This window comes from Python bivittatus, unplaced genomic scaffold, assembly GCF_059951505.1.
Source record: "Python bivittatus isolate LINGU-HERP-01145 unplaced genomic scaffold, Pbiv_v1 ctg000850_np1212, whole genome shotgun sequence".
In the NCBI taxonomy this organism is placed as follows: domain Eukaryota; kingdom Metazoa; phylum Chordata; class Lepidosauria; order Squamata; family Pythonidae; genus Python; species Python bivittatus.
Genome location: NW_028277112.1, coordinates 21,743,465 through 21,815,553, shown reverse-complemented (window position 1 = coordinate 21,815,553; position 72,089 = coordinate 21,743,465). Strand labels below are relative to the sequence as shown.

At 37.8% G+C, this 72,089-nt stretch overlaps 1 protein-coding gene across 2 annotated transcripts; it reads right to left on the bottom strand.

Annotated features, from left to right (window-relative positions):
* Positions 1-30,489: 30,489 nt before the first annotated feature.
* On the bottom strand, positions 30,490-71,844 carry YTHDC2 (YTH N6-methyladenosine RNA binding protein C2). Of its 2 annotated transcripts, none has more exons than XM_007430386.4 (31): positions 71,507-71,844; positions 70,167-70,257; positions 68,280-68,476; positions 66,771-66,970; positions 66,449-66,615; positions 65,590-65,692; positions 64,171-64,327; positions 61,959-62,066; positions 61,644-61,789; positions 60,953-61,088; positions 60,408-60,534; positions 54,981-55,046; positions 53,581-53,759; positions 52,800-52,896; positions 52,616-52,703; positions 52,447-52,527; positions 52,101-52,183; positions 51,711-51,816; positions 50,142-50,261; positions 49,423-49,695; positions 48,213-48,339; positions 46,868-47,073; positions 45,646-45,841; positions 43,600-43,709; positions 42,331-42,623; positions 40,357-40,419; positions 39,650-39,827; positions 36,110-36,313; positions 32,562-32,744; positions 32,181-32,283; positions 30,490-31,738 (listed from the first exon to the last, which is right to left on the bottom strand). In XM_007430386.4, the coding sequence occupies exons 1-30, from the start codon at positions 71,700-71,702 to the stop codon at positions 32,203-32,205; spliced, it is 4,362 nt and encodes a 1,453-aa protein (XP_007430448.1). In that variant the 5' UTR covers positions 71,703-71,844; the 3' UTR covers positions 30,490-31,738; positions 32,181-32,202. The 2 variants fall into 2 exon arrangements, with proteins under 2 accessions (XP_007430448.1, XP_087986165.1); XM_088130039.1 differs by having other exon boundaries at positions 30,491-31,738; positions 71,485-71,660.
* Between the last annotated feature and the right edge of the window lie 245 nt (positions 71,845-72,089).

Here is a 72,089-nt window from a genome sequence, read left to right as displayed (position 1 = left end):
AGAAGTGAACCGCTGCTGGCCTGCAAGGATATCGTGGGTGATGGTATCAAAGGTAGCTTAGAGATTCAGCAAGAGCAGAAGATGCACTCCCACATCCTAGTCTGCTACAGACTATCCACAAGAGAGACCAGGGTGGGTTCTGACCGATACCCAAAGCATCCTTTAACCACCTGGAGTAGTTACATAAGAAACTTGCATCTAAACTTGTTTTAGATTAGAAATTTGCATCTAAACTTGTTTAGATTAGTCACTAAAAGTAAGGTTGTGACCTGCAGATTCTCCATGTATCTTTAGGTTTGATGCAAATTCAGGGAAAGAGGCAACTGCAGTTACATCCACCCATTTTTCCTCCACTCATGTATTTATCTAGCTTTTTTGTTCATTATAATCTGCAGGATTTCAGGCATGTCACACAGCAGGAAGGGCAGAAAGATGGCCTGTAGCATGAATCAGATTGGGGTGGGTCTTGTGAACCGGAACAGAACTGCTTCTAATGCTCTGAAGCTTTGTTGATATGAACCAGGCAAATAGAAATACTGAACTAAAAAATGTGTAATGGTTTGGTTCTTTGAAGGCCAATCCTTTCTGATTATTTTTATGTCCTGTAGGTGAGAACTCACCGGTTTCATACTCAAAATTTAGTGTAGGTTGCTATGGGCATTTGTTGCAACTAGCTCATTGTTGCTGGCAGGCACTGTTCATATTTCTTTTCTTCATTTTAGGCAAGGCAACAATGCTGAAAAAGGGAATGCAGCTATTTTTAACAGAAATTGCAACTCAGCAGGAATTTTTGCTCGTATCTACTCAAGCTGAGAATCTTAGCTAGAAATGCAAGCTTCTATCTCTCACCATGGCAGAGAATAATGAAAAGATGCCCATGGAAGTTCAAATATAACATTTTTCCAATAATTTTATTAAAGATTATATAGAAGAGATAAAATAAATACAAAACCCTAATACAAAATTACAATAAAAAAATTAAAAAGTGCAGAGAAAAGAGAAAAAATATATAACTTTTTTTAAAGTCCACTGTTTTAAAAAATTCTATTACTCAGAAACTCTATTCTTATAATTGTGTTAGTAGTAGCACTACAACAACTTGATTATTTCAGCTGATGTGTGTTTAGCAAATGGGTATTCCCAATTTCAGGGAGATAGGAGTGGGTAGGAACATTGGAAGGGTAAAAAAAGATGCTTAACCCTTTCTTGAACTGGCCCTTTTTTCTGTTATTATTATCCTTGGGTCACAAAAGCAATACTCAGCTCCAAAGTGGAAGGAAGTGATAAAAATGGGAAAAATGGGACCCATGTATTTTCATAATTAGGTACTTGCCTACCAATAAGTGATGAAAATACTCTCTTGCCCACATTCTCAAAATAGTTTTATAAGTGAAACATGGATTTGGAAATCTATCTTTGTCTTGTAATATGATGTTTTGCCATTAGGAAAAGAACAGAGCAAAAAAGCCATTTCAAGATTATCTAAGGTTTTATGCATGCCTAATGTAGAACGTTGCTTTTTTTTTTAAGAAAAAAAAATTCAGACTGTAGCACAAATATTTTTGTTTCAAAACTGTTTTGCTACAAGTTAATTAAGGAAAAGGTAGAGAAGTGCTTCTTGAGTTCTAGAGAACCAAGGGTCCCTAGAAAAGATGGCTTCAGGTGTCAGATTAGTATCTGGGACTCCCAAGCCCACCCTCAGCCACAGAAGTTCAGTCAATGTCTATCAGCCAGTCACTTTCTCTCAGTCAAGCCTACCTCAAAGGTTTGTTGCTGTATGAATCAAAACAGAAGAGAGACAGCCACATACACTGCCTTGATCTCCCGGAGGAAAGGCAAGCTTGGCCAGTTATTATAATAAATAATCACAACATTCCTTAGGAAACATACAATCAAAATATGTGGTAAGATAGTGGACTGGATGTTTTATTAAAACCTCCCCAAACCTAAGGAGAAAATATGATTATTTTCTATATTTGTTAGGGAAAATAAACAGTATTATGGTGGCATAACCTTGCATCTTTTTAAGAAGTACTCTATTAGGATTTTAAAAAAGGAAAAAGAAGAAACAAATGTAAATACATACAAAACAGGGGACATAAAACATCAGACTGACCAAACATTTGCTTCATCTTGTATTTTAAAATGTATGGGAAATCAGTAGCATAATTCACTTCCTCTTAAGCATGGGGAAAATGGAGAAACTCATATAAATCATCTTTTCTTATCCACCCCTGTTGTAGTGCTTGTTTAAAAAAAAAAGTATTGAAGCAGTTCTGATATTGAATTAATATTTTGTGGAAAATAGAAGCAGAAGTTTGAGGGAGTCCCCAGTTCAGCAGCGTGTGTCTTCCTAGTGAGAGGAAACACCCTGCAAAGCAGAGAGGGAGTCTGAATTATTTAAGCTGAAGAAATAATCTACTTCAATTGATCAGAGGAAAGCTCTCTACAGTGGGATTTTCCACTGGCAATCTGCTTACATCCTCCTACGTGAGCCGCATCTAAAGCAGACAGTTATATTTCCATAATTCCATTTCAAGCAGAATTCGGTGATTGAGAGTTTTCCTTGGTGTGTGTGTGCATATGTGTGTGATTTAAGCTTTCTGTTGAAGGGTGTTGAAAATCAAATGGGAAAATGATCCTGCAGTGTGTTGAAAACAATTGGATGTTTGTCATCAGTAATGACAAAAATGATATAAGCAAAAATGATCCAAGCTTGAAATGCAAAAGGAAGAAGCAGAGGCAGAAGCAGAGGCAGAAGCAGAGGCAGAAGCAGAAGCAAAAGCAGAAGCAGAAGCAGAAAGAGAAGCAGGGTGTGTGTGTTTCCCAGGCAACCCCCTATCAAATGCTTGCCTTCCCTTGGGGGATATTGATTTTCAGATGTTTCATCTATCAGAGTGCTTGAAGAAAAGCAAGAAAAGGGAAGTCAAATGTGGGAATTCCCGAATCTCCCTTCACAAGAATATGACCTCACTAAATTTCAGTCTGACAAACCTAGCTTGAAATACAAAAAGCAATTTAAAAAATGTTGACTTTGCTATAAGGAGAACATAGCACAGAACTAAAAGAGTTCATTTGATAATTCCTTACAAAGCATTTCTAATAATAAATGAAGAAAAAGTGTCTCCAAACATTGTATCTAGAAGAGTCTGGAAATGTATGTCTTGGTTCCCAATCACTGGGCTATGCTAGAGATGGCCAACCAGCAGATGGCAGGTCATCCCCCTCCCCAAAACACCCCAGAGCCAAAATTTTCAGCCTGTTTTTGAGAGGCTTAGAAGGACAAAAGGGCTGCACCCATTTCACACTTTTAAATTCCATCATGTTCCAAAAATTTGGCGCCTGAAGACTTAAACACCTAAAAACATTTTTAGCGCACTCCTCAGTCACAAAGCAGTTTCTACCTGTGTACTAAACTTTGCTTTTCTACTAGTATAGAAGGGAAAAAAATCAAACAACATTACAGCTTAACACGATGTAAAAAAAAAAAAAAAAATCAGCTGATTCTGTTTTTGATTCACCATCCCCACAACCTTCAGTTATTAATCACTGAGCACGCTCCATCTTCACTGTTATTTTGAGATTCATCATTACCCTTTTGGGGGAATTATTTTTCTAAATACCAGGAAGATTTTTTTTTGACTTGTGTACTTTAGACTTGCCCTAAGCCTGCTGAAGCATCTTCCTTGTTCATGAGTGGCACTGCTTGGGAAGATTTCCCTGCATGGAAAAACAGAAATAAAGAGATTTGGTGGTATCTACAGCAAAATATAGCTGCATTGATTTTAGAATATTTATATCACTGTAATATTTAGGCAATATTCCATGACCACTGAGATCAGATCAGATCATATGCTAACACACGGTTAAGTGAATGATGGTTCCTTGAATTAACACAATGGAATGAGTCTGCACCCCACCACAAGCGAACCGACCAAACTAGCTATATAAACCCAGTCCTAGTCTTCCTCTTAGTCTTAGTCTTGGGGTTTTCTCAAACTGCTGATGCAAGGGTGGTGTCTGTTTATCTCTTTCAGACCAGCACTCAGTGAGTGAGGTCACTATTACTCTGGATAAGAGAGAAGCATTTCTCACCCCAGTGTTGGAAAAGAATGTATCAAAATGCACCTCAGAAAAGTGTGCAGCTTTAAAAGCCCTCCAAAATTATCCAGCTCAAATGTCCATCTGAGCTGGAGAACATTCTAATTACACCTATTAACTTTCAAAGGAAGGGGTGCAGCACCGCATTGCAGGCATGAAATACTGTAGGAGGAATACTGGGGATTGTTCTGCCAGAAAGACCAAGGGGGAGGGGGTCCTCCCAGGCCATCTTGGATTTTACCATTGTAGATTAGTTTGTTTCTCTCTAAATGTTGTGAAGCTGTGACTTCTCTATGTTAGCTTACTTGTGAATGGCCTCTCCAGATGTTAATACACTACAACAGCAATCATCCACGACTGGGCATGCTGGCTGACGATAACAGGAATCAGCGGAGCTCAGAGAAAACTGCAAACACTGAAATTAGGCTTTTATCTAGCACTGTCATGTTTTAGGTGACATTTTAACACTCTTCCTTAAAAAGAGAATATTGAAAGGTTGCCTATTGTTCGTGATGTTGGGCTGAATCTATTACTGTTTTTAATAAAAATTAAGTTGTAGAAGAAAAAGAATTCTTTGTTCAGCTTTAGAACATTCACTTACATTGTGGGATATACAGTGAATAAGAAATTGCCAGTTGTTTTGTTTTTTAAAGCTATCATTTGTTAAAGCTTAAATTAGAAACATCTGAAATGTAACAGATGTGGTAGCATATAATTTTCTTCATGTGAGCAGATCCAGTCCTTAATGCCCCAGCAGGAGACTTATTAGTTATGCTTTTGCCCTTGGCTCCTGCTTCAGGAAGTCAAATCAAAGCAGCAAGATTGTCTAGATTGGAAAATGCCAGGTCGAAAGAGAGAGGAAAAACAAGAACATTGAAAAGATGTTAGCAAAAGATAATCTTTGAATGGTATTAAGCCAGAGCTTGAATAAATGGTGATGATATGGGCTACCTTTGAGCCAATAATGAACTTGCTTCCAACACACAAGTTCATTTCAAATCTATACTTCTATAATTCTCTTTGTTGAAAGCTGAAATGTCTCCAGTAGAAAGTTACCTGCAGTTGTAGATGTGCAATCTTAGACACAAAGGGCTTTCTTGAAGTCAAATTATTTTGCTTAAATAAAGAAGAAGGACATCTTCAAGCTCAAATGGACTTGAAGGTGTGACTTCCAGGATCATAATGTGCTGGTTGATTTAATTTGGATTTCTATGCTGCGCAGGAATAGGCCCTTCTAATTCTATGTTTCTATGAATACAGTCCTTTAACTAAACAGCTCTTCCCAATCTTTGCTCTTCCAATGTGTTGGACTACAACACCTATCACCCCCAACAACATAGCTATGTTAGCTGGGATTGATGAGAGGTGCAGACCAATGCAGCTGGAGAACATCAGATCTGGTAAGACTTAATTAGAACATAGAGACTGGCTTCACATAGTCTGCCAAGTCTGTAGATTGTTTTGGAATCATCTGAGCACGTAAACCCAGCCATAGTGGAATTCCCTATTGTAAGTCTAAAATGCTATTTCTAGATGGCTTTCAGAATCGCAAATCATTAGTAGTCTATAACACTCAAATTGGTCATCTTCGATTTGGACATCTTACAACTATTCTTAGACAATCTGTGAAATGGTTGGATTGTTCCTATAGATGGGAAAATATTTCATCACAACTAGTCATCAAACACAGGACTAGTTACCATGTCAAGATTAAGCTGGAAGTTTAAGAAAGGCATTTTACAGGCATTTGGAGGACAGAGATTATTGCTCTGACGTAGTTATTATTTTAATGTTTTATTTTTATCTTATTGGGATTGTCTTTTTGATATTTTAAAAGAATAGAAGCCATTTGGGAATATCCATTTTGAAAAGCAGAGTAAAAATAACTTAAATAATCAAATATTGACAAAGGAGTTCAGCAAACTGACAGATCATCTGCCACTTTCAAAGTTGGATCAGATCACACTGCCCAAGAAAAGAGATGTGGGGAGGATAGAACAGGAGCATCTGGGGGAGGGGGGCAAAGAAGTCAAAATGGCAGCCACAACCATGTAATCGAAGCTCCACCCCTTTTTAATCATTTTAATTTTCTGGGTTTCTTTTGTCAAAAAGTGTAAACTATTATTGTCAATAAGTTTAAACTATTGTTTATTTATTGTTCTCAAGACTAGGGAAAAAGAAATACATTTGGGCCCAAGGAAGCTGAATGGCAGTTTTCCTTCCTGTGCAAGAACTTTTTCCACGGTAAAGGAGGAAATTGCAGTCGTGACTCTCACATTTCCTTCTCCAGTGATTATCTACTTACATTAATTTTCTAGCCTTGGTCTTTTTTTAGAAACTCTGGGTGGAGAGTTGAATGGATACTCTGTACTTACCGTCTGAATCATCACCCTGTTTAATGTATTTGTTAGGGTGACACATCTCTTTTTCTCCAGGCAGCAGATTCAGCACTCCCTCCTCCTATCTTTCCCCATAATGACCACCTTGTGTGGTAGGTTCAGCTGAGAGAGAGGGAATGGCCCCAAATCACCTGGCAACCTTTCCCGGCTGGGCTTGAACTTGAAGTGGGGCCTCTGGGGCCTAGTTCAGCACCTGAACTAATGCACCACAGTCTCTCACACAAAAAGTAGAAGCAGCCATGTTGGCTGTGAGGAAAAAACCAAGAACCTCAATCTGAAAAAATACTTTATTAGACTATTTGGAGACTAGAAATCTACACAAGGCTAGTTGCTGGAAAAAAAAAATTAAAAGGAGAGCAAAGCGTGGCTGATGTTTAAGACTTCTCTGTGTCAGTTATAGCCTTAGGCAGCAATTCTATATTAACTCACTCAAGAATAAGCCTCACTAAAATCAGTTAAGATGTATTTCTCACTAGATATGGGCAAGGTTGCACCATTAGATAGAAAATGAAGCTAGGTGGCAAATATCAGATAAGACAAAAACCCCTAAAGTTGAGCTCAACTTTTGGTGACTATATGGATGTCCATGTAATTTTCTTGGCATCCATATGAAAGTGGACTACCATTGCCTTCTCCCAGGAATATTGTTTTTAAATTTCCCATATAGTCCTGTATTTCCTAGCAGTCGGTCACCCAAGTGCTAACCAAGTGCTAACCAACTTACTTAGCTCTCTTTGGGGTCAGTGAGATACTGCCACCTGCTATATCTTATCAAATACAAAACTGATGTTACACTTGATTATTGATTTGTTTGATGGATTGATCAATAAGTTGATTTATAAGTCACTCAATTTGCAAAAGCAATTCTAAGTAGCTTACAATTAGATAGATGCATAAAAAAATAAAGGAACTAAAAGCAAACCACAACAAACACCCAGAACTGAAAAACAGAAACACAGAATCACAGAGGTTATCCATTGCATAGACCAGCGTTGTCCAAACTTGGCCACTTTAAGATGAGTAGACTTCAACTCCCAGAATTCCCCAGCCAGCCATGCTGGCTGGGGAATTCTGGGAGTTGAAGTCCACTCATCTTAAAGTGGCCAAGTTTGGACAACACTGGCATAGACCATATGTGGTGGGAAAAGGTACCCTCCCCATACACATGTGAGCTGCATTCACTATCAAACCTATGAGATTCCACACACACACACACACCCAGCCCCACATACATATGAACAGCTGAAAGTGCCCTTGTAAGAAAACATTTATAGCACATTGAATTGACCCTGAGTGGTGACAGGAAGAAGAATCAGTCGGGAACCTGTGGCCCAGTAAATCAAATTGCTTCTATTCACCAACTATATCTCAAAGATAGAATGGCTAGCATGCTGACCTAGTAGGAAAAAATAAATAACAGTAAGGTTTACAGGGATGGGTTTGTCTAAAACATTCCAGCATCATGCTGTAATTTCCACTGTGTCTATCTTTTCCTGTGCCTTATCTTGACAATGTAGTAGGCCAAGGGTATATAAGCTGTGGTTCTGCCTTCACTCAGGGCTGCCCAACAAGCTACCAATGCTTTGCTGAGAGCCCAGTGTATACTGTATTATTGTATGCATGCTAATACAATTATGTTGTACAGGTAGTCCCCAGTTTAAGAATGAGTTCTGTTCCCAAGGTCTGCCCTTAAGTCGAATTTGTATATGAGCTGGAACAGTATTATTGTATAATACTGTATAAAGTAGTATTGTGTAATTAACTCAAATCATTGTACAGTGGGGCAAAAAAGTATTTAGTCAGCCACCAATTGTGCAAGTTCTCCCACTTAAAAAGATGAGAGAGGCCTGTAATTTTCATCATAGGTATACCTCAACTATGAGAGACAAAATGGGGGAAAAAATCCAGAAAATCACATTGTCTGATTTTTGAAAAAATTATTTGCAAATCATGGTGGAAAATAAGTATTTGGTCACCTACAAACAAGCAAGATGTCTGGCTCTCACAGACCTGTAACTACTTCTTTAAGAGGCTCCTCTGTCCTCCACTCGTTACCTGTAGTAACGGCACCTGTTTGACCTTGTTATCAGTATAAAAGACACCTGTCCACAACCTCAAACAGTCACACTCCAAACTGCACTATGGCCAGGACCAAAGAGCTGTCGAAGGACACCAGAAACAAAATTGTAGACCTGCACCAGGCTGGGAAGACTGAATCTGCAATAGGCAAGCAGCTTGGTGTGAAGAAATCAACTGTGGGAGCAATAATTAGACAATGGAAGACATACAAGACCACTGATAATCTCCCTCGATCTGGGGCTCCATGCAAGATCTCACCCCGTGGGGTCAAAATGATCACAAGAACGGTGAGCAAAAATCCCAGAACCACACGGGGGGACCTAGTGAATGACCTGCAGAGAGCTGGGACCAAAGTAACAAAGGCTACCATCAGTAACACACTATGCCGCCAGGGACTCAAATCCTGCAGTGCCAAATGTGTCCCCCTGCTTAAGCCAGTACATGTCCGGGCCCGTCTGAAGTTTGCTAGAGAGCATTTGGATGATCCAGAAGAGGATTGGGAGAATGTCATATGGTCAGATGAAACCAAAGTAGAATGTTTTGGTCTAAACTCAACTCGTGGTGTTTGGAGGAGAGAGAATGCTGAGTTGCATCCAAAGAACACCATACCTATTGTGAAGCATGGGGGTGGAAACATCATGCTTTGGGGCTGTTTTTCTGCAAAGGGACCAGGGCGACTGATCCGTGTAAAGGAAAGAATGAATGGGGCCATGTATCGTGAGATTTTGAGTGAACACCTCCTTCCATCAGCAAGGGCTTTGAAGATGAAATGTGGCTGGGTCTTTCAGCATGACAATGATTCCAAACACACCGCCTGGGCAACGAAGGAGTGGCTTCGTAAGAAGCATTTCAAGGTCCTGGAGTGGCCTAGCCAGTCTCCAGATCTCAACCCCATGGAAAACCTTTGGAGGGAGTTGAAAGTCCGTGTTGCCCAGCGACAGCCCCAAAACATCACTGCTCTAGAGGAGATCTGCATGGAGGAATGGGCCAAAATACCAGCAACAGTGTGTGAAAACCTTGTGAAGACTTACAGAAAACGTTTGACCTCTGTCATTGCCAACAAAGGATATATAACAAAGTATTGAGATGAACTTTTGATATTGACCAAATACTTATTTTCCACCATGATTTGCAAATAAATTCTTTAAAAATCAGACAATGTGATTTTCTGGATTTTTTCCCCCATTTTGTCTCTCATAGTTGAGGTATACCTATGATGAAAATTACAGGCCTCTCTCATCTCTTTAAGTGGGAGAACTTGCACAATTGGTGGCTGACTAAATACTTTTTTACCCCACTGTATATTTAACTCAAATTTTGCTACAATAGGCTGTTCTTAACTATGGGTCGTCAGTAAACCGGGCATTCTTAACCCAGGGACTACATGCATCTTCAGTGATGTGGTTGCTTTAGGTGAGCCAGGTTTTGGCCACAACAGTTTGGTGCTGTGATTCAGATTGGAAGGATGAGTGTCATTCACTTGCAGCGCACTCCTGCCACTTTGCAGGCTTGTGGTTTCTGTCATCTCCCTTTCCCTCTCCTGTGCTGAATCCATTTGATGATATTTTAATTTGGCCAGGGAAGTTTTTTTTGGGGGGGGGAGAACACTGCAAGGTGCAGGTTCCAGTGGAAAGCACCATGAGCGGCTCTGCAAGTGCGAGCTCAGAGTGGGTGCGGAATGGATTTAGGTATGAAGAAAACCCTGGGTGGGCAAGTTTGAATTTTTGCCACTGAATCTGTGACTGGAGTGAGTGATGTATGTTCTGGATTCTGCTGACTGACTCTGAGGGGCATGTGAGTATATGTAACTAATGTTTTCTGTTTGTAAGCATTTGTCTGTGTATATTTGGATGTGTGTTTGTCAAGGGAAGTAAGTGATGTGCAGGCTGCTTTACCTTCCTCTCAGCTATATAGTATTTGTGTGTGCACGTGTATGGAATCGACCCTGCAGGAAGAAAGAGACCCAGCACAATACAGTGTCACCCACTCACAACCCATGGAGCCAATCCAGAAAGATACCACAGTCAATGGTACTGAAGGCTGCCAAGAGGGCAAGTAGAGCCAGGGTGGATGCACTACCACCATCCTGCTACCACCAGAAGTCATCCACAAGTGCAACCAATGCTGTTTCAGTCCCATGCCCAGACCTGAATCCTGACTGAAAGGGCTCCAGATAATCTGCTTCATCCAGGGTTTGCTGAAGCTTCCACACAACCACCTTCTCCACAACCTTCCCTAAAAAAGGGAGGTTGGATACTGCACAAAAATTGTCCAGTATGGTGGGATCTAGCAATGGCTTCTTGAAGAGGAGCCGAACCAACACCTCTTTAAGATCTCTTGGAGTTCCTCAGAAAACCAGGGAGGTGTCTAAGATCTATGGATAGAGAGACTCTGCACACATACCATCTAATCCAAGGCCATAGCCATCCCCTCATTCCAAGTGGTGACCAGGACCTTGGTCAAATGATGTATTAGAGCCTCAACAAAAACTCCAAGCTTCCTCTGAAACCCAACAGGGTCTATCAGGTGCCTGGCGTGAACCAATCAAATAATTCCTTCCTTCTTGTGGTAAGAAGTGTCTGAAGAGAACTCTAGATAATTATCTAATGATGGTGACATTCTCCCAGTTTCAGACCACATTGTCACTACCCTAAGAGAAAAATCATGTCTAAAATGTGGCCACTGCAGTGAACCAGGCCACTGCAGTGAACCAGGTAAAAACTTGGTTCAGGACCATGTTTGTCTTAATGGCCATGAATTCCATCACTTCATAATCTGCACCAAGGGAAGGCAGATTAAAGTCCCTAAAGAGCATTAGTTTGGAAAAATCCTCCAAAAATCTAACCATAGCTTCAAGTAGCTTGAGTAGGGAAGCTTCTATGCAGTGGGGGAGGATGCTATAGTAATAAGAACTCCACCAGATCCTGAGAGCCCAATTTCCCCTGCAGAATGTCACAACCAGCTATCTGCAGAGCAGGACCTCTGAAAGTTGCAGAGTCTCTTAAATGACTAAGGCCATTCCACCCTGCCTTTCCTGGAATTGTAGCTGATGTACACTCAAAACCCAGATGGGCACATTTCTGATAGGGGAACTTCTGCATGCAGCCAAATCTTGATAATATGTGCCAGAGCACCCTTTTCATCCATTATTAGGTCATTGACAAGGAGGGAGCTTTATTATAGGCCAATCTGGCATTTAGTAATAATAGCTGGAAACCCAGGACACTGATGATCTAATGACTGGGTAATGGGACAGAATGCAGAGTTAGTGTTAAACACCAAGGCCACCTTCCCCAAGACAGCCTGTCCTGTCTTCCACCATATCTCCCCTGCAATCACCATGGTGATGTTATTGCTTACCCTATCACCCCATCCCAGGCTACTATTTTCCCCATCCCATCCTCCCATCCCTGAAACAAAGCCCCCTTCTTACATGGCAGAGCAAGAGCTGTCCCACTAGCTATCTGATTGGTTTTTCGGGACACCTCTGCTTCATCACTCAGTATCCCTGGACTCAGATAGTTAACCTACTTCTCACCAATCATACATCACAAGCACAGCACCCTCTAACCACACACTCATCTCTTATCAGGGTAGCTAGAGGTTTAAATAGAGCTGACTAGCTGGAAAGACCAGGGAGTCCCTACCACCTCCACCTTCTTGAAGATGTATAAAGCTGCCATATCTTCGTGAATTGTGCCTGGGACTTTCCCAAAGTTTGCATAGATATAGAAATAAGCAAAGATGTGTTCTTTCCACAATCATCACTTATCCCAGAATTTACAAATTCAATTTATTTTATTTTATCTTCCAGCCAACTTCAGTTCCTCAATACAGACCACCAAAATCAAGGTGCAGTACAAATCATAGGTCCTGAACACAACTGCAAATCATCCTGCAAGGCAACCTGATGGAAAAACTGTACACATTCCAATTCCTCTAGGAGTAACTGTAGCAAATAGAGGGTGGGATGGTTTCTCCTAGCATGATGCAGTCATGTGAAAAAGAAAGTACATCCCCTTTGAGTTCCATAGTTTTATGTATCAGGACATAATAAAAATCATCTGGTCCTTACCAATTCTCAACAGTAGGTAAATACAACCTCAGATGAACAACAACACGTGACATATTACACCATGTCATCATTTATTTTACAAAAAGAAAGCCAAAATAGAGAAGCCATGTGTGAAAAACTAAGTACACCTTATGATTCAATAGCTTGTAGAACCACCTTTAGCAGCAATAACTTGCAGTAATCATTTTCTGTATGACTTTATCAGTCTCTCACATCATTGTGGAGGAATTTTGGCCCACTCTTCTTTACAACATTGCTTCAGTTCATTGAGGTTTGTGGGCATTTGTTTATGCACAGTTCTCCTGTGGTCCCGCCATAGCATTTCAATTGGGTTGAGGTCTGGACTTTGCCCCTTCATGGATCACTGCCTTGTCGTGGCGAAGGGGCTTGCGTAATTCAGTGAAGCCATGAGCTATACTGTGCAGGGCCACCCAAGATGGACAGGTCATGACAGAGAGTTCTGACAAAATGTGGTCCACTGGAGAAGGAAATGGCAACCCATTCCAGTACCCTTGCCAAGAAAACCCCATGGACAATGTTAAAAGGCTAAAAGATATGACGCCGGAAGATGAGCCCCTCAGGTCGGAAGGTGTCCAGTATGCTACTGGGGAAGAGCGGAGGGCAATTGCAAGTAGCTCCAGAAAGAGTGAAGCGGCTGGGCCAAAGCCGAAAGGACGTTCAGCTGTGGATGTATCTGGAAGCGAAAAGAAGGTCCGATGCTGTAAAGAACAATATTGTATAGGTACCTGGAATGTAAGATCTATGAACTAAGGCAAGCTGGATGTGGTCAAACATGAGATGACAAGATTGAACATCGACATCTTGGGAATCAGCGAACTGAAATGGACGGGAATGGGTGAATTTAATTCGGGTGACCATTATATCTACTACTGTGGGCAAGAAACCCTTAGAAGAAATGGAGTTGCACTCATAGTCAATAAGAGAGTGGGAAAGGCAGTAATGTGGTACAACCTCAAAAACGACAGAATGATCTCAGTGCATATCCAAGGCAAACCATTCAATATCACAGTCATCCAAGTCTATGCCCCAATCACTGATGCTGAAGAAGCTGAAGTTGACCGCTTCTATGAAGACCTACAACACCTTCTAGAACTAGCACCAAAAAAAGATGTCCTTTTCATCATAGGGGATTGGAATGCTAAAGTAGGAAGTCAAGGAGTAATTGGAATAACAGGCAAGTTTGGCCTTGGAGTACAAAATGAAGCAGGGCAAAGGCTAATAGAGTTCTGTCAAGAGAACAAGCTAGTCATAGCAAACACTCTTTTCCAACAACACAAGAGACGACTCTACACATGGACATCACCAGATGGTCAATACCGAAACCAGATTGATTATATACTTTGCAGCCAAAGATGGAGAAGCTCTATACAGACAGCAAAAACAAGACCAGGAGCTGACTGTGGCTCAGATCATGAGCTTCTTACTGCAAAATTTAGGCTTAAATTGAAGAATGTAGGGAAAAGCACTAGACCACTCAGGTATGACTTAGATCATATTCCTTGTGAGTACACAGTGAAGGTGATGAATAGATTTAGAGGATTAGATTTGGTAGACAGAGTGCCTGAAGAACTATGGGCGGAGGTCCGTAACATTGTACAGGAGGCAGCAACTAAAACCATCCCAAAGAAAAAGAAATGCAAGAAAGCAAAATGGCTGTCTGATGAGGCTTTACAAATAGCTGTGGAAAGAAGGAATGCGAAAAGCAAGGGTGAAAGGGAAAGATATAAGCAACTGAATGCAGATTTCCAGAGAATAGCAAGGAGAGATAAAAAGGCCTTCTTAAATGAACAATGCAAAGAAACCGAGGAAAACAATAGAATGGGGAAGACTAGAGATCTCTACAAGAAAATTGGAGATATGAAAGGAACATTTAGTGCAAAGATGGGCATGATAAAGGACAAAAAAGGCAGGGACCTAACAGAAGCAGAAGAGATTAAGAAGAGGTGGCAAGAATACACAAAAGAACTATACAAGAAAGATCTTAATGTCCCTGATGTCCACGCTGGTGTGATCACTGACCTTGAGCCAGACATCCTAGAGAGTGAAGTCAAGTGGGCCTTAGGAAGCATTGCTAACAACAAAGCTAGTGGAGATGACAGTATTCCAGCTGAGTTATTTAAAATACTAAAAGATGATGGTGTTAAAGTGCTGCACTCAATATGCCAGCAAGTTTGGAAAACACAACAGTGGCCACAGGATTGGAAAAGGTCAGTTTATGTTCCAATTCCAAAGAAGGGCAATGTCAAAGAATGCTCAAACTATCGCACAATTGCACTCATTTCACATGCTAGCAAGGTTATGCTCAAAATCCTACAAGCTAGGCTTCAGCAATACATGAACCGAGAACTACCGGATGTACAAGCTGGGTTTCGAAGAGGCAGAGGAACTAGAGATCAAATTGCCAACATTCGCTGGATCATGGAGAAAGCACGAGAGTTCCAGAAAAATATCTACTTCTGCTTCATTGACTATGCAAAAGCCTTTGATTGTGTGGATCACAACAAACTGTGGCAAGTTCTTAAAGAGATGGGAGTACCAGACCACCTTACCTGTCTCCTGAGAAATCTGTATGTGGGCCAAGAAGCAACAGTTAGAACCGATCATGGAACAACCGATTGGTTCAAAATAGGGAAAGGTGTATGACAAGGCTGTATACTGTCACCCTGCTTATTTAACCTATATGCAGAGTACATCATGAGAAATGCCAAGCTGGAAGAATCACAAGCTGGAATTAAGATTGCAGGGAGAATCATCAACAACCTCAGATATGCGGACGATACCACCCTCATGGCAGAAAGTGAAGAAGAACTAAAGAGCCTCTTGATGAGGGTGAAAGAGGAGAGTGCAAAAGCTGGCTTGAAACTCAACATTAAAAAAACTAAGATCATGGCATCTGGACCCATCAATTCCTGGCAAATAGAAGGGGTAGAAATGGAAGCAGTAACAGACTTCATTTATTTGGGCTCCAAGATCACCGCAGACGGAGACTGCAGCCATGAAATTAAAAGACGCTTGCTCCTTGGGAGGAAAGCTATGGCAAGCCTAGATAGCATATTAAAAAGCAGAGACGTCACCTTGCCGACAAAGATCCGCATAATCAAAGCTATGGTTTTTCCAGTAGTAATGTATGGCTGTGAGAGCTGGACCATAAAGAAGGCTGAGCGCCGAAGAATTGATGCCTTTGAACTGTGGTGCTGGAGAAGACTCTTGAGAGTCCCCTGGACTGCTAGGAGGTCAAACCAGTCAATCTTAAAGGAAATCAACCCTGATTGCTCATTGGAAGGATCGATAATGAAGCTCAAGCTGAGATTCTTTGGTCACCTAATGTGAAGAGAGATCTCTTTGGAGAAGACCCTGATGCTGGGAAAGATTGAAGACAAAAGGAGAAGAGGACGGCAGAGGATGAGATGGTTAGATAGCATCACTGAAGCAATGAGCATGAAACTGAGCAAACTCAGGGAGGCAGTGAAGGACAGGAAGGCCTGGCGCAATATGGTTCATGGGGTCACGAAGAGTTGGACACGACTTAACGACTAAACAACAACAACAACAACTGGACTTTGACTGGGCCATTGCAACACCTTGATTCTTTTCTTTTTCAGCCATTCTGTTGTAGATTTGCTGGTGTGCTTCGGATCACTGTCCTGTTGCATGACCCAATGTTGGCCAAGCTTTAACTGTCGGACAGATGGCCTCACATTTGACTCTAGAATACTTTGGTATACAGAGGGTTCATGGTTGACTCAATGACTGCAAGGTGCCCAGGTCCTGTGGCTGCAAAACAAGCCCAAATCATCACCCCTCCACTACTGTGCTTGATGGTTGGTATGAGATGTTTGTGCTGATATGCTGTGTTTGGTTTTCGCCAAACATAGCGCTGTACATTATGGCCAAACATCTCCACTTTGATTTCATCTATCCAAAGGACAGTGTTCCAGAAGTCTTCTGATCTGTTCAGATGCAACTTTGCAAACCTAAGCCATGCTGCCATATTCTTTTTAGAGAGAAGAGGCTTTCTCTAAACTAGCAACCCTTCCAAACAAACCATACTTGTTCAGTCTTTTTCTAATTGTACTGTTATGAACTTGAACATTTAACATGCTAACTGAGGCCTGTAGAGTCTGAGATGTAACTCTTGGATTTTTTGCAATTGTTCTGAGCATTGCACAGTCTGACCTTGGGGTGAATTTGCTGGGACGTCCACTCCTGGGAAGATTGGCAACTGTCTTGAATGTTTTCCACTTGTGAACAATCTTCCTCACTGTAGAATGATGGACTTTAAATTGTTTGGAAATGGCCTTATAACCCTTCCCAGATTGATGGGCAGCAACAATTGCTTCTCCAAGATCATTGCTGATGTCTTTACTCTTTGGCATTGTGTCAACACACACCTCAATGCTTAAGACCAGTAAACTCCTAAAACTTCAGCTTTTATAGAGGTGGTCACACTTGCTGGTGATCAATTGATCAAGGGCATTTGATTAGCAGCACCTGGCTGCTACTTAGCCTCTTCATACCTATGAAAGCAGTAAGGGTGTACTTAGTTTTTCACACATGGCTTCTCCGTTTTGGCTTTCTTTTTGTAAAATAAATAATGACATGGTGTAACATGTCATTTGTTGTTGTTCATCTGAGGTTGTACTTACCTACTTTTGAGAACTGCTAAGGACCAGATGATTTTTATGTCGGGCAGAGTGATAATCACAAACACTCCTGTTTGTACAGAGCGCAGCAAAAACTCCAGGAAAATATTAGCCATGACAGCAAACACAATGCAATGTCCATTTCTTGTTTCCCAAAGAAATCCAGTCAGAAAATATATACTAACTGGTGTTTATTGATAAAAATGCAAAATCCATAAAATGCAAATATCATACAAAATATAAAGAAAAACACATCTTCTCATTTAACTGTAGCATCCAAGACTTATTAGCAACACAAGCTTAACAAAATCTCTAGCTACAAACTCTTAGAGAAGAGGTACACTACTTGGTACTTTGTTACAACTACGTAGCCCATAAAACCTGCATAGTTGCTAACACTAAAACAACTAACAACTACTCAGAGAGGCTGCACATTTTCCTCTCCTTGTATTATAGCTCTATGCCACCCCCACTGGGTAACTAGCATACACACGCCAATAGGTGGCAGTAAATAGCACAATACACAACACACAATAACAGGTGTTTTTCACATGATCTCTGTAGTCAAAATATTATTTGTTATTGTTGTAAAGATAACGGGATGAATCCTTTCCTATGAGAATGAAAATCCTGACATTTTATTATGTCCTGATACGTAAAACCATAGAACTCAGAGGGTGTACCTTCTTTTTCACATGACTGTAGGTTGCACAACAGCCACAGGATATAAGCCAGTCTTCCAGATAAGCCACCAGCCTGTTTCTGCTGTCACTTAGCACCATCCCCAGGCACCCACATCCTCCAGAGCATAAAGAGCAGGTAACCCAGGATCACCATCATTGCTGAGAAGAAGAAGGTGTTCCAGCCAAGCACATTACGATTATTGCTTGAAGAAGGATGAAATCACCACCATGCCACTGTCCATGTAAAGCTGCCACATCTTCATAAATTGTACCAGGACTTTCCCAAAGTTTGCTTAGATGTAGAAATAAGGAAACATTTGTTCCTCCCACAATTATCACTTATCCCAGGATTTCAGAAATCATTTTTTTAATATTATAGTTGAAGTAACTATAACTGAGTCCTAAGATCTATGCTCAGACTCATTTCCTCTAAATTTTCATTTCACATTACCATTTTAAAAGTGTCACTTTAATTCAAAATACTTTTGCTTTATACTAGCCATCTGTAGATGAAACTTGAAAAGTTAAAAAAAATTGATTGATAAGTCCAGAGTTTGTTTCTTAATTTAACCATTCTTTCTTGTTCTGAAACATGTCTCCTTAAAAATGTACCCACAGATTTGTGAATACCAAGCAATTAAAGAACTTGAATTAATGAAATAACAATTTCAGGCACATCCTACTGAGTCCAGAGAAGTAGAGAAAGAAGGAAAGCTAGGGTACCTGCATCTGCTGTTGGTACAGTATGTCACAGATAAATCAGCTAGGAGAAACAGTTCTGAAAAACTTGAAAGTGTTTTGGGAAAAGTGCTGAGAATACTAAGAAGTTTAGCAGACAAGTTATGCAAGGCAACCTTGAACGAACTGGGCATAGCAGGAGAGAGAAAATGAAGAGGGCATATTGACAACTTTCAGATAGAAGAGAAAAGCAATAAAGAGCAAGGAAATGAGTCTGCAGAAAAACAGAGGTTAAACACAAGGAAGTTTCCAAAGCTGCTACTTCATAAAATCAGCAGACTAAAAAAAGAAGAAGGAAAAGGAATTGGAGGTACGTTTAACATTCTATAGTCAGAAAAGTCTCAACATGTTAACATTATATTCAGGCTTAACATTAGAATGGTTTTAATTTTAAAATGAAAGAAAAAAGAAATTATCATGTTTTAAGTTATCAGGAAATAAACAAAAGGCTACAGTTGTGATAATTTCTTTGTTTTTGTTTTCCCTTCTTTCCCTTTCTTTTCTTCAATATTACATTACAAGAACTAAACACATATGACATTAGTCTTCCATGCACTGTTTTTGCTAAATCTATATATGGGATTCTTTTTTTTTCCCCCTAGAAAATGGTCCACAAAGAATGGACCTTTTCAGTTCACTCCAAGCAATCTCATTGCATTTAGATCTTTAGTACAACCTGCCAAAGAACCACAATCATAGGCACCCCAGGAGGGGGCAACGAGGGGCAAGTGATAAAACATACACCATGATAGTGTGACATAAACTCTGCCCCTTATGGACTTGCAAGTAATATCACAATGCAGGTACCAAAAAAATGGAGTTTCTGTCGTGATGTCCCTACATTCATACACATCATACTGATAGTCTTCTTGCCTGTAAATTTGTCTTTTAAAAATCATCCAAATTGGTAGCCCCAATTTGCAGTTGTAAATTCCAAAGTTTGTGTATATGCTGTAGGATTTACAAATGATATTTGTATAAAAGAGTAACATTTTAACCTTAAGAGCAATATGCATCCAGAGACTATTATACGGATATAAACTCAAGAGAGCTCCACAGTTAAAATGAAGAAGATACAAGCCTGGAAAAATAAAATAAATATGGGGGGAGGGGGAGAGAGGAGAGAGAGAGAGAGACTGTTAATGTATATATAATTGTATGATGTGCTACCTTCCATATTTATTCTGTATATCTACATTCAGCATGTTACCAATCCTTCATTGGGGCCAGAGTTGTAGAAATTAAGGCAAGTGTAGATTTAACACGTGGGAAGGGTACCAAGGGTATACAGACTGAGGGTATCAAGAAGGCACTTATAAATGCCCACAGAGAAGGTAGCATTACATTCTGTGAGGTTTATTTCTGAATTCATGTAAATACCAGATAGTATATATTTGCACAGATACAAATATATTTTATATAGAAAGAAAAATGTATCAGTTTGGGACAAGGACATTTTGCAATGTTAACTCAGAGCCACAAGTTCTGTCTTATTTATCCACAAGGCCGCACATAGCGCAGTCAGCAAAAGGACTATCTGAAAAATTACAGCAGCAGTGATGTTGGCCTGGCATGCTATTCACATCTGTCGTTGCTTTCAGAGTTAGATGGGACTACCTGTCATACTTTGAAAGGAGATAATATGTTATAACGCTACCATCTGCCTAAGCTAAGTCAAACAGGGAATCTCAGTTTAAAACAATTATTTAAAAGAGTGAGTTATCAGTAGCACTCTGGAGAGCAGATATGTCCTGCTGTGCTTGTCTAGGCCATCTGTAGATAGAGGAGAACCATTTGTGTGTTAGTTACTGATGATCCCCAAGGCTTTGCCCAACTGTCTTCTTCCCATACATGGCTAGGGAATGAAAAGTATGTATGAAAAGAAAGAGGGTTAAAAATTGAATAGAAAATGATTTATCAATTTCCTGAGTGATGTGGTCCCAAGATGTATTAGTCATGCATAGTGACTGGGAGTTACGGCACAGGCAGTTTAATTGTTCACATGAAAGCCAGGTTGGGAGAGGTCAGAATATACCAAAATATAAATTGCCAAGATTGAGAAACACTGATATAAAGCAAGCATTACTTTGGGTTTCTGAGATTGTAGCTACAATCTTTGGTTTAGGTCTATGTAAAACAGTTTTGTTTTATGATGAATAATCAAAGGATTCTGAACTAGAAAGGATATTGCACTAACCATAGATTCAGATAAAGGCGAGCCACTGTACTCTTGCCCACATTTCTAGATTAACTGAAAAGTGTGATGGTGATAAGTCTGGATATAAATGGTCTGCTATTGTGATACATGAGACCAGTTCCAAAATAGGATGAGTAACTAAGAGTTATAATTTGGTTTGTGTACATTTAAATATGATAAAAAAATAGAGGACACACAATGCTGACAATCCTTTCAATAGTGTAGAATATAAGAATATAATGTGTGCAACAACAGTGATTGCAACCCTGACAAACAAACCTTGGCTTGGTTACTTTAGAACTAGTATGTTTCACTTCCAGGCAAGAAATACCAGAATGCAGAGCTGGAGAGTAGACCGGCTCTTCAATAATTCCTCTCCAGACAAGCAGAGAACTTGAAATCACCCACAAGTGCTCCAGACAGTTGCTCCTCACGAGAAGACTGCAATACAGCAGTCTCCAGTGGGTTTAAAGCTCTGGGAGATGAGGGAATAGCCATCTTCTTCAAACTATGTTCTGCACCTTTGAAAGGACATTGGGTTTGCATACTTTCTTTTCTAATCACTTTTGGAAATTGTTTGTTAATGGCTTTTCAGTTATTAGGAACCTAATTTTGAATACTTAAAAAAAAACATAGTAAGATAAGACTTTAAAAATTAGACACTAGAGGGTACTAGAAGGAATTAAATATTACAATTAAAAGAGAAGAACACTTAAATTCGACTTACAAATACAGAATAAAGCAAAATATTGGCCATATTGAAGGACATTTTTGGACAATGGACCCAGAAGTTAATTTTAAGAATGTCTGCATCTATGGAGAGACTGTTTAAAAGATGTTATGGAAGAGGAACAAGCTTTACCTGACAAGATTGAGACTGATTTGAAAGTGGATTTAAAAGTGACAGAATACAACAATGACATGGAAAAAGATGTTACACTGGATGTACAAAAGAAACTAGCTGTAGTTTTAATAATTAAAAGGGATATACAAATAACAAACCAAGAAAGTGGCCTGGATCATTTTCCTATACTGGATCTGCAAAAGAGGCTTGTTAAAGCTTTGAAGAATTTTGTGAGAAGGGACAAAGAAAAAATGAAAAGAAATCAAGTACTAGGATATTATTTGAAGGGACTAAAGATTAAGATTGTTAGATGTAAAAAGAATATAAAGTTGGTTTATTTGATCAAGGTTAAAATAGATGTTATTATCTCTGGTAACCCTTAATGGATTTTTGCTGACATCAGAACTTAAATGACAAGGCTTTAAGGATTTGTTTATAGATAAGAGATGAGATATAGGAAGAAGAGATCATTTGTTGTATTTTAAGAGAAGGTGATGTTACTAAAATCGTTGATACTTGTGATGAAGGGGGAAGTCATTTCTTTATATATTTCTTTTGTTTTTCTTCACCATATTCTTATTTTTTTCTTTCTTTTCTATTTTTTCTTTTCTGCACCTTCTATTTTTTCCTTTTTCTTTTAGTTTGTATTAGTTTTTATTGTAATTATAATTTTTAATAATTCTCAAAAACAACATCCCCACAACACCGACAGGGCAGGCTACGTATATAAACAGAGAACAAATCCTACTCCCTTCTAGCACTGAAGATGTTACCTAGCTGGGTAACAAAAGGTCTGCAAGAAAACAACCAAGCTCAAAGAACCTCAAGGACTCCACATTGCAATATTCCAGTTGTGAGGTGACCAGGGCATAAATAACCATCTGAAGGGCCTTCTGGTCAAGGAAAAGGTACAACTGATGCAGAAAGAAGGAGCTGCAAGTCCAGGAGGACCCCCCAAGTTTCACACCAGTCTTGAATGGGAAGTACAGCCCTATCCAAGACCAACAATGAAAACATCGCTGCCCCAGAGGGGCCAAACAGCGATAGCTACTCAGTCTTGTCAGAATTGAGCTGATGTCTATTCCTTCCCATCCAGGCCTGAACAGCCTCCAGACACTGGATCACTACATCTTCTAGATGTGTTGGTATGCAACTCTGAGTGTTCCTTTTGGCTATGCAGGATGGGAATTTTGAAGCTGCAGTTCCAATTCATATGGAAGGTGTCAGTTTGAAGAATATGTTGGCGTATGGAAATGGGCCAATTTGTACTGTAAAGTGAATATAGATGTGATGTGTCTGAAGAGGGAATACTTAAACAAGATACTTCATCTGTGGCTGCTATTCTGTTTTTACCCTGCAATTTCACCTACTTTCCTGCTTCAGGCTCCAGGGGGTGCACATGAGAAGAAATGTTTCTCTCCAATAGCGAATTCTACAGTAATGTCCACATTTTCAAGATGACACGCAACCACTCCAAACTTTAGCTTCAGCAGTTGCAGAGCATGCTATACTGAAGTCTCCAAACAATACACGTAAGAATCCACAACTGTTGAGAAAATATTGAGGTAACTCTGGTTGGAATTCTGAGATTCATTCACTGGGGTCTGTGTTAAACAGAACATATATGTAGATCCATGTTTCTCAACCTCAGCAACTGTGAAATGTGTGGACTTCAACTTCCAGAATTCTGCTGGCTGGGGAATTGAGACTATTTGTAGACTGAGACTATTTGTAGACAGAGGCTTAGGTTCCTCAAGGACAGGGAATATATATTAAGGAAATTATATGCTCTGATAGAGAGCTGCCATCTCCAAGATTTCTGCTCTTGGGATGGTAGAGCAGGATAAGAAAAAAGGGCTGTATTCTTCTTATAGGAAACAGACTGAAAGAGAGAGACCAAGAATATTAGTCTTCCATTTGAGGAAAAGCAGAGAAGGAACAAAGCAGCAGCTCCTCTGATCTCTACTCCTCATACCCATAGCAGTAAATAGAATATGTTGCAAAGCAGGGTATGCCCAGCAACATTTTCTGGAGTACCAGTTGTCTTTTTCAGCTCTTAAATGTTTCATGACATCACTGTTATTATTCTACCGATGTTCCATAATCTTTCCCAATCATCATTCATTTTTAAAGAAGCCCATTTGCAAGACCTGATTGCATCTCTCCTGCAAGGTGATAGATGGTGTCATTCGGAATGTTCATCACAGAATCAAAGAAATCAAGTTACTTTCCAACAAAGATCTGAAGGGAGAAGGGTAAAATGCTGAAAGTCAAACTGCCAACTTTGTAAGATACAGCAGAATGAGCAAAATTTAAAAACCTCAAAGGATGCTTGATTGTTTCCTAGAGCCCTTTTTCCCACTTATAGTTTACAATACAATTAAAAGCTGAAAAATGCTGCTGCTTTTTCCTCTTCCTCTTCCTCCTCCTCTTTTTTTGCCCAGTGCAAACATGTGAAGCTAACATTCTTTCTCTACCATGCCATTTTTTTCTGATTATATACAGCAGATCAGAATTGTGAAAGCCCTGAAAATGTATGCTGACAGGAGAATCAAAAGGAATTTTAGTAGTAACAAACTGTTATAACAAACCAAACTGTTGCTGGATAGAGAACCAATCAAGAGGTTCGTTTAGATGCAGTTAATAACAGTAATAATCACAGGTTGTGCCCATTATAGGCACAATTATCAGAAGGATAGAAGACTAAGAGAGTTGTATAAACAAATACCTAAGGTGTTTTTAAAGCAGATATGTTCCAATAGATCAGATACCTGACAAAGGTAGTTAAATCTTTTTGATCAGTGGATACATTGTGCATTTCTAAATAAAGCATATTTTCAATAGATCACATATTAATCCTTGCAGGATGCTGACACTTCAGTAACACTAGTTTGCAAGATGCTTTCTTTTGAATTGGCTGCTTCCCCTGCAATTTCTGCTTTTGAATTCCCCACAACAAGCTCAGACAAAAAGCTTTTTGTCCCAATAATTGACAGAAGGTTGTCCTATTAAAATACTCAATTTTTGCATTGTTGTTTTTCAGAGATAAATGGCACTGAGAAGCCAAGGGGCTGCTTTTGATTTCCAAACTATCTGCTGCATCAGCTCTACTGAGTTTGAACAGAATTTGTCAAGCAGAGCTGGTCTGTTGATAAGGACCTATTTTTGTAAGAATTAAGCCTTAACTGAAGTCCCTTTCGAATTGACTTTCCCTTGACAGGAGAAAGGAAAGGTTGGCCCTTGCGTTCTTCTGAAACTTGTTTTTTTAGCTTTCCAGTCTAGGTGATCAGTCTGCAGTTCCCTAGAGGACTACCATCCAAGTATTAACAAGACCCCATCCTCCTTAGTTTCTGAACCAGACAAGGTCATGTAGGTGCTAAAAATAAGTGTCACAGAAAAAACAGATTAATGCAAGAGTTTGGGTTCTTCTGTACTTCAGGGCTTTCAATACCTAACAAGGCCACCCATTTCCAACATTCTGGCCCATTGTGTCTTATTTTGGGATAGATCATCACATTTGATGAATGCAACATCTATTACTATATTTGTCTATATCAACACTGTTACCTAGACTGGCTAGAGAGCACCAAGAGCCTTTTAGCAAAGGAACAAGTGTGCATGTGTATGTACATTCTCTAAAGTGCATATGCACAATGTTACAGTTGAAAGATAAAAGCATTTTAGCATTGTTTATGATATCAGTACAGTGCTGGCATGGGCAATTAGCGGTGCATGAACAACAGTATTTCTAGAGAGATACAATTCACCCAATCTCTTGATTTGCTGTGTTTACATTTCTTGACATCAAATGCACCCCTTTGGCTGTAAGCAGGTTTTCCATGTATTCATCTATTCTACATCCAAGCCATGCCTGTTATATATGTTAATTAAACCCAATGGCTGGGTTTTTGCAATATAGGAAGCCATCATGCGGTTTGTTGGTTTTGACTTCATCCAGGGTACTCCAATGTTATGATAACAGAACCCCTAAAATGATAAATGAATGAATGTGAACACCCCCATGCAATAATTTCACTGGGGTTAGGGTTTGGCCAGAAATAAATATACTACAGTATATACTTTTAATAATTTTAATTTATATATTAAAGCATTGACCCACACAAACAGAATGTTCTAATAGAATCAGTGTATTCATAGCCTTCTCAGTTAGTTCTTCGTATTCATTTTGATTCAGAATTCATTGAGAAACATTGTTGGGAATCCTGTTTTCAATGAAGTGTCAGAAAAGACATCAATGAATTGCTGTTCCTCAGCAGCAGTGAGCTATAAATTTAACATCCATTAAAATAACAGATAAATATAATCTGAGAAAAGGAAACAGGTGGAGAACCAGTTTATAAGTTTAGTAATACTAAGTAGTTCAAGGTCAGCTTGAAACAAAAGTTAAAAACGTTCACAAGCCAACACCACTGCCACCCCCACTAAGCTGCTTAGGCCCCTTCTAGGGGGAGGCAGGGGGCAACCCATAATTTGGGAAGTCCGGTTCAGTGACAAACACTGTACTAGGAAGCATACCATATAACTGTGAAGGCATAATGAAGCAGCTGTTTTTTTAAAAAGGCAAACATTTATACAAGAGCACCACCTAGCATAACGGTGCTATTCTCCTGCAACCTGCCAAGAACATAATTGTGCTGCTTTTTATGAAAGGAAGATTCCAATTGTATTTTATTTATTTACATGGCTTGTAGGCTGCCTCAATCTGCCAACTTTTAAATAGCATACAGCTTTCCAATACATAATTGGCATTAAAATCATATATGATTTTACAACTAGAAATATTTCTATGGAACTGAGAGCCAAGAATAAAAACATTAACAACAATCACAATCTCACAACCAAGGGGCAATTGCAGCAGTCCACCTCCCTGATTTGGTGGAACAATCAAGTTTTCACCAGCTTCCTAGAAGCCAGAAGTGAAGGGGCTGATTACACATTGGGGGGATGCAGATGCTGCTTTAGAGGGGGCAGTGATTAAAGACACACATGTTGTGAGCCCACCTATTGGAACTTATCAGACAGGCAGCTGTGACAGGGAGAAGGGAAATATCCAGCCCCAAACAATGAAGGAATTTAAAGGTGGCAACCAACTCCTTGAATTGCACCAGAAGCCAACTGACAACTGACAGCTCTCAGAGTAAAGGTGTTATGTGGGTGCCTCAAGGTGTACCCATCATTACCTGAGCTGTTGTCTTCTGGACCAGCTGCAGCTTCCGAAAGTTCGTCAAGGGCAGCCCTAGGTACAGTACATTACATTAGTCTAATCAAGAGGTGACTAAGGCAGGAGTGACAGTAATGCCTGCTATTCCAGAAAGGTTGCAAATGGTGCACAAGATGGAGCTGTGCAAAGTCTCTCTTGGCCACAGCTGCCACATATTCCTCAAACAGGAGCTGTGAATTCAAGAGGACCCCCAAATTGCAAACTAATTCTGCCTAGGAGAGCACAATCCTGCTCAGAGTTAATGATGAATCTCACTGGAAACAGCAGGTCTTTGAACCCACAGCCACTCTGTCTTGCTCAACCTGTTCCTTCCAATCCAGACAGTATCGTTTGGCCAGAGTTGAGATGTACAGTTGTACTGATGAAGCCTGACCCCATACCACTGGATTATCTCACCCAGTGGTTCCACATAGATTTTGAATAGCAGCTGGAACAGCATTGAGGCTTGTTGCGCCTCCTAATTAAGGGGTCCAGGGCTTGATCTCTCCCCTCCCTACCACCACCTAGAACTGTCACTTCAGGAAGGAGAACCACTGCAGTACAATACTCCCCACTCCTTGCTATCAGAAACAGCTCAGAAGGATACCATAATCAATAGTACAGAAGGCTGCTGAAATATCAAGTAAGATCAGGAGGGTCACACTACTCCTAAGCTGGTCCTGTCAGAGATCATCAATAAATATGAACAACACTGTCTCTGTGCTGAACCCATACCTGTATCCATACTGAAACAGGTCCAGATAATCCATTTCCTCCAGAGCCCTCTGTAGATCCCATCATTTTACCTACAGCCTTCCCAAAAAGTGAGGACTGGAAACAGGCTGATAATTGTCCACTATTTCTGGACTGAGTAATGGCTTCTTGGAGACACTACAACCTCTTTCAAAGAGGATAACAATCCCTCTCTTAAGGATATATTTACCATCATCCTGACCCACTTGTTAACTGTCACCTCCTTCCTGTTCTCTTTCACCAACCAAGGTGGGCAAGGGTCCAGACTACAAGTGATTGAGATGAAACTGCAGAGGACCTTGCCCATTTCCTTAGAACTCATAGGATCAAATGTACCCAAGGTAACATCATAGGTCAGGGCCTCAGTCATCTGTTCTGCACCTGCCCAGCTGGCATCAAGCTCTGAGCAAATCTGAGTGACTTTCTCCTTCAGATGCCAAAAAATTCCTCCCATCAGCTCTTTAGATGATCTTCCTGACTCTCCTTACTGAGTAGGGTACAGGTCACATTGAAAAGAACCACTGGATGCAATTTGTGAATGCAATATTGATGTTTTGCCACTCTTATCACCAAAGTATAGGCCCAAGCTATATCTTATCTGTGCTCTGTCAGATTTGCTCCTTGTTTTAACCAATGGTGCTCTGAACATCTCGATTTGTTTCATTCCCCAGAGCTTCTCAAAGAACCAGGAAGCCAGCCTGTGTCAGCAAGCCGGGAGAAGCCATTTGAATACAATTTTATCCGAGGCTACTGTCACCTCCTTATTCCAGCAAATAGTGAAAACCTTGGTGGAACTGCCTACCACCAGTTTGGGAAATTCCCCAAATATCATCAGGAAACCTAATAGTTCCATTAGATGTCTTGGGTGGACAAACCAAATATGTCCATCCTCCTGGCAGTGGTTCATGGCACTAGAGAACTCCATAGCAATTGGAGAACAATCAGACCATGACAAGGGCAGATGTTAGTATTTCTGAAACTTAGATTGTCTCACAGGTACTCAAGACAAAAATCAAATCTAGCATTGCTAATTTAAACAAATTCCTTGAGATGTATGTCTTACCTGTAAGTATAGTATCTGGAAAACAAACTGATATGAAAACAATAGTTTTATTGTAGTAGAGATTTTTTCTAACTTGTCCACTAAATTTTTCTGTATCAAAACTCGTGAGGCATCCTTTGACTTAACTGCTTCATTGTACCATTCAGCAGCCATGAGTACAAATTGCACTTCCATCCTTTATACATTGTTTCATCCCAGTGTTTGTACCACTGAATGAATCCAGCAAGACAGAATGTTTTCCTGTGAATTCTCCAACACATTTTAGCAGATGCAGTATAGCTTTAGGTTATAGGAAGTAAACATAATTGCTAAAATCAGTAGTCTCTCATTCCCATAATCCCCACCAGCTTGACCAATTTAAACAGCACTTTCTAAGCAAAGGGAGGAAATGAAAGACACCTCCTAATCAATCCTAAATTATAATCTTCAATTTAAAAATAATCTGTTTCCTGCTACACAGAATAAAACATGCTTAATACCTAGGCCAAACAGACAAATTAATTCCCTGTGAGATCTTGCAGAGTGAATAGAAATGCAATCGGTCATTCTAATGAACTGATTTCAGCCCTTCATAGATATTAACCCTGTTCAGTCAATGCAGAAGATAATAAGAATCAAATTCTGCAATGTAATTTGTTTCCATTGCTGCCCTCATATTTCTTGATAATTGGAAATTTGATGAGCTTACTGAATTTTCTTTTATACTTTCCTTTCCTCTACACAATATATGTTCTGAGAGGCATGAAACTACTACTAACAAAAGATGACCCAGTATGGTTAAATGCTATTCCTGCATTTACCTGAAGGTAGAACTACTTCTCTCAATAATTTATCTTTAAAATGGGAGGGTCATCTTAGATTTGTAGAGAATATAGTAGAATATGATGCTTCATTACTAGATCACTCTTGCTTTGTCAATCAACAAAAGAACAATATCACATCAATACATCCTCCTTGCCTCAGAGCCAAGATGGCCTGCTAATCTTTGGTGGATATATTCTCATAACAGAGCCTCCATTTTGCTGCTCCCCACCTGCTGGGTAAGCTGAAACTGAACCAAAGCAACCTGGCAGGAAAGTAGCATTTTCCAGGGGAAGATGGAATATGCCCTATGAAAATGTTATGATTCACATACAGAAGGAAACTGAGGGATATCAGTGACTTTAAAGAAATTTAGAGGTGACCTTGGGGAAGGTATGAGTGAGCTGAGGGACTTGGACAAGAGATCACAGAGTCCAGAGACTGAAGTAAGTGTGTGAAAGAAACTCAAAATAACCCCACCCTGTTTTTGTTTGGTACAGGATGAGACAGAGAGAAACGTAATGGCTTTCATGATTCTTTGTTCTACTCTACAACAACAAAATAGAATGAAACCCCAGTGATTTCTGTTTCTTGACCTGGCCTACCTGGAAAGGCTGACATCAATCTTGAAAACCTATCCCAATCAAGGTTGAGTTTTTTTCAAATTCAAAACACAATTTTTGCCAATGTCTATTCATTACAATTGACTGCAATGCACTTAGCCAAGGTGACCACAGGACAACTAAAATTATTTACATATGTCATTTTGAATGCAGTTTAACAATCAACAAGTGAAGAGACATTTCCAGGTCAATATATACCTTTTGGTAAAAATGTTTGGCAATATTATAAATTACTCTAAACCACATGACTAAAACAAAAGAACTTTATTTTAAGACACGTTATTTTCAACATAATAAAACTTAAGAGATTCACTTTACAGTTAATTAACAACAGAATGCTATGTAGATGTGTAGAAATTACAAATAAATCACACTATAGATAAATATGTAGAAAAAGTAACTTTTGAATGAAAAAGGCAACAAATCCAGAATCTTGGCTAAAGCTCTATTGTACTAGTCTGCTGAGGATGAAAGCCTTTCATTATAATTTTTTCTTCCATGTAGAGGTTTTGGATAAGAATTGGCATTCTTTTTCCATTATTAGATTACAACATGACTAATAATTAAATTGTTCTTTAACTCTATTCAAACCTTGTTTAGAAGCACGCAAGTATCATCTCTTTTTAGTGGAACATTTCTCCTTTCCTCTTGCTGAACTGACCCAGCACTTCTCAAAACACTAGATAAAAAACTACAGATTACAGTGGTGAATACCACTCTAAAAGCAAAATACAGTAGATCAGATAAGGACATAAGTAAGAAGTCAGCTATTAAGAAAATTAAAATCGTAAGAACCACAAAGAGAAAAATAAAAATTAGAAGTACCCAAAAGAAAAATTTTAAAAGGTGGGAAAGAGGAAAAAAAAGTACTTGTGGCTGTTACATGGTTAAGACCACATGGTTTTTTCAAGTATCCTTTTCTCTGATACTGAAGAAATTAGTTCTGGTCCACCTGCTACTAGAATATACAAAAATATCCAACACTATTTTTGTGAACTCATACTAGACAGAATGTAGACTAAACACCCTGAAACCAGCTTTGAAAAAAGGGACCCTTAAAATGCAGACAGTTTTAAATAGTTTGATTCAAGTTTAAATAGAGAGGAAGCCCTCATTTATATATTTACTCCAACAGTAAAATTAGTTCAGATCTTTATACTTCTATGCTGCTTATTTTTCCCTTAGCATTTCTGAACAGGACCTTATTGAAAAAAAAACACAATACTTATGTACTGTAGACTTAGCTATTTCTCCAAAGACGTATTAAATATAATTACAACATTATTCATAGTTCACCAGGTGCTTCTGTCTGATTTGGTGTCCAAACAGTGGAACTTCCAAGGCGAAGAACAAATTTCCTAGTGAAAAGTAACAGCAGCCCATTCGGTTCAGTCTGTGCTTGAAAAATGCCACTGGTTTCCTTCAATTCTATTCATTATGGTATTTCTTTTCTGTAGGAGGATTGGTGATTTTAGAATGACCTCATATGAGGTGCAACTGTGGAGGAGAATGATGAAGTTAAAATATAACTATTATTTTTGCAGTAACCAAAACATCTGCCTTCTGGTAAAGGATCATGATGTTTTCTCAGTTGTTTCGCAAAGGTCTGTGGTACAAATTGTGTTCTGGAAAAGTGTCTTGAGGTATAAGAAAGTGTTGCAATGGCCTCACAGATACATTCCCGCATTACTCTTTTTTCCCTCTGCTGCTACTACCATGATGCAGTGAGTATATGCTCTGCTTCTCCCTCTTCTGGCCTTAAGTATAGTGCCATGTATGGGCCATCTAACTTTACATTATGCTTTGATGGCAACTGCTACTTTCTCCCAAGTTACAGTGCACTTTCATCTAAATGCCTGAGATGAATAAACAGAGCAGTAAAGAAAGGAAATCTCAACACCTTCATTTATAATAATACCAACCTGGGACTAGCACCTACCTCCAAATCTGCCCTTTTATTTTCAATCAGCTGTGTTTCTCTCCCCTAAAGGAATACGGTCCCACAGTTGTAACAACTGTTCACCAACCTGAGGTTCCAGTTCCTACATGGGAGGAGAAAAAAAGGCTTTTAGAATTGCTAAAACTTAAATTCAGGCTTATAAAGAGCAAACCACTTTATAAAGATAAGCAGAATTGGGGCAATCAGACTCAGTATTATTTTCATAACAACAAAAACATTATTTTTTTCCAAAAATATTTCCAGAAGTGCAAAAGACTACCCTTTATTGCTTTGAAAAAACTACTTATATCAAGACATTATTGACAATAAAGACTAAAAAAACCAAGAAAATCTGATTTTACAGTGTAAGAATTAGCATACCTGGCCATCTCGGCTTATCTGTACTTTCTTATTGTCATTCCAGGGGTTGAGCAAATGATGAGCAAACTGAAAAGGAAGACTTTCCTTCCGAATCCATTCCACTTTGAACACTCCCCCTAATCCAGTAGAACCCCAGTCCTGACTTTTTTCACGGCCTATCTCGGAAGACATTCGAGCAAAGCCCTGTGGAAATTTCAGCAAGATTAAAAATCTAAATAAAATTAAGTTATTAATTTTCAGCTCTCTTCTATGTTATTTGCCACAAATGCTCTATCAAAATATTACCTTGTGATCTTGCCACTTATTTTTTCCAGAAGAGGAAATGAAAAATTGTGTTTCTTTAGGCTGGACTCATGCAACACATTAAAATCCAACCGTGAATCAACAAAATAATATTGCTGTACTATAGTTTATTTCAAATGCCAAACATATTTTGGTTTAATGTGATGGTCTGATTCACACAACATTCTAAGACAACAGCTGATTTCCCACAACATGCTAAACCACAAACTACTCTACACAGTCTGTATATGTACATATATGCAAGCATGTAAAAAGTGAAATTTGAAAAGTACTATTTTAAAAATCTAAACTGTCTGTATGGAAAGATACTTCCCATTATCCTGTTGAGTTATCTGTGAGCAATTTAGGGAGAGTTTTCTTTCACTGCTTGCATAATTATTATTGTTGTTGGTCACACAGTCAGCCATATGTTTAGACTGGATTTGGCATTTTTATCCACCTATCAAGTCCTTCCCAAGAACCTGGGATAGGCAGATGTTGTTGTTGCATGGTGTTAAAGGCATCATTGCAAGATATAAGGTGTTCCAAATAAAGCTACTTTTTCCAATTCACTGACAGTGATTTCGTCAATGCCAATGGTGTTCAAGTGGTGCTCCAGATGTTTTGGGATTGCACCTAAGGCACCTACAACTATTGGTACTATCTTTGCTTTCTTTTGTAACAATTGTTCTACTTCTATTTGCAGGCCTTTATATTTTGTGATTTTCTCCAGTTCTTCTCTTCTCTTCTGCTGTCTCCAGGTATTGCAATGTCCACTATCCAGATTTTTTTGTCTTTCTTATCAACAATTGTTAAGTCTGGGGTGTTATGTAGCAGGTGATTGTCTGTTTGAATTCTAAAGTCCCAGAGTACTTTAGCTTCTTCATTTTCTATTACTTTGTCTGTTTTGTGGTCCCCCCAGTTCTTGCTTGCAGGCAAATGGTATTTCTTGCAGATATTCCAATGCACCATTATTGCTACTTTGTCATGCCATTGTTTGTAGTCATTCCGTGCAATCTTCTTGCAGCAGCTAACTAGGTGGTCCACTATGTTTATGTAGATTCTCAGTCATTAGGATGGAATTGTCTGGAAGTTGAGTCATGGCAACTGGACTTTTCTTTTTGGTAGCGATGTTTCGCTACTTGTCCAAGCAGCTTCTTCAGTCTAAAAAAGTTGGTTAGGAGGACCCCATAATAGTCTTCCAGGGTGGCTGTGTTTCTTGCTAGCATAATAGGTTCATTGAGGGACAATAGGAAATGTGATTAGTAGAGTCTTTGAGATGTAGATGTCTACGCCTAATCCCTCACTCATCCCCAGGGGGATGTTAATTGTTGCCTTCCTGGTGAACTTTTGAACTGTTCTTAATTTTCTTGGGGACTGTCGAAAGGACAGCCTGGAAAATGGGGGACAAGTTGCATCCGAGGCCTCCACCTCTATTGAGGGAAGGATTTTCCATTTTGGCATAAATGGATTCCTTCACTCCTCTCTCAAACCACCTATCTTCTTTGTCTAAAATGTGAACATTATTGTCCTCAAATGAGTGTCCTTTTTCTTTTAGATGAAGGTAAACTGCTGATTCTGGTCCTCCTGTGCTCCTCCTGTGCTGGGCCATCTTGTGTAAAGGCTGTTTGGTTTCCCCAATGTAGAGCTCTGAGCATTCCTCACTGCACTGAATTGCAGTGGTCCACTGTTTCTTCAGCTTCTTTGCAGAGGCAGCATTTGCTGTCTGTTGCTGTCTTCTCAATTCTGGTTTTGTATGCATTTGTTTTTAAGGCTTGATCTTGTGCAACCAGAATTAGCCCCTCTGTCACTTTCTTCAACTTTCTTGCCCTTAGCCATCGCCAGGTCTTGTTGTTATCTGCTTTGCCTGCTAGTTTTTTTGTGTACTGGCCATGTAATACTTTACCTTGCCATGTCTCTTTTCTATTCTTCATTTGGACTTTCTTATAGGCCAGTTTGGTCTCTTTGGTATTCAGTAAGCCTTCATGATGTACTAGTTTCAGTGCATCTTTGTCACTGTCCTTCAGATATTCTTCCAATGCCCTTTTTTCTTCTTCAACTGTCTGGCGAGCTTGAAACTTATTCTTATTCTTATTATCATCTTTATTCAACAAAATGCATTTGCATAAGATACAGTATCACAGCATATTTTCCTTCCCTTTGGCAGAGACACAATTTTCTGGTTGGGTTCACAGTAGGGAAAGGACATGCTTCACAACTGTGTGGCTGAGGACATGCCAGACAGCTTCAGCACCAGCTGAGAAAACTGTGCTTGATAGTTTACCAAGTTCTCTCTAAACTGGATTGAAGGCTTAGCAGCCTAATCCAGGCAATATCCTAGGATTGCTTGCCTTGAGGTTACACTCCATTTAACCAAATCATTCTCAACTCCTATCCCTATATGCAAGCACCTCATTTCCTTGGAAAACCAACCCTCCCCAAAAGAGGTTTATTCCTGTAAAATTAAGTTGTGATAAACAACATTTATGTTTAACTTTAATCCTCTTTACTTTACTTCCCACTCTAAGAGACTGCTATATTAGGTACGAAAAGAATTAAATTCTATTAAGGTTATTTAATTAAATAAATTCAAACATTCAGCAAAATCAAATGAGAATGGTCACAAAATGTGTGTGTGTGTGTGTGTGAAGGGAAATCTTATGCCTGAATCAGCTTCTTCATGAAAATCTTACTCATATGATATAAAATATACAATGTTACTTTGCATCTGCAGGGAGTACAGGTGGTCCTCATTTAATGACCACTCATTCAGCAACTGTTCAAATTTATGACAGCGCTGAACAAGTGGTAGTCACAACCAATCTTCATACTTACAGCTGTCACAGCGTCCCACGGTCACACAATTGCCATCTGCAATCTTCTTTGTCGGCTTCCTACAAGCAAAATCAATGGGGAAGCCGGCAGGAGGTCGCAAACAGCAACCACGTGACATCCATTCTCAATGACCCACGGTGATTCACTTAATGAAAGCAATCAGGAGTGCTGGAATTTCTGTCACTGAGCGGCAGGGTCATGTGACATCACACTTTACAACTGTGTCGCTTAGTGATGGAAATTCCAGTCCCAATTGCCATTGTTAAGTGAGGACAACCTATATATCACAAGAGGATATTTTCTGAAAGTATCAATCTGCACTGAAGTAATGATAAAATAAAACTTAAGTCAACTACTTGTCAGAAGTTTACATGTTAGTAATAATGCAGTGAATTGCCAACAGTCAGTTTGTCAGTTTAGAGATCCCTCACCTGAAAATGTCCTGATCCCTGAACAGAAAATACCAAGGAAACAACACTACTTTCCCAAAAAGCACGGTTCAGTTTTCTCTCATTACTTGGAGTTGTAGACCAAATCCCCTTCTGTTGTGAGATCTCAAGATTCCTTAAATTGCTGCTTTTCATAATAAAGTACCGAATTGGCATATTTGGCCTTGGAGAAGGAGACTTGGAACCCTGCAAAAACGATTTATTTTATAATGCTTGGGATATATGATTAAATTTTTTTAAAAAGAACTTAAGAACAAAGCAATTTTTGCAGCAAGTAATTCAAGAACAGTCACCAAAAGAATGAGAATATGAATGCTATATGCTGCAAATAAAAGACAGAATCAAATATAGCAACCACACTGCAATTTAACTGGTGATTTAGGAACTTCAGTACAACTGCAGTATAGAGTCAATCAACTTTGGTTCCTCTGCTATGGCTTGTCAATACATTTCCCAAAGTAGTCTGTAGATCTGGAAATGGGAGGTTTTATTTAATCTTATTAGTTATAAACATCGTTGTTTACAGCCAAACCATAGCTAAGCCTACATAACTAAACAAAATGGAAAGGCTGCTCTTGATTCCTGAGCAAATTAGTATTTTGCCTCTTGGGAGAATGCAAAAACCACAGTAGCCAGAAGAAAGGTGAAATGGATTATTCAAGTGAGTCACTATTCCACTTCATTAAGCATTTCACTTTAGCCTAATACTTGCTAACACATTGGTGTTCTTGAGTGTTTTACACACATATAAAAACTTGAGTTAGAGGGCATAGTTTTATTTAATGGTGGTAAAAAGAGGCTACGCATATTGCATAAAATAATTTAAAATATCTAGTAGGATAAGTCATCAGAAAATATTGTCAGTGCTCAAGTTTCACATGCTTTGTAACAAGATGCTCATCTGGCAGTACACATTCCATCAATGCAATATGGAAGTGGCCTAGGTAGGTCGCAAGGCAGTCCATAGAATCCCGAGCTGACTGTACTTCCCAGACTCACTGCAGCCTTTCTGCTTGCACTCCAGAGCTGTTTCAGTCCTCTTCTTTCACTTCTCCATCCAACATGCCTCCTTTATACACACTGTTGGTCCTTCAGCTAACTCAGTTTTTTTCAAACTTGGTAACTTTAAGATGTGTGGACTTCAACTCCCAGAATTTCCCAACCAGCATGCTTAAAGCTGCCAAGTTTGAAAAACACTGAGCTAACAACTTCCTGGAATATGTTTGCTATCCCAGCAGATGAAGATGGTAGCTGTGGCCCACCATGGCAAACCAACTATTCTCTCCACGATCAACTGAAGAAGTTGCAGGGACACACTTGGATGGAGAGGGAAAAGAGATGGAGGCACTAGCAGTACTTTGATGTGACCAGGGTTATCTGCCCTCTCCAAATCTGTCATGAAAGGAGCAGATGCTAGTGGGAGTATCTAATGGCTCCTCCTCACCTCCACTGCTCTCCTCTGGTGTCGTTCCTTTTTTTGTCATTCAAGCAGAAATGAATCAAGTTGTTTCTCTGGCAAAGTGGCATAGGGCAACTGGAATCTTGGAGTGCTTTAGAAACCAGACAAATTTCAACTCAAGCCTGCTCAGAAGTAAGCTAAACAGAGTTCTGTGAGACTCCTATAAATATAAACACAGCTGAAGCCTTTCTGCACTGCCACCTTGTTACTATCTCTATTATTATAAAAGGGTGAATATTAATAATAGAATGCCTGTAAACTTGTGTTTTTAGAAAAATATGGGTTTTTTTGAAGTTAGGACTCAGGTTTTTTGATAAAGTACCTGCTGGAATGTTAACATAAAAGGTTGAGAACCACAGCATATTCAGAATAATATACAATAATGCTTAAAAGTTTGTGAACCCGTTTGAATTTTCAATATTTCTGCATAAATATGACCTAAAACGTGTTCCACACAAGTTTTAAAACTAGATAAAGAAGACCCAATTAAACAAATGAGTCAAAAACATTATATTTGTTCATTTATTCATTGAGGAAGATGATCCAAAGCCACATTTCTGTGTGTGGCAAAAGTATGTGAACCTCTAGGAATATCAGTTCATTTGAAGGGGAAATTAGAGTCAGGTGTTTCAATCAATGGGATGATAGTCAGCTGTGAGTGTGGGAGGTCCTGCCTTATTAAAAGAACAGAATTCTATGTATTCTCTATCAAAGTCTGATCTTCACAACTCAGGTATGCCAAAGTGCCTCATGGCTTGAACAAAGGAGATTTCTGAGGACCTCCAAAAAACAGTTGTTCATACTCATGAGGTTGGAAAAGGTTACAAACTCTTTCCAAAGAGTTTGTACTCCACCAGTCCACCATCAGACAGGATTGTGTACAAATGGAAGCAATTCAACACCATTGTTACCCTCCCCAGGAGTGGTCAACCAACCAAGAGCACACCAAAAGCAAGATGTGAGACCTCTGGGAGGTCTCAAAGAACCCCAGGGTAACGTTTAAAGAACTAAAGGACTCTCTTGCATTGGCAAATGTCACTGTTCATGAGACGACCACCAGAAGAACACTAAGCAACAATGGTGTGCTTGGAGTGTTGGAAAGAGAAAACCACTATTTTCCAAAAAGAACATTGCTGCCTGTCTTATTTGCAAAACACCATGTGGATAAACCAGAAAGCTATTGGAAGAATGTTCTGTGGATGGATGAGACCAAAATATAATTTTTTTGCTTCAATGAAAAGCTTTTATGTTTGGCAAAGGGCAAACACTGCATCCCAGCATAAGAACCTTATTCCATCTGTGAAATGTGGTGGCAGTACCGTGATTTGGGCCTGCTTTGCTGCCTCTGAACTAGGACAGCTTGCCATCATCGATGGAACTAGGAATTCTGAACTGTACCAGCAAATTCTACAAGAAAATGTCAGGATATCTGTTCATGAACTGAAGCTCAAGAGAAAGTGGGTCATGCAGCAATACGACAACCCAAAACACATTGTACAACCAAAGAATGCTTCATGCAGAAGGAATTTAATGTTTTGAAATGACAAGTCAAAGTCCTGATCTTAATACTACTGAAATGTTGTGGAAGGACCTGAAGTGGGCAGTTCATGTGAGGAAGCCCACCAACATCCCTGAGTTGAAGCTGTTCTGTAAGGAGAAATGGGCTAAAATTCTTCCAAGCTGATGTGCAGATTGATCAATAGTTATTGGAAACATTTAGTTGCAGTTATTGCTGCCTGTGGGGGGCACACATCACTGAAAGCAAAGGTTCACATACTTTTGCCACACAGAAATATGTAGCTTTGGATCATTTTCCTCAATAAATAAATAAACAAGTATAATGTTTTTGACTCATTTGTTTACTGTATTCTCTTTATCTAGTTTTAGGACTTGTGTGGAGAACAGATCACATTTTAGGTCATATTTATGCAGAAATATTGAAAATTCAAAAGGGTTCACAAACTTTTAAGCACCACTGTAGACTTATTTTAGTTTGGTTTTTAATTTCAGCAGATGTTCTTCAATTTGCATTATTCTTTTACTAGGATTTCAAAGTACTATACCTTCCCAGATGATGGAGGAGAAGGACTAGCACAGGGGCTGGGATAGCTGATGCTATCTGTAGATTTCACAGATGCCTGGTCTGCCCTGTCGTCTGTGCTTCGTTTGGAATGCAGAACACCTCTTTCTTTGTATTTCAGTGGTTGGTGAAATGCTGGAGATGTAGACTTCATTAACACTCTGTAAATGGAAAGCAGAATGCAGTGTTTAATAAAATTAAACTATGGTTTTAACTAGAGTTACAGCAGCTTTAATGTTCTTTTAAAGAATTCCTGAAGAAGTCACACGTACTTGCACTTAAAGGGATTAAACTCTTCTTTTCAGGTACAAAAAATGAAGCACATTTTATATGCACATTAGCAAGACAATCTGTTCATTATAACTTAACAAAAATTATGTGGCCTAACCACACCTGGTGTTAGGTAAATAGTTTAGGAGTATAGAAATACTTACCTGTTTCGAAGGTATTGCTGGGATCTGTCATCATGAAGCTAGGTTTGAGATTTGTGGGAAAGATATGAGGTCTGAGATAGCCCAACAATTTCCCACCCTGGGGTTCCTGCAAAGTTACTTTAACTTCCTGGAAAACTAACAATTCTGACAATCAATGTAAATGTAATGGACTTTACCTATTATGAAAATAGATGCGGTTTATTTTTCTTTTATTAAACTGTTTCGCTTTTAAAAAGTGTTATAAGAGAAACATTACCTTAATATTGTATTGTTCTGTTCTTTGTTTATATCATAGCTTAATGTTCCTTTGGGGGTATTTCTGAAAGAGAAAAATGGCTAAGTAAATTTCAGGTATTATCATCATCATCTTTATCATGGCTGCCCACTCTAAAAAGATTTTGGGCAGCTTATACTATCCAAATACACAACTGAAGGTTAAAAGCATGAAACAAGACATGGAAGCACAGACTAAAAACAACAATAACAATAAAAGCATGGCAGGGGCACCCAAGACATGCTACCCACAGACCTGGTAACAGAGCTAAGCCTTAAGGGCTTTCTGGAATCCCAGGACAGTGGACAACAGACGTATCTTTGGGGGGAATGCTGTTCCAAGGGGCAGGGACAGAGAAGACACATTTTGTCAGTCCCACAAAACCACAACATTTGAGGGGACCTGAAGCGCAGTGACTCTGTCCAAATGTACCAGACAGGCATAAACAATTGGAGAGTAGTTTTTAAAGATATGGTACAAACATGTTATAACTAAGTTCACATTATGCTCAGGTCTTTCACGGAGCATTCCTTTATTTCCTAAGCATTTGATTTTTCTTTAAAAGTTCAGTATGGAAAGTGAAAAAGTTTAATGTACAATATCTTTTTGTCAATGCTTATGTTTTTTACATTTATATACATCACTTTTCTTTCACCTATTAGGTGGAAACTATTTTCAAAATGGCTTAAACTCTATGGCTTGAATGTGATGTTCCAATGGTACCAAACTACCTTTATATTTATGTTGAGAAGATACCTGTTTTAATACAAGTGTGTTATATATTTTGACACTTACTTGGCTTTCAGCAGGACTCATAGGAAAAATATATTGTGAGAGATCTTGTATATATACTTGTGTGCAAATATATAGCAATTTACATATTGACCTCCCACAAACAGAAAACCAGCAGAATCTTCCCATATAATACAGCATGTTTTTGAACAGTTAGGAAAGTACAGTGGTACCTCTAGTTACGAACGCCCCTCCTTACGAATTTTTCGAGATACGACCAGCTCCGGCCCCAAAAATTTACCTCTACTTGCGAACTCCGCCTCTACTTATGAACCGGATCCACGGCCATTTGCCCTGATCCACGTGGTCGCGGCTTCCTGTGGGCGAGATCGCGGTAGCAAGGAGACGTTCGGTGAGGCTTGTGGTGTGTTTTGTGGCGTTTGGAAGGTTTTTGTGGTGTTTGGAAGGTTTTTGAGGTTTAAAAATAAAATGCATATGTTTCAGAACTGTTTAGCCGTATTTACATTGAACCTTATGGGGGAAATTTACCTCAGGGTGCGACCAAATTCGGAGGGCGGATTAGCCGTATTTACATTGAACCTTATGGGGAAATTTGCCTCGTGGTGCGACCAAATTCAGAGGGCGGAACGGATTAACCGTATTTACATTGAACCTTATGGGAAACTTTACCTCGACTTGAGACCAACTCAAGTTGCAACCAGAGTCACGGAATGGATTAAGTTCGTAACTAGAGGTACCACTGTAATTATTTGATATGGTCCTAACAAAACCAAATTGCACCAATGAGCTTTAACAGGTCATCAATATTTTAGTTAATGAAAGCGAAGAAATAAAAGAAAAAGATTTAGGTACCTGTGGAATTTGTCTCATCTAAATAAATAAATAAAAATATTCAAAATGCATGCTGTCAGAAGAGTAGACAGCAACCAGAAGCCCCCAATTCACCTGCCACAGATGGCATAGGTTATGTAGCACCAAGAAACAGGTATAAATTCTTCATGTAAGAAGCACAAACCCGTAATATGAGGTGGCCCACCTTGCTGAACTGCTTCAGTGGTCCTGTCACTTCTAAAAGAAAAAACTGAAAACTATTTCTCCATTTGTTATTTGGGCTCTTTAAAAAATAGGTTTCCTGTCCTCTCAGCAGAAAAGACATGAATTCTGATAATTGAGAATTTGGTGATTAAAATTAAAGATATTAACCTTTCTGAATTAAAAGCATCATCTGCAAACTCTGATTCTCCTGAGCTTTTTCGACTGGTGTTTGATCTCCAAGAAGACGCTAAGGGAAGTTCTTCAGATGACATAGGTCTTGGTCTTTGCCCAATTCCTGAAGGTTGCTGCAGACCTGCAGATTGTTCCTCGGTGCTCAAAACGGCAATGATTGCTCGTATTGTCGCCTCATCAACTTGAGACCATGGCTTTGAAGGAGCTCTCATGCGTCGCAGAAATAAACTATGCCATTTTTGTCTTAACTGCAGGAGAAGGCTAGCAGCCTGTTTTTTTTAAAAAAAAAGTTTTATTCTAACACTCATACCTTGAGGGCTTTTTTGAAATCTGACAGTTCAGTTACAAATAACTGTATGAACAGAACCTTCTATAGCTCCAATACTATCAATATTGAATGACTGAATACAAGATCTATGATACGAATCATAAAAACGCTATATTTTTGCATTCTATACTTATCGCCTGAAATACATGAATATTTTTGCTGCATTACTTTTTTTCTTATTTTATGTACATGTGTGAACATGAACATTTGCAAATCTACAATCTTGTACATCCTCAAATATAGGGACACTGCAAAAGACCTGAAAGCAAACTGGACTTGCATGACCTTGAAGTACCCTGCACTTCATAGCTAGAGGATAACTGTAAGTGATCTGAATTTTAATTTTTGTACACAACTGAGAGAAAAAAAAAGCAAGTCTTATGTCACCACCCTCAACATTAAATTTTTATTGTGTGATATGAAATTGGTATTCAGCAGCATACTGCTTCCAAGGGCAGGCGTTCCACTTAGCTGTCAGAGTAAGCAACTGTTGATTTGCAACCTCTTTGAAGATTTAACCCACCCCCTTTTAAAGCTATCTATGCCAGTGGCCATTGCACTATTTGTGCTGGGAAAGGGTACCTATACCGTACTTTCTCCACATCATCCTTTTTTAAAATAAATCCTCAAAGCTTTCATTTCTTCTCAAATTGCTGAACATTTCATTTCCACAATTGCTCCACTTTCTTTTTTCAGCAACTGGATTCCAAATACAGCTATGCAGATAAATGCAAGATCACTGTGATGCTTAGTTCTATGAATTTACTGAAAGTGTATAGTAGTACAGAACTGTTTTTTTTTTCTTTGACCAATCTAAATTTGGAATCCTCATCTTAGAAGCCTTTAAGCAACCTATAAGACCAAATGTTACTCTTGGGAAAAAAAACTTTATTAAATGTTTCTTAGCAGTCAGTTACCTCTGGATCTAGTTTGAAATTGAGCCACTCATCCAATTTTAAAGCAGCCAAGTTTGCAGTTGTTCGATCCTCCATTTCACTATCACTGCTATCATTAGGGACACCATCAACTATATTAGAAAACAGAGATCCTATATGTTAGTCATTTATAAACAATATTTAAATTAACAATTTGAGATTTTATTAGAGATTTTAATCTGTATTAATAACTCCCTAAAGTAAATATTCAATTTCTATCAAATAAAAACTTATGGAAACATTTTTTCCTGGAAAGAGGAAACACTTCTGGAATCTGTATATTATACAATCATATTCAAACTTGACATATTCATTTAATTCAAAAATTAGTTTATTTAACTATAAAAATTATGACATATTATACATAGAATATTTTTTTCTTTTGAATTAACAATATACTGTTAGAAAGTGCTAGAAACCTTAGAGTTGTATAGTTGTTTATTAGCAACAAGTTATTCTATTTATTATAGAAACATTACACAGGCAATCATGCTACTTTGGTATAATCTGAAATTAAACTGGGATTTTATATAGTGTGTATACACACATATACACGCACACACAAATAAATAAAGACATATAAATATTAAGGAAATTAAGATTGTTCATACTGCGATCCTTCATGTATGGAGACCAAATTTTACAATCACCATACATTCAACTTGCCATGAATTCAACCAAATATGTGTAAGTTCCTGTTCGATACATCTAGTAATTACATACCTTGATTTTATTCTTGCAGTACTTCCTAAGTAATAATAATACAGTACAGCTCACACTATACTGAAATACAATAGTTTAAACAGTGCCTTTCTGTATTTGAAGACAAAGGTCTCAGAAGATCCAATTACTGGAAGCCCACAGGGCTTATCTCAAAAACATTTCAAGGGTAAGACACAACTCAACACATTTGCATAAAGTTTTTTTCTAGTTATTACCCTTAATTCACCTACTGGGTTGGGGTGGGGGGACCCTAAATTGGCATTCTTTCATTACTTCCTCCAATTAGGTTACTCGTCTTATGACATTTCTGATATGCTAAACATTAAAAAAGAAGAATGAAATACTTTGAACAAGGGTTTCATGTAATTTATTTAACTATGGCATTCTGATATCCTTACTGGATCTAACAGTTCAAGAGGAATTTTTAGTCTCAGATTCAATATGATGTAAGAAACAATTCATAAAGAAATGACAGTGGTAGCTGTGATTTGTATAACCATGCATTCAATAGTTATTGCAATAGAAACCAATCTGGGAAATCAGCATAAATCTAACATGAAATTTATATTTGCTCCTATAACAAGGATGGCAAACTGTGGCCTCCATCATCCTCTGTGATTCCTTCTGATCACTATTGCTAAAAACTGACAGCTCCAATTTGAAGGCAGGAAAAACAGACAAGAACCGTAGCATAAACCATAAAATAAGCTCAAGATTATTTTAAAATTGTCCCCCTAAAACCTCAAGAAAAATAAGTTTTAATAATCTTCCCCCAGCAAAATGCATGGCATGGTTCCAACCACTGCAGCCTCAAACCCCTGTCCCAAAATGATAATTATGATTCCTGCCATCAAAACATTGTCTACCTGTTTTACATAGAAGCAGTACAATTTTATTATGTATTTGACAAAGGAAATTCATAGGGATGCTGAAGTCCATGTACATTAACTGAACACATCTATAAAGACAAAATAAATTATACAGGTTTTCTGCTTTTGCCTATAATGAAGCATTTCCATGTAAGAAATCCATTATGCATGAAGCATTTTCAAATTTCAAGAAAACAGAGTCCAACAATTTCAGCAATATTAATTACAGAAGCTATATTTAAATGCAAAAAAAACCAAGAGCAACCATCCATTTTTCTTTCACCCACCCCTTTAAAAAATCATGTTTAGATTTACATAATATAACACATGCAACAAAAGTAACCTCTTATATATGTTGACATTTTGATCCAGTAGTTCAAACATCAACCTTCAAAGATTTTTTAAAAAATAAATTAAAGGAATAAGAATACTCTACCTCGGAAGGAAGAAGGCTCCTGTAAAGCATTACTTGGCAACCTAGCTGATCCACAGAAGAGGGCCACTGTGACTGGAGTCACAACTGAGCAGCACCTGATATTGGCTATTCGGTGGGCTCTTGTCATTTCATCATATATAAGCCAGTCAGTGGGGAGTGCCTGAATAGCTGCTACTTGGCCATTTGCAGGAGGAATCTGTTAGCAGTTTAACAAAGTGGTTTTTTTCAGCACAATAAAAGGGGCAATTCAAAAACATCCATTTATAAGCTATCTTGCACAAACTAACAAGAAATGAACTGGGATCACTTAATGTTGTTGGATGATTAATCTAAACAGCTGTGGACTTTTTTTAAAACTTAAGACAGGAGATTTCTATAGCTCCATATAAGTCAGTTTTAGTTTTCTGAAAGGCAAACGGGCTGTTTGTATTCTAGAAGTAACTCTGATACCTTATAGCAAAAAATGCAGTTAAATGTCAAATCTAATAAACAAATCCATGCTTCATTAAAAAATATGTTAAATATGTCTCTGTGCATATGCCTATGTGTACACAAAGGCACACAACACTATTTCACATTCATTCACCAATTATAAAAGGTGAAATATATGGAGAGTATTCATGTAGCTCATAACCTGATGTCATATGTCTTTAGTTAAGCTTCCATCTGCTAAGCAGATTCAGACCTGCTTAGTACTTGGATGAGAGACTTTCAAGGAAAACAAAAACTCTAGGCTGGACCGGAAAGGTGAAAAGAGGTCCCAGAAGAAAACAGTGGCAAACAATCGCTACTCTGCTGCTAAGAAAACTCATCAATGTGCCTACGAAATCACCAAGAGTCACACTCAATTTTAAAAAGACTTTACCTTTTTACTTGTCTTCAAAAATACAGATTCATCTAAAGTATTGAACTCTTTAATCTCCCTCTAAGCTGTCCAATTGATAAATTAATCTTCATGTTTCACACTGAGTTATGTTTTAAAGCCACGTAAATTATAAGAGAAATCCTTATGGGAAAAGGTATCCCAAACATTGTGGGGGGTCAGTTGCCCATTGCCCAATGGATTTTTTTCCAAACCTAAATAGCAAGGTGTGCAAAGCACTTGAAAGACATGCTTCACAATGTATGCTAGAATGAGCCAAGTGTTAAAATAACTACACACTTTAGAAGGCTCATGGTGTCTGCTTTACAGGCTATCCCCAATTCTTTTATATCATCTTACCTTTTTATACTGGGGCTGGCTAAGAACAGATGTAGGATGAAAACGGACTTTTTTCTCTTTTGGCCCAGTCAAAACTACATTCTCTCTGTCAACATGAACTATATTTGGATACATTCCAGCTACTAAGGCTCCTTTAACTACAGCCCAATTTTCTGAGTTTGTGTTCACATCCCTTATATCACCACCACCTCTGGCTCTAACAAAACCTGGGAGAGAAACAAATATCTGGTTAACAATTAAACAATTCTCATTTCTTGTTCATTCATTCATTCATTCATTCATTCATTCATTCACTCACTCACTCACTCATTCATTTATCATATTTATATAGCTGCCCATCTCACACAAAGTGACTCTGGGAGGCGCACAACAACATATAGGTCAGCACTTAACTCTCACTTTGTTTTTAGGATATAATAATTGTACATTTAGCATTAATTTTACTGAAAAACAGTTTTGAGGAGATTTGCTCTTCACTTTCTTATTTGGGTGATTTATGCTTCTTTGCCTCTTTTTGTATCTTAACATCATACAGATTGTCAAGGTCAAGCAGATATGTGAACTTATGTAATTCAGAATGTTCCAAAAGACACTTTTTCACCATTAGCAGTTAAACATGATGACATTCCTAACCCAATCAGAGATACTTATGAATTAGCTATGAATTCAGAAAGTGCAGTCTGGAAGACCATTACTTAAAACAATTTTAAAAAGCAACCTCTGAGAGTTTTTGTATTTTTTCTTTCCAACAGATGTCCAGAAAAACAGAATTCATTCCAACAATCAAAACTTTTTCCTTACCTTAAAACTGAAAATAACTAAAATAGGAACTTAAGTAGAAGAAACAAGTTTCGAGCATGTAAATGAATAGCATTTTTGTGTACTATTCTGGGCACTTGTTAGGCAAAGCCCCCCTCCCCCAAATACTAATGAAAATTACAACAGAGTGAATCATTGGCAAAATAGCAACAATTAATAATTTGTACTATTCTAGATACAATAATGACTCATCTTTATTGTATTGGTTATCTTAAATTCTGGCCTATAGATTTTTTTTAAAGAACTACATTTTCATTACCTTCTATTTGACTATTAATCTACATACAACTATTGATGTTCCTTTCTTTTCATATTAGGAAACCAGAGTAATACATGGTATTTATTATGTGTCTCAATAGTGAATATTGCAATGCACTTGAATAATTATAGCAGCTTACTCTTTCAAACATAGCAAATCAAATGCCGTAACAAGAGTCATAGCTTTCTACATAGGGACCCAAGATATGGTATTTGTTATTATTCTATAAATATAATTCATAATATATATGAATATACAGATTTGTACCTGATGCTCTTAGCTGCCCAAGCAACTGTGTTCTCATTCCTATGATAATCTCCATGGTTGCCTGAGAAAGGAAGTTCTTCTCACAAAAAGCTCTTTCCCAGCCATCACTACGTGCTTTCTGCCATGCCTGCCAAACATGTTGGTTGAAAATGCTTAGAACAACACTTTTTTCCTGATAGGCACATAATACATCTTCAGTGGTCTTTCCAAACCTAATGCCCTTTCCAGAATAGCAAGAATTAATTTATTTCTTCCCATCTCTCAAACTTACGACCATAGCCAAGCAATATCTATACTGGTTCTGCAGGCCCTTTGGGCAGAGGGTCAGATTAATGAATCCAATCCACAATTCAAAAGGCAAGACCATTCCACTGCCTCTGAGGCAACTTGTTAGGAGTTGCAGAAGTCTTCTGAAATTGTGTCCTCTTGAGGGCAAGAAAGTAATAACAGCTGAGAGATCACCAGAAGCCCCAAGTGTTCCTACAGCCAGTGAGTATATTTGGAAAATAAAACTGACAGAAGTAATTTCCCATGCAGCAGTGAAAAGAGCAACATTTTTCAAATCAATGGACAGGACTTCCTGAGCCCTGCATTAATCTTTTCTTACAGGCACCAAAGAAATCAAAGGACAGCTCTATAACAATTCCTCTTTATACACATAGAAGAGATTATGCCTTTCCCACAGCATAATCTTCAGAATTGTTTTCTATTATTATTTCAACGTATACATGATTAAAAAAAACTGAAAATAAGGTGTATTATTTCTATCATGTTTTAAGGAAATTTTAAAAGTTTTAGCAATCAGAAAATGTAATCATGTTACAGTACTACAGAAGCTAGAACTGCAGGCTGCAGAGGCTCCCCACCTTTAACACAGCTTAAAGATGACATTTTTGAAAGGCATGAAGAAAAAGCAGAGAATATGCGCAGAATCAACGTAACACTATAGTCCTTTGCCAGCTGGCAGCAATGAAAAGAGGAAACAAGAAGCAGATGGCAAGCAGAGGCTAGCTGGCAGCAGCAAAAAGGAGACAGGAACTAACAACAACATAGATTAGATTTACAAGGGCTTAATAACTGCTTCTGCCCTAATTATATTATTTCTAAGGTAGCTTTTCAAGATGATTTGATCTAGCTGAAATAGCTCATCTCTTTCAGATAATCAAACATGAATTGTTAAATGTTCTTTTAGCAGATGAACATACAATACCTGGAAAGCCCGAAGAAGGGCCATATGGTCACTAAATGTTCCTGCAGTAAATCGTTTTCTACACAGCATGGCTGCACGTTTTTGAGAAGCCTGCGTGGGCAGCACAAAAGGATCACGATATGCAAGAGTGCAGGCAATGGTCAGAATAGGATCCAGGCACTTCAGAACAACAGCGCATAGCACCATTTTCCCAAGATGGGGCTCTACAGGTAAGTCAGCCAGATGATAGCCAAGTTCTGTTAAATCTTCCCAGGTGTCCATAGCATCTATGGTCTATTAAAACAAATTATAAGCAACGTTAACATAGAGAGACATGCATAATCCAAATCTTTTCTGGGCAGTAATTAAAGTTCAAATTCCATTAATTCAGTATTTCTCCTGTCAGAATTTAATTTAGCTACAAAAGGAAATCGTTATGTATGTACAATTATGAAATATACACAAATATTCACATTTGAAAATTCCTTCTGGTTTGTCAACCTTAAGAAGAACCAAGGTATCGTTAAGATTTTTTTCAATATAACTCCTATAAATCCAGGCAACAAGTCTGGGACATCACATTTTTAAATGTCTTTTTAATGTTTAATTTTAAGTCTTCATTGCAGCAAAGAATGGTAACTGAATTTTTACTGAAATAATAGTACTTTAGCCTCTGCTGTGGAGGCATTATCAAAGTAACAGATAAAATTCAGAGACTGAAGCTCGTTCTATTTACTCACCTTAAGCATCTGCACAGCATTTCGCACAATTAAAGCAGGAGGTGGCTCTGGAGCTTTCATTAAGAAGTCAGCAATTGGACAATTGATGGGAGCTAGCAATTTTGTATGTAAACAAAGCTCCTATAATGTAAAGATAACTTTTTCAGACCATTACTTCATTTATAGTACAATCTTATACATGTCTACTTAGATGTCAGTGATGGAATGGGGTGTTTATTTTTATCAATTTTTTCTACCTATTGTAGCAACTTAAGTGCCTAAGAAAACTACTTTGGTTGAAGGAATCTTCCAAAACATCAGACTACAATCTTGCAGTTCTATTTCAGCATCTATACATCTTTTATTTATCATACCTATTTACTCTCCTGATATTTCCCCAAAATTAATGCTGGTCACTAGATGATTAAATAAGCCATAACTGTCTTCTGACATTCAGGAATAATTAGATAATATAAAATCAAATATTAATCTTTAGTAACTCTTACTCACTATAGACTTGGCAAAACACAACAAAAAGAAAACAATACCCAGCAAACTCAGTTGGTCTTACTCACAAATAAGGATGCCTAGGATTGTAATTCAACTGCATATATTTACTTAAGGTACAACATAAAAAAGAAAATCTGAGAAATATATTAGTTTCTTTAACATCCTGAAGCAGAAGCTGGCAAAACAGCAGGCATCAAAGTGCCTGCAGCAACCCTAAATTGTTGATTTTTTTTCAAATGCTGAAATCACATGAGGTGTCAGACTTTGTCAGGCAAGATTTCAAACATTTGATTGCTGAAAACCTGTGAGATTTCAGTGATTTAAAAATCCGGTGCAAAAAAAAAAATATGTGGAGATTTGTACCTTCAGGATTATTCCAGGCAATGTTGTATATGCAGGCATGAAAAAAAACCCCACAACAGTGACTATCACCAGATTCAACACTGCATCATATTAGCAAAGCTCTTGTTCAAGAGACAGTGGGGCTGAAACGCAGGATATCTAATTTATGCAACATGTGATAAAAATGTGCATAACTATCCCATTCAGTATTTAGCACAGTTGAAAAGTACTAGGTAATTTTAAATATTCAAAAGATTTCAAGGTTTTCCATGCAATGCCTCCAAAACGGTTTTCAATATAATCATTGTCTATATATTTATTGGATATTCATTGCACACAGGGATCAACCAGTTTGTTTTACAGTTTGTTGGACAAGCCAGACTCAGTCTTATAAACATATGCATACATATACGTACCCAGGCACATACACACACTTTGGTAGGGTAAAACTTAGAAACCATCATTTTATATTGTCCTCAGGCTACTTCTTGGATATGGAAACAAACTCATGAACTAACATTTCTATAATCACTGTTTCAAAATTATGATTAATGAAAACTGAATCGGGGGTATTAGATGAATTAAATCACTGTGGTATTTCACAGTTTGTACTAAGCCTCTCTAGTTTATAGGCTAGTTGTGAGCCAAATCCTCACAGGTGATTAAACAAAACTTGGCTTGAACTCAAACACAGTATTATGAGCGTCTAACAGACTTAGAAGAATAAAAAGTACCCACTTGTAGAGGCATTCTTAGAAGTTCAGGAGTCTGAAATTCCAACATATTTTGAAATCTTAGTCTACTGAAAAGTCGAAAACAAATTCCAGGTCGACAACGTCCTGCCCTTAGAAGTAAAACAGTATTTAAGATGAATTAAAACATTAAAAAGTATATAAGTAAATTATCAAAGCAGACTTACAAATAAATTTTCAATTAAAAATTCATTCATTAAAATTTCTGTTCCAAGTGAAAATTTTCTTCCCACTTTTAATTTTATATACCTGTGAGGGTTTCTTGTCAGGTCTGGAAAATAGATTTCTTTCTTTCTTTTTATGAGGTACCTTACAAAAATACTGAGCATCTCTAAAACAAGCTTAGGAAACCAAAAAATTCTTAAAGTTTTATTACCTGCCCTTCCTCTGAACAGCACTTGCTTTAGAAATCCACACCATCTTAAGCATAGTTACACAATTCAGTGCATCAAAGGACTTCTAGAATGTTAAGAAAATATATACATTGTAAAATATCTACATTTATTTATTAATTACATTTATATTCTTCCAACTCTTGGCAGTTAACATGATACAGAAATGAACACCAAGTTATTATTTCATTTAACTATGAAATTATATGTAATATAATAATATAATTATTATTTTTATTACTTTACACAAGTAATGCCAACATATTTTGCTTTCATTAAATTTTTCTACCAAATATTTTTTAATTAAAATATACATTAAAGATAGCATACCTCTTTCATTTTTCCTGAGTCAATCACAAAAACAACATCATTTACTGTAATACTGGTTTCTGCAATATTTGTAGAAAGTATCTGCAGAAGCAAAAATAACAACCTTGTAAGGACAGCTAAAGTGAAAGAGGGAACAATCATTAAATAACTAAAGTCGTTTGATACTTGCTATTTTGCGTATGCCTGGAGGAGAAGTCTTAAGAACCTTTTTCTGGTCAGTTGTCTGCATATTTGAGTGCAGCATAAACACCTGGAATCTAAGAGCAAAAAATCAGAATGAAATAGTTAAAAAAAATGCAGTTTTGTAAAGTAAAACCAAAAGCCCTTCAAAATAAAAATATATAAACATTTACCTGTGAGCATTATCAGCAAATCTCTTGTCATCAAATAGTATGCGATCTCTCAATCCAACTATCTCATCATATCCAGGAAGAAAAATTAAAACTGCACCTGAAACAAAGTTCAAATGCTAAGATGAACCTAAGCAACTGTAGTTATTGTGGCACTCAAACTTCTCACAAATGATAAAAATAGCCTCAGAATTCTGAGGAATTATGTATGTTGTCATCAGCTTGAAAATTCAAACACCTCCTAAAGGGTTCTTTTATTATCAGCTAGTTCAAATAATCCCTGAATGGGAATGTGCTACAAATGGAAACAAAAGTAAGCCAAGGTTTATGTTCCCTTGCCTACATAACTGAATGTGAAACAAAATCTCCCCAATTTCATTTGTACACATTTAGGCCTTGCTCACAAAACATTATTAACTGCAGGAAAGAGTGAGAATATGCAATCACATGCTGCTGAAAAAATATAAAAATAGCACTGCCGAAGTAGGTCAAAAGGCACATACAGTATCCTTTTCTTGCAATCTCACAAAATGTACATGCTGGTCTTGGGATACATGCCAGAGTATAATACAAGTAATCCATCCTTCAGTCACTGATCTTTAGCGTATCTTTCCAGCCAGGTCTTTCAGAATTTTTAATGTTAAGATTTCATAGTTTTTTATTTCTAACCATCCAGAGTGACCAGGAATGAGCAACAAAAAACTTTTACTAATAAATAAATAAAGCAAACAAGCCTTGATATTAAACAATGTATTACAATTGGACATAACAATATGGATCTTACCTGCATCACAGCTATGACAGATATTGTATAGTAGGTGCATGATCAGGTCAAGATCTACCTTTTCATCATCAAAACTGTGGTGGTAAGCTTTCAGGAGTTCTCGATCTTCTGCACTAAGTTCACTAGCATTAGCATGGACCAAGGAACTTTCATCTAAATTACCAGACTCTAATGAGGCACTAAAATATATAGCAGAGATAAGTAAGGTAAGATAACACTTATGAAATACAGAACCAAGTTTCATTAAACGTCAAAAATCAGAAGTCCCAAAATGTTTTTTTCAATTTCACAAATACTTAGAAACCACAAAGGAATCTTTCTAGGAACGTAAGGGCATTGACTCAACAAAGACATTCATTAATGGGGAATTTTTTGTCTACTTTGTCTTTCACTCTCAAAACCCTATAGAGCCAATGCAATGTTCATAGGAATTCTGTCTTTGGTTAATAATCCATTGAATTTACCTGAATGGAGTAGGTTCATAAAACTAACTTCAATTAAACCATAATCTTAGTCACACACTTTGTTTATTTATCTATCTATCATATTTGTTCAATTCACTCAGGACTGTTTGAAAACACTGAAAAATCAATCCCCACAGAAAGGAATATGGTTAACACTGTCAGTATGAAGTACCAACCTATTTACCCTAGTGGCACCAAGGTGAAGGGCTAGGGGGTTAAGCGTTTATTCCAAATTCCCAATGGTTTCTGTAGCTCAAAGATGACAATACAGAATATTTGAGTTATTTTGAGTTTCAGAACACAGCTAACTCAGAACGTTCTGATAGAATGTTTCATGTGGTGCTGTTCTGAGCATGAAATAAAATATGTCTATCACTCTGTGGACATATTTAACAGATGTCAACGCTAAAAAAATATGTTTCATATTAAATTACTTTGTTTTTTAAACTTCTTCTCATATTGTGTTACAATTGCTGTTCAATAATGTTCCAGTTCATCCTATTTCATATCTTTCGAATACAGGCTAAAATTTAGAAATAAATCATTTGCTAATTTTGCAAGGACCACTAATACCTCGTTTTAGAGGTAGCTTGGCTTTAAACCTAGAATTAACATATGCATCAAGAAGAAAATAAACTGTGAAGTGCAATGTCTGGAATAAAAATAGCTTGGGGATGATCCTAAAAGTATTTAAGGTTTGTACTAAACATTAAGAGCCCTTCAGAATATCATTAAGAAACTCTTTTTCCTATTTAAACTTTACAATAAAACGTCTTTTTTTAAAAAGCGTAATCTGCTTCAAAAAACATTCCAAAGGCCTAGATAGAATTGTGTTAAGTAAAGGATCTCCATAAATCAGATATCAAGAGCACCCCAATCATAAACAAGGCTTTGATAGATTTCTGTAGTGCATTTCAGTATCAGGAAATACATTACCAATAGGATTCTAGCAGGTCAATTACTTCTGTATGCCCGAAGTGTTTAGCCCAATCCAAAGCTGTCCTGTAAAAGCATTTAATAAAATGTTTGGCTTATGCACAACAATAGAACATTTTCAATACTTTTTAGCTATATTCATTATAGGATTTGCAATAGGGCTATGAAGATCTTTCCAAAGGGATGCTTCACAACGACATGTAAACCATGCAGACACATATATAAAGCATTATAAAACAGCTATATAACCTAGAAAAAACATGGTTGCTTTAATAGTTGCAAGAAATGTGCTTTGTACATCCTCCTTTGCACTGCAAAACATCTTTTTTGAAGAATCTGGACAAGCCTATTTGTAAACTTGTTTTATTACTGTTATATAAATTAATGAGTCTCTCTATGATAGGAAAAAAGTATTTTGATAATATTTGGACCTCTAAGATTAGACCTTTAACTACTGCCGCAAAATATTTATTTACGTTCTCTGACTACTAATACAAGTAATCTGTAGTGTGTGTAAAAGTAATTATTTTTCTCTGTTGACATAGTTATTTGCAGCACTGCCTATCTCTGGTTATTTCTACCAGTCTCACTAGGTTGCACAGGATAGGGATGTTCCAGATCCCCCCTCTAAGGTGATGCCATCTAATGGGATGTAGAAGATGCATCCTCTCTATTATTATGCTTGCCCTTTGGAATGATCTTCTCTATTATTGTGCATATTCTCTAGTATGCATCTTCTCTGTTATTGTGCCTGCCCTCCCTTTCCCCCATTCCTGTAACCATCCTGGCTTTTCTTCTGTGCATTGGGCCAGGATGGTAATTGAGCCCATTTTGCTTGTTATCCCCAGCCTTGGGTATGGTATGTGTATGACTTGTAGTTGGTAAAGGAACAAAGCAGTTAAGAAATATGCCACAGATTACAGGTGAAACTCAAAAAATTAGAATATCGTGCAAATGTTCATTTATGTCAGTAAGGCAACTCAAAAGGTGAAACCAATATATGAGATAGACGCATTACATGCAAAGCGAGATATGTCAAGCCTTACTTTGGTATAATTGTGATGATTATGGCATACAGCTTATGAAAACCCCAAATTCACAATCTCAGAAAATTAGAATATTACATGACATCAATAACACAAGGATTGGAAATAGAACAATATCGGACCTCTGCAAAGTATAAGCATGCATATGTATTCGGTACTTGGTTTGGGCCCCTTTTGCAGCAATGACTGCCGCAATGCGGCGTGGCATGGATGCTATCAGCCTGTGGCACTGCTGAGATGTTATGGAAGACCAGGATGCTTCAATAGCAGCCTTCAGCTCCACTGCATTGTTCGGTCTCATGTCCCTCATCTTTCTCTTGGCAATGCCCCATAGATTCTCTATGGGGTTCAGGTCACGCGAGTTTGCTGGCCAATCAAGCACAGTAATCCCATGGTCATTGAACCAGGTTTTGGTACTTTTGGCAGTGTGGACAGGTGCCAAGTCCTGCTGGAAAATGAAGTCAGCATCCCCATAAAGCTCGTCTGCGGAAGGAAGCAAGAAGTGCTCCAAAATCTCCTGGTAGACGGCTGCGTTGACCCTGGACTTAATGAAGCACAGTGGACCAACACCAGCAGATGACATGGCTCCCCAAATCAGCACAGACTGTGGAAACTTCACACTGGACTTCAAGCATCGTGCATTGTGTGCCTCTCCATTCTTCCTCCAGACTCTGGGTCCTTGGTTCCCAAATGAGATGCAAAAGTTGCTCTCATCAGAAAAGAGGACTTTGGACCACTGGGCAACAGACCAGTTCTTTTTTTCTGTAGCCCAGGTAAGACGCTTCTGACGTTGTTTGTTGTTCAGGAGCGGCTTGACAAGAGGAATACGACATTTGAAGCCCACATCCAGGATCTGTCTCTGTGTGGTGGCTCTTGATGCACTAACTCCAGCCTCAGTCCACTCCTTGTGAAAGTCCCCAGCACTTTTGAATGGCCTTTTCCTGACAATCCTCTCCAGGCTGCGGTCATCCCTGCTGCTTGTGCACCTTTTTCTTCTACACTTTTCCCTTCCACATAACCTTCTATTGATGTGCTTTGATACAGCACTTTGGGAACATCCAACATCTTTTGCAATTACCTTTTGGGGCTTTCCCTCCTTATGGAGGGTGTCAATGATGGTTTTCTGCACAACTGTCAGGTCAGCAGTCTTTCCCATGCTTATGATTCCTACTGAACCAGCCTGAGAGACCATTTAAAGGCTCAGGAACCCTTTGCAGGTGTTATGGATTCATTAGCTAATTAGAGTGGGACACTTTGAGCCTAGAATATTGAACCTTTTCACACTATTCTAATTTTCTGAGATTGTGAATTTGGGGTTTTCATAAGCTGTATGCCATAATCATCACAATTATACCAAAGTAAGGCTTGACATATCTCGCTTTGCATGTAATGCGTCTATCTCATATATTGGTTTCACCTTTTGAGTTGCCTTACTGACATAAATGAACATTTGCACGATATTCTAATTTTTCGAGTTTCACCTGTAGAACTTGGTAGAGCAGCCATGATGGCCTTGGAAAAGATATTCATATACAATGATGCGACTATGCCTACAGGGTCAAAATAGTGCAAGCCACGGTATTCCCTGTGACACTCTATGGAAAGTTGGATTTTAAAGAAGCAGGATAGGGAGAGTATTGATGCTTCTGAACTTTGGTATTGAATAAAACTCCTGAAAATACTATGGACAGCCAAGAAAACAAACAAATGGATCACTGAACAAATAAACCCAGAGTTCTCACTCAAGGCACAAATGACCAGGCTCAAATTATCCTCCTCCACATTATGCGAAGACCTGGCTCTTGAGAGGAGGCTCTAATGCTGGGAAAGGTGGAAGGAAAGAGAAGAAGAGGATGGCCAGCAGCAAGGTGGGTGGACTCAGTTACAGTGGTGATGGGTGTACCATTGGAAGACCTGAAAGACCAGGTTAGGTACAGATCATCATGGAGAAAATCTACCTACGGTGGGGCAAAAAAGTATTTAGTCAGCCACCAATTGTGCAAGTTCTCCCACTTAAAAAGATGAGAGAGGCCTATAATTTTCATCATAGGTACAGCTCAACTATGAGAGACAAAATGGGGGAAAAAATCCAGAAAATCACATTGTCTGATTTTTAAAGAATTTATTTGCAAATCATGGTGGAAAATAAGTATTTGGTCACCTACAAACAAGCAAGATGTCTGGCTCTCACAGACCTGTAACTACTTCTTTAAGAGGCTCCTCTGTCCTCCACTCGTTACCTGTAGTAATGGCACCTGTTTGACCTTGTTATCAGTATAAAAGACACCTGTCCACACCCTCAAACAGTCATACTCCAAACTCCACTATGGTCAAGACCAAAGAGCTGTTGAAGGACACCAGAAACAAAATTGTAGACCTGCACCAGGCTGGGAAGACTGAATCTGCAATAGGCAAGCAGCTTGGTGTGAAGAAATCAACTGTGGGAGCAATAATTAGAAAATGGAAGACATACAAGACCACTGATAATCTCCCTTGATCTGGGGCTCCACGCAAGATCTTACCCCATGGGGTCAAAATGATCACAAGAACAGTGAGCAAAAATCCCAGAACCACACGGGGGGATCTAGTGAACGACCTGCAGAGAGCTGGGACCAAAGTAACAAAGGCTACCATCAGTAACACACTACGCCGCCAGGGACTCAAATCCTGCAGTTCCAGATGTGTCCCCCTGCTGAAGCCAGTACATGTCTGGGCCTGTCTGAGGTTTGCTAGAGAGCATTTGTATGATCCAGAAGAGGATTGGGAGAATGTCATATGGTCAGATGAAACCAAAGTAGAACGTTTTGGTCTAAACTCAACTCATCGTGTTTGGAGGAGAGAGAATGCTGAGTTGCATCCAAAGAACGCCATACCTACTGTGAAGCATGGGGTGGAAACATCATGCTTTGGGGCTGTTTTTCTGCAAAGGGACCAGGACGACTGATCCGTGTAAAGGAAAGAATGAATGGGGCCATGTATCATGAGATTTTGAGTGAACACCTCCTTCCATCAGCAAGGGCACTGAAGATGAAACGTGGCTGGGTCTTTCAGCATGACAATGATCCCAAACACACTGCCCAGGCAACGAAGGAGTGGCTTCGTAAGAACCATTTCAAGGTCCTGGAGTGGCCTAGCCAGTCTCCAGATCTCAACCCCATGGAAAACCTTTGGAGGGAGTTGAAAGTCTGTGTTGCCCAGCGACAGCCCCAAAACATCACTGCTCTAGAGAAGATCTGCATGGAGGAATGGGCCAAAATACCAGCAACAGTGTGTGAAAACCTTGTGAAGACTTACAGAAAACGTTTGACCTCTGTCATTGCCAACAAAGGATATATAACAAAGTATTGAGATGAACTTTTGATATTGACCAACTACTTATTTTCCACCATGATTTGCAAATAAATTCTTTAAAAATCAGACAATGTGATTTTCTGGATTTTTTCCCCCATTTTGTCTCTCATAGTTGAGGTATACCTATGATGAAAATTACAGGCCTCTCTCATCTTTTTAAGTGGGAGAACTTGCACAATTGGTGGCTGACTAAATACTTTTTTGCCCCACTGTATGTGGTCACTAAGGGTCAAGACCGACTTGATGGCACATAATCAATCAAATAATGCGCACAGTGAAGGTGAAAGATATAAGTTAACCAACTGTTTTTTTATATAAATTATGTTACTTTTAGTATATTACATCTTTCAATAAGTCATGACCAATATTATCCTTTTTTCCTTCTTGCCATGTTCCAATGTATTGGTTAAACTTCAGGCTTTTGACTTCAAAATATCTATAATACTATGTATTTCAAAGCTATGATTAATATCAGAGTATTAGAAAAATATCCTTCCGTGATACTATATATTTTTAAATTATATTTTTATTAAGCGTTTTGAAAAAAAGAAAAAATTACAAGCATCAGAGAATTAGGTAATAATTTTCAGTATTTCAATACCAGTTTTAAGTAACTAAATATATTAAATTGTTTTGAAAACTACAATTTGTTGTTAAAATCCAAGCAATATATAAAAAGTCAACAGCAGTAATCAGCAAGCCAAGCTACTGAAGATGTATTCTGATTTAACTTTAGAGGTGGAATATTAAGACTTTATGTTAAGAAAAATCCAAATTTCAGATAGGATACAAATCCATATATCGAATTATAATCCAGGAATGGTTTCCAAGTTGAGTTAAATTCTGTGTCAGGCTTACTTTTGAGATATTAAATTATTTTTGGCATTGATGAATACTACATATTAAAGCAAGATCAGAAACAGAAATATTAATCAAATACTAGAATTAATCTCTTCTCTTTTCCCCGCAACATACACTTTTATATCCATATGACCCCCCCAGAAACAATGTAAAAAATTGATATTTTTACCAGCCATTGGATGATTTGATATGAACATTTGCTCCCATACCAATCAGCTGTTCTACTTGATTCAAGAAACCTCTTCCAGAAGCTACCATTAATGTTGTTGCACTTGTTTCACTGTGCCTGTAATCAACTGGGGAGAGGGGGAGAATGGCAGGGGTATATGTTTTAGAATGTTATTTATGAATTGCTTAGACTTTTTACTATTCTTTCAAGATTGTCAAAATATTCTGCTATTCTTACAAAACATTAAAAATTGAATCAACCAAATATTAATTATTTTGGCTGTTATGTACAATTCTATGCACATTTATTAGACAGCTTGTTCAAGATCAAGCTTCATTATTTGAGAAAACACAGATACTGGAAAAAATGGTGATGATTCATGAGTCACATAGCCCACTTATTCAGGAATAATCAAACATTTCAAAATTATTATTCAGAATTCCAAGAAACCAGAGCTGGATTATTTTTCAGTCAAATGGCATGGCCATTTATGATTAAATATCTCAGTAAGTCATTCAGTAAAAAAATTACTAGTGTGAACTTACCACTGACATTTTCAGTTAAAATAAGATGAAACACCTGTGCAAAAGCATCAATATCCTTATGCAGCCAAATATCAGAAAGGCAAGCATCCATTTCTTTAATTAGCCAAGGTTCAAGACAATTCACATCTTTTTCAGCCTGTAAATAAAAATACATTTCAACATTATTTGGAAACTCTTGAAAAGCATTTTTTAAAATCACTACGTCATATATCCTGAAATTGGCAAAAGTTTTAGAATTTCAAAACTTTTAAGTAGTGCTGCTTTCTAAACCTTACAATTTCAATGCTGTTTACTACTGTAAAGTTAGGACAGATCCATGCATATCCTAAGCTATGTCAATATAAACTGCTTCCTCATTTATATGGATTCAACTTTATAGGATACAGAGTAAATAAAGGATGAACTCAATTAAGAGACAGAATGATAAAATCATGAAAGTTTATGCAAAAATTGAAAAACACAATAGAATATAATGTGGAAAGTTGAAGCAGAGATCTGACTTGTCTTCTAACATTTCTGTACAGTTAGAAACACAGACATGCTTATAGAGATGTCTGTGAAAAGGATATACCAAACAGTTTGATGAGCACTGGCACAGCTTGAGCTTAGGCACACTGTTTCTGTTTCATAACCATTCCTGTCAAATATAAAATCCAATATAAAATATTGGAGATCTTAGAATAGTGCATACCAATTGACTGAAGACTGTGTCACCTCCATCATCCAGCAGCTCATATTCTTCAGCTACATTTGGAACTGCCCTCTGTCGTTGCAATTCAGGTTTGCTATTATCTTGTGCGGAATACCACTCAGTCAAAGTTGTCTGTTGTTTTTCTTCTAGATAACGTATTTACGTTTTGCATTAAGAAAAAAGTCAAGATTAAGTGCACAGATTTTGCTTGCTAGGGTTTTCACTGCATTTTATAGCACCTCCCCACCCCCTTTTTCAATTTTTTATATCAATCAAAACATTTATTTTCCAACGTCTGCAAAAATAGATACCCACCTCGCTGTTTTTCCTTTTTATATTTGATCATCTCTTTATTTGTATAGCCTGTACTTCTTAATAAGTCTTCTAAAAACATCTCCTTTACTTCAAATGGTCTTCCTGGAACTGGAAACACAAACATCATAAATATCCAGAGTTCATTCAGAACTGTCAATAATGAATTGTAATAAACACATATGTTTTTAGAGAACATCTAAACATCTTTTTTTAATATAGTTTTATTGAAAGTTTTAAAAACAAGAGTAAAAATTAATACAAACTAAAAAAGTAAGAAGGAAAAAAGAAAAAGGAAAAAATAAAAGAGAAAGGTAAAGTGGAAAAAGAAAAAAAATAGAACAGAATAGAACAGAACAGAACAGAATAGAATAGAATAAAAAAGGAGAAAGTGGCTTCCAATCTTCTTTACAGCACTTATAAGTAAAATTGCAGATCTACCTCTTTCTCAACATGTTCTATCAGCTTCACCAACCATTACTCCATTGTAGTATTGCCAAATCTTTCCATCTTTATGCATACAATAATCTCGCTGCAGTTATCATATATAAAAACAAAGTTTCATGACATTTTTCCAATTGTTTATCCATCAGTTTCAAGAGGAAAAATTCTGGTTTCAGTTGTATATTAATCTTTAAAATCCTCTGAATCAGTTTATGCATTTGAACTCAAAATCTTCTAGCTTTTTTATACGTCCACCAAGCATGATAAAGTGATCAAGTGAAGCAAACTTCAATGAAAATATTATTCAAGTCAAAGTATGTCTCATGCTTAACTGACTTGATTAGTAATGACTTGATTAGTCCACCAAGATAAACCTTAGTAGGTAGTCCCTATCTCCACACCACCTGTTAATATGTCTTCCTGTACTAACCGTATTGCTCATTTTCAGTGAGCTGAGGATTGACATGTAGGTAATGGTAACACACTTAAGTATCCATGTTTTTATCAATCTTCATTGAATCATTTTAATAGGCCCCACTTTAGTTATTCCTACACTGCATAAATCTGCACCTGACTTTTGGGGCTCTGTCTCCAATCTCCACAAAACTGTTTAAGCTTTTCCTAATATAGTCTTTCCAGCCTTTGTGAAGTGCAACCCATTTCATGCCAGCATACAAGTAATGCAGATCATGGTACAATCAATCAATCATCGATCAATCTTCTGTTGGCACCTTTTCTACAGCTAGTCATTTCACTTGCAGCTTTCCCTTCCAATCTTCTTCCATAGACTGGAATGATACCATCTGAACCCACAAACTCTTCAGAATCTTCCTTCCTAAAATTTCCTAAATCTAACCCCAAAATTTCAAATTCTGAGGTGAGGTCACTGCAACTTTAATAACATGTGTCACCTATATTTATGAACAAGAAGTCAGTAGGCTTGAGAAGTCTTGGCAGCTGTTTCAGCACATCCCTAGTCCATATTCTTGGAAGATGAGAAATAATTCTTCATAAGCCAGTAAGTCTGGCCAGCATACATTAGTTTCTAAACCTCACAATAGGATAATAACAATTACTACAGCTTGTCTTTATCTTCTTGCAAATAGCAGTTATACCTCTTCTACTATTCAAGCAGAGAGGCAACCTCTTCTCTCCTGTTCAGCAGTGTCTCTCTCTCTTTTTTTTTTTTTGGAATGTCTATTTATTCTCTAATGACCTAAAAGCTATTTCTGAATTCCAGCATTGCAGAATGTCTTCTGTTTCTTGTCCCATTCTGTTCCTATTCATTATCACAATGGTCTCTTTAGATTGCTACTTCAGCAACTGAAAAAAAAAAATCTTAGGATAAACTTTTGCCCAATTAAATTAAATTCCATTTAATATATACTGAGAATAATATTTTTTTTATATCCAAATACTGTTTATTTCTGCATATGTAATGATGATTATATACTCAGAATTCAAACTAAGAAATTGTAATACTATATCACAACTAAGGGATTCCGAACTTTTTTTTCAAAAATATACCATGTCAAAACACTAATATGTTATAAAAATGAAATCCAAGTTCAGCAGTAGTGCTTCAAAGAGAAAAACAGCAAATCAGTATCAATAATACCCGTATCTTTCACACAGATCCTCAGATTACAATTGATACAGAACTGTTTCCAAGGTTTGGTATATACCATAGTAGACACAAAGAGAGAGAGAGTAGTATATATTTTCTTGAACTATAATTAATAATGGGATTCCTTTTAACATTTGAACTTACTATATATCACTGGACAGCCTCCAAAATATCTGACAAAGAGGTTCACATCAAGAGCAGCACTAGAAAGTATGAGTTTTAATGACGAATGTTTTTGTAGCATATCTCTTAATTTTGTTAACAAAAAATCACTGAATCGATCTCTTTCATGGACTTCATCCTGCAACATAAACAAGCCAGGGTTTTTTTTGTAACAAAACCTGAGCATTTTGTTACATCACATAAAGTAATTTGTTTCTTGTTGCCATCTGTTAATTGGAGTTGTTTACCTCTTGCCAAAACCTCAGTTATACATAGCTCATTATTTATATATAAATTTAACATGACTATCATCCATAATATTTGCCCTATGGCAGCCATGGCTCTCAAAATTCCAATGAACCCATTGGCCAAAAAGTTTCAGAACCCCTGATATGGAACAGATGATAGTAGAAATAACGGTCATGCTTTTTAAATCTTTATTGGCACTCATCACAATGACCAATGGCTACTATACTGAAACTATGCTTTTGGTAGGGTTTTTTTTTTTTTACTGCATTGTTCTAAAAATATTGGTTTTCATATCTGTTGGTCTATATTAGTCTTCCCTACCTTGTGCATGCTCCCAATGTATGGGCTTCAGCTCCCAGAATTCTCCAGCCATTGTCCCATCTAATATTAACACTGCCAACAATCAACACATAATTCATCCTGCTGCCCTATGTTGTGACTTTATGCAGTGTTTTGCCTTTAGGTATTCAAGCTGTCATCCAAAAGGCAGTTTAAAAAAATCAATCAGAATCCCAAATTCTATACGGCTCATTTGCAAACTGTTCCTTAAGTCTCATATTCTGATTAAAGTATAGAAATCTGCTGAACATAGAAAATTATATGCTTTCATAAAAAACTGACAAACCTATAGGTACCAAGTATGTTCATATTGGAAGATAAATGTTTTTATCAAAGCACTTTAAAGCCAAAATAATCAGAATTTCAAAATAATTTAAAATAATGAGGATTACATTATTGTCAATTTATCAATCAATTCTTTCGCAATGCAAACTTACAAACATTAGTAAAAATATTTCATTCTAGTATGCAGGTATTCAAGCTTTAGAATCTACTATAGATATAAAAAGTATAATAATCAAATTCTATGCAATGCATCTATAGCTAAAAAAAAATATTCATAACCTCTTCCTCAGTTGGAGTCCATATGTTTAGGTGCAAGTGCCTCAAAGTAATATATGTTCAATAAAGCCAGACCAGAGTCACAGGGGAACAGGCATCCTTAGAAATTGATTAAATAAATAAGACCACTAATATGCTAATAAGAAAGTTTGTTTATACGTTAACATTTTAATAATTTTAACCTAGGTATAAAAAAGGCTTTGCACATTAACAAGGATACCATTTCTGAAAAAAAAAATTGGTCAAACTTACCACAATAACATGAGTTACAGTAGACAATGCACTATCTCCTGCCATTAGTGTACGAAGTAATACACCGTTGGTGCAAAATGTTAAGAGTGTTTTTGGAGAAACCCTGTTAATACAAAGTTATTTAAGAACTTTGTATTACAAAAACATTAAGCACAATTACATGAACATGTAAAGGCTTCTAATCACAATGCTATCACTTCCACACGGTAAAATCTGAACAAACTGTATTGCAAAGGTGCAGTGCTATTCTGAAAGACCACTTGACCTGTTTTAAAGTGTAGGTTTAATTCAAAGAAAAAACTGTATAAAGGATTATAGAAAAACCCTGTCTAAGCAAGAACAAAAGACAAACGGCACATTGCATATAATTCCTCTTTTGAAATTTATCTGTAACATAGGCACATACTACCTGGTGGAAATGCTTTTCCAAACTTACTTCCACAAAATCTAAGGCTAGAAGGGGGAACCTTAAAATCTGAAATGGTTCATTTCATTCAATGAGGGATGCAATATGGTTCCTCAACAAATCTATGTCTATATTATACACAGAGATAACATGCAGTTCTGGAAGGCAGCATTACCAAAAAACAGACCTGGAAGATGATGCAACAGATGTTCACTTGGAAACAGTACATGCTTTTAGTATTAATAGGTATAATGCAACATAGCGTTAATAGTCAAACTTCTCTCTTATCTCTGAGAAAGAGTGATATAGAGGTATAGGACCAAAAGGGAAAAGTATAATGTGCCAAAGCAAGGGATGAGGTTATCTCTAAAGCTTGTTATTTGCATGAATCAGTAATCTGCAAGACTTCTAAAATACTTTTTATCCAAGTACACAAAAAACATTTGGTGAGACCTGCTTTCTAATCGGATCTGATAACCAATAGTCTGGCCAATCTTCTCTCTTCTTTCAGCAGCAACTCTTTCAGCCACAGCAATTGCTGCTAACCGTCTTGGTTGAGTGCAAAATATGCGGCACGGTATGCCATTTTTGTAACAGTCGTCAAGTAGAAATTGAGGTATCTGAACAAAAAGACTGGTGTTAATGTTAGAAAAAAACTGGACATGCAAATCGCATAGCATATATTACCATCTGAACGATTCTAAAATACTATGACTATTTCTTTATCTATTAGGACAGCTTTTCCATATTTTTTAACTTCTAATGTATTACATACCTGAGTAGTTTTTCCAGATCCAGTTTCCCCAACAATCAAAATGACTTTATTTTCTTTAATAACTCTAACAATTTCATCCTGCTTTTCATAAACTGGAAGAGACTGCCGAAATGAATCAAATTCCGATTCTCCCCGTTTCACTGGGATCTGAGGGATGCCATTGTTAAGACGCCCGCTTGTTTTGCTCATTTCTCTATTCTCTAGGAAAAGAAAAAATAATGAGTATGTTAAGCTAAAAATCTATCCACAATAGCATACAATAAATAAGCCATTTAGTTATAGAAATTGAATACTGCACAGCAAAATAGTACTAAATTGATATATTAGTTTATATTGTAACAATATCTTTGATAAATAAAACACTGGTAGAACATAAATGTGAATAAACAGGAATTGCTTAGCCTGAGAATAGACAGGCATTCCATTTGTTTCACAATGGACACAAAACAGCTATTCTCTATTTATATTTTCTTCCTGAAAACCTCAGGCAAACCAAAGATCAAAGTACTAAACAGCTTAGTGATTAGACAATCACAGCCAGAACTAATATAACCTGTCTTGCAGCTTCCAGGTGAAAGCTTTAGAGGACTACTCTCAACAATCCAGTGATGAATTGTTTCCTGTGTGGCCACCAAACTACATGGTCTCCCAAAAGTTTGCATGCTTAAGGCTTGACAGAACTGAGTAGAGTATGGTGCTGAATACAGGAAAACTGTTAGAGTTTAACCTTTTTTTACTGTAAAGATTATACTGTACAGATTATAAAATGAAAACAACTAAGTTCAGTCCTACTTTAAGACAGAACTAGAACCTCAAACCAAATTTTCTGGAATGAAAACAGTTTAAAATATGTGTTAAAGTACAGTATTAGGAAAATCAGGAATGCTTCTGAGGAATCAAAGGGCAGGCAGCTCAGTTATAGAAGTCTTAGGTCCTTACATTTTTCTTGATGGGTAGTATCTAATTGTATGTTTCTACATCAGCAGCTACTGTTTCGACTCAAAAACAGGAGTAAACCAACTCCTGCTCCCTTCTATATCCCCTCACATTTCTTCACAATCTGATCCAATAAGGCCCAGCTCCTCAAAGTAAAATTTGAGAAATAAGGGATCAGTACTGAACTCGCACTTGAACAATGCTGAATTCCACCTAATGTCCACTTCTTATGAAGTTATTCCTGTGACTTTTTATTATTACTTACTATTGAAAAATCTGGATTTGAATCCAGAGATCTGCTTAGAACTCATGAAAGAGGATGGGAAGCATTCCACCAATCTCCCTTCCTTCTTTAGGAGTTTAGAGAACTCTTCAGAACAACAGACAGTAGTACTGGGGAAATGGCAAATCAGCATCATCAACATAGGGTGGAATTCACACTCACTAGGATAGCAACCATCACCTTTATAAAAATCTTAGAACTGTAATGGTAACAATTTCTAAGCATATCTTTCAGCAACATATTTTTTCTCCCATGATATACTGTATTATATCAGAGTATACTCAACCTACCAGCTTCAACAGCAAATACATTTCCCCTCTCTGTCTTTGGTAGAAGTTCTGTGCGTTCTTTATTGGTTACAGGAAATCTCTGTATTAAACTTCTAATAGCATGTTTTGTGTTTGGAATCAAATTACAGGTCATCACTGTATGTGCCAATTCGGATCCATCTTTTTTCTTCACAGTCAGGTATCTGTTCGCTCCTTTCCTGCAACATTGAGGCATTTTTGAATTTATCACCAAGAACCATCTTTATGCATGCACATTAATCAGAATACCTAGACATGAAATAATTGTCTCAAAAATATTAAAATATGCCAGGAGCAATGAATACATGAAATAAATTCTACTAACAAATTACTGTGTCTTTAAACATAGGTCAAATCAGTTGTTTCAGAAAGATCACTTCAGCTATTATGGCTCTCTAGGAAGTCATTGACCTCTAAAAGGTACTAATACTTGGTTATCTTAAAATATTATAGTAGCTTCATTTTCAGATCATGATTTGACTGTGTCTTGGTTTTTAGTATATACATTTCAAAATGGTAGCTTCAGTATGTATGTTTTACAGGTTATGAACGCTTGCTGTAGAAGCATGGTTAAATGCTAGAGGGCAGTAACTACATGTGAAACTCCGTGCTCCTAGACGTTATTTTAGTCTTAATATGTGTTCTGCTGGTACAGAAGGCATTTATTTTTAAAAAGTTGGCTCTGCTATTTAATCTAATTTACTGAGGGTTAGATTTTGTTCATTTCTAGTGCTGATCTGAAGCTGAAAGAAGGTGCAGCATTATGAGGTTTCTCTGTTCAATTTGCTCTCTTTAAGGGTTTATGATTATTTCTGAATTACCAGTGCACAAACCAGCTACTGTGAAATGCAATCAAGAACACAGCTGAGTACAACGAAGCCCTACTGTATTTTAAATGATGTGTAGTATAAATGTCTATGTATAGGATTTAAAATATTTAGAATTGAATTGTTTTCTATGACAAGGCTTTTATAATATAAGAGGCTATCTAAACACATACTTTTTAAAACATTAATAACTGTTTAGGAACATCTAAGATTTTACTAATGAGAACCATATAAGAGTAAATGTAAAGTCCCATTTAAATGAACTTGAATCTTGATATCTTCACTGATACACCCATGTAGACTTCTTCATAGAAGCTTCCCACTTCTGAGATGTTTTCAACTTCCTAGTCTAGTCTGTGGAATTGCCTGGTGATCTTCCATTCCAATACTAACCAGGGCTAATCCTACTTACCCTCCAAACTCAGTCATGTGCTGCCATCTACTGAAATCATGATTGAGTACCACAATTATTTATAACCAAGGAAATAAACTTCATTTTGCTTATTCCAACAATCATATATAGTTTTAGCCTCTAACAGAGATCCCCAGAATAAAATAGACTAAGTATTTTTACATATTCAATTATCAGAAAACCTATAGTTGAATCCTAACAATATTTACTTAGAAGCAAGTCCAGCTCACTTCAATGCATTTTATTCCTAAACTTCTACAGAATTTATATGTTAAATATCTTTATCAATATAAGAATGTCATTTTCTGGAGTTATTTAACATTATAATAAAATAGTATAAAATCTAAATGAATATATTTACTGCAGCAACAAAGGATAAATTATCAATAGCCAGTGGCTATAATCTAAACATGGAATTATGCACAAGAACTTGAAAGCAATATAGTCTGATAGTAAATGTATGTGGCACTATTTGAAACAGAAGCACACCAAGCTCCTCAAGAAGAACTCAACAGCATCAAAACATTCCAGAAACTTAAAACTGCAATTGAACCAGAAACATTAATTCTGAATGATCCACGTTCATTCAAATACATGTAAACTGTATTATGTTATAAGATATCAACTTACCCTTTACTTTTAGAAATCAAACCAAGAGATTGACTTAGTCGATGAATAAAAGCTCTCTCAGTACTGGTCAATGATGAAGGAAAATCCATTTCTGTAGGAGAAATCATAATAGGAGTATTTAGCCATTGGGATTTTTTTCATTCACAAAAAAAGGAAAAAACATTTCTCAAGGATGAGAAGGGATGTCTCATCTGGGACAATTCCATTGAATTCAATGGAGATTATTTCGGAGTAGACCGCACAGGATTATACCATGTGTCAACTAACAAATTTGATTAGTAATACACTGGGGAGAAAATGAAGGAAGTATTGCATGCTAAATTTGGAAATTACTTCTATTTACATGACTTTTAAAGTATTAGATAAATTAATGGATCTATGAACAATATTATTATACCAAAGAACTATATAAATTCTTGAATGAATTCTTGAACCAAGATATGCTTGGTACCCAGGGCCTGATAACAAACAAAAGGGTTGACTGTGACCATCATGCCTTGCCTGTTAACTTCCAAAGTATAGAGGACAGCATGATTGGAAACATGCTGCAGCATCTTATTTATCTGCCACTTGATCTTGGTTTATACACACACACACACATATATCATAAAAATGGTAAATGTCAGAGCCAAATGATTCAATTGATATTTAATCTCTCCTTAATATAGCTCAGATATAAAACTACAGAAAAACCTTTTATTTCTGAATGTCTGAAAGGGTCCTGATTATCAGAATGGACAGCTCTGCATCAAAAGATCTGATTAAAATTATTTTAAGAGAGATTAATGGAGCGGGGAAAATTGCCCTGTTTGTTGCAAGAGAGAATGAAAGACCCTAGGTGAGTAATGGATGAAAAAAGACTGACTGTTGTCCTTGAGAAATGCTGTATATTGCTGCACAGATAAAACACTATTTCTGCAGCAACTACAATCAACAACCAAGACATCTGTACTTTCCTAGCCAAACAGAGGAACTAATGTAAGGAGGTAAGGTTCCCCTTGTGTTACACAACATAAATATATCGCTTTTGACCCCAAGGATAAAACAATAACAAAGGTAACTGCTTCACCAGCAATTGGTTATTCCCATTAAGTCTTCATAAGGGACACCCTCCAGCTGTGTTGAACCACCACAACTCTCATGCGTTTGCCAGATACACTGAGAAAGCGCTGCAGACCAACCAGGTGGAGATCCAACAGCTCCCTACAGGAAGGACCTCTTAATTTGCAAACCTTCAACACTGAGTTGGCTTGTCTCGGGAGCTGCCCTCCCACTGCCCTGGTTCAAAGCAGGAACGACCCCATCAACTATGGGTCACCTCCGGTGTAGGGAGCCGTTACCTCGCTGGTCCCCATACCGAAACCGCTCCAGAGCGATATTCACAGCGATTTTCACTTCTTCGTCAATACGAATATCCTTCAGCCCCTTGGCGCGACCGCCGCCGGAGCAGGAGGACGACGAAGAGGCGGTAGAGGGGCCTCCGCTTGTGGGCCCGCTCCCCGGAGGCCGAGGCGAGACGCTGCTCGGCCGGGACATCTCCCAGCGCTGCCTTGGAGCTCAGCCCGGGACGCTCGGCGCCGCCAGAGGGAGCCGGGCCAGGCCAGGCCCGAGACACCCCGAAACTCGGTCAGGGAACTGAAAGGAGTAGGGCAGGGGGAGGAGTCTTCCGCTGCGCGGGGTGACGTCACAGCCTCCCAGGCGGGAACGGGCGGGTAGAAAGAGAAGGAGCCTGTTTTGTGCATTGGCGGTGATGAGGGAGAGGGGGTGGGCCGCTTTTCTCCTCTCAGAATTAGGTTCGGCAGCATTGCAAAGGGCTAAGTGCGATTCGGCTCACTGAGGGTGGCTGTTTTATGGGTCAGCGCCTGTGTTTGCAAGATGCACCGAGCCACGTTTTGGCCTAGCGAACCCAGACACTAATAAGCT

What these genes read in the sequence shown, in the direction of transcription:
- YTHDC2 (XM_007430386.4), bottom strand. Translation starts at nt 71,702, where the DNA reads ATGTCCCGGCCGAGCAGCGTCTCGCCTCGGCCTCCGGGGAGCGGGCCC. An exon ending in ATGCTGTGCAGATGCTTAAG is followed by an intron (nt 49,696 to 50,141) that starts GTGAGTAAATAG and finishes TTGTTTTAATAG; the next exon opens with ACCATAGATGCTATGGACAC. An exon ending in AGGGATCAGGACATTTTCAG is followed by an intron (nt 32,745 to 36,109) that starts GTGAGGGATCTC and finishes AAATTTCCACAG; the next exon opens with GGCTTTGCTCGAATGTCTTC.